Consider the following 72089-nt stretch of genomic DNA (forward strand, 5'->3'; position numbering starts at 1 on the left):
GGATGTATATGTGAATGCGTGTATGAGAAATGATGAATGAATGATTATGTAAATAAATGAAATCAGAGATTTTGGTAAAGTTACCTTGATGACTCGAGTGATGGGTTCGAGGAGTTTTTGTTCGGATATGTCTAATCAGGACCCGTACTCGTCGTTCATGACAGAGTCAGCGTCGCTGACATGGGGCGTCCCTCTGCTACTTACCTGTCTCTTGGCATTCGCCTGAGCCATCCGATCGACCCAGGAAGCCCGTTGGTCTGTCCCCGACGGAGATCCCATCGTTGGGCTCTTCCAAGGCTTGCTAAGGAAGGCGGAGGGCCGCCTGTGTGCGGTTGCTCCTTGTTTCTCGCGCTTGGTGTGCGGTAGTGGTGGGCCATGCCCAAGCCACATCCTGTTAGACTAGGCACCGTCTCGTCAAGCAGGGCGCATCCTATTGGTCAGGACACATCCCACCGTATCCCATCCGCATCGAATGGGGGAAGAGAGAGGTTTTTTCGCCCCAATCCCTCACCTTTCCCCAACTGCTGTGCCTCCTCCTTAAATAGGGGAAGGGAGAGGGATTTCGTCCTGTTCCTTTGCCTATCCCCCATCTGCCACCTTTCCTCCTTCTTCCTTCTCGCCAAGAGCGTTTGTGTGCCGTGGTAGTTCCTAGGAGAGAAAGGGGAGAGCGAGGGAGAGGAGAAAACTTATAGATCCATTTGTGAATCTAGAGCGCAATGTTGAGCTGGAGGTCATCTGTTGTAAGTGAGTCGGTGTTGGCCGCCTTCACCGAGAAGGGGGTGCTGCCGCCGAAGGAGGTGGCACACTGGAGGGCTCCCATGGGGGAGGCCTTTCCACGGCCTCAGGCCAGCGAGGTCATCTCCTTCCTCGCCTTCCACGAGCACAGGCTAGGATACCCTACGCACTAGTTCCTATGTGGGCTCCTCAATGAGTGGGGCCTAGAGCTGCAGCACCTCAACCCAACTGGGGTGCTACACATCGCCCGCTTCATCACCATCTGTGAGGCCTTCCTTGGGATGGAGCCACATGTGGACTTCTTCCAACGGCTCTTCTCCGGGCGAGCCGTGTCGGAGGGGGACCCGCCCAGAGTCGCACCAGTGGGTGGCTTTTGTGCTACAAAAGAAGCCAAGTGTGTCGGGCGCCTACCCTGCATACACCCCCTGTGACTCCAACCGGGGGTGGCACGAGGAGTGGTTCTACATCAGGAACCTGGTGGAGGTGCCATTCCCATCATTCGCCAGCAGAAGGTCAGAGAGGCAGGACAGTTGGTCATGGGGCCCTTCTAGCCGAGAGAAGATGAAGCTGAAGATCATCGGGGAGGACCTCCAGAAGCTGGTGCAGCAGGGCCTCGATGGGGTGCGGGTGTACCACACCTTCTTTCATCGTCAGGTCACTTCGCTGGCGGAGAGGACGTGACCGATGTGGATGTACACCAGCTCGATGGACCCCAATCGCACATCGCCAAAGGAGTTGGCGAGCGACGAAGTCTAGAGCCGACTCAACCGGGTGCTGTGACTGAGGGCCAAAGAGACCCTCGATAGAAAGCCTAGAGCTCTCAATGCTTCCAATCTATCCAACCTGGTATGTTCTCCTTTCCTTATTTCATGTCCCCTTCGATCCCGTTCTCTCGTAATCTTGACTTCGAGTCGTCTGTTTCATAGGGACTCAAGCATTATAAGTCCCAGCCACATCTTCTGAAGGGGCCAGAGGGCGTGGCTAGGCAAGCCACCCTGAAGGAGGTGGTGGACGGTCGAAAGAAGAAGAGAGCTGAGAAGGCTCGAAGGAGGCACCAGAAGGAGTAGGATATCGCCCAGCGCGTGCGGGCCGGGGAAAATAGGAGTGATGTTGAGGTGGAGCTTGAGTCGGAGGACCCCATGGAGATGGGTGACGACATGATCTCCTCCGAGGATGAGAGAGGCCGGGAGGTTGCGACTTTGGCGGTGTATCATGAGCCTACGACCACGTCTGCCAGTGGTTAGGCAGAGAGGTGTGGCGATGTTCCTACACCAAGGAAGCACGTCGCTAGCTCAGACGCCGCGCTCTTCGGAGGCGTCGCCAGCCTTGTCCCCACCTACTGCGGGCGCGGCAGGGTAGGCCAGGCGCTCGGAGGAGCGGGCTCACACTCGCATGTCGTCGAGGCTGATGCAGTGCACGACTCATAATGGGAGGATGCCCACTAGGTGCTCCGATCGACGCACCCCGAGCCGGAGGTCACGGCGATTCGCAGGCCGATCGGGAGCCGGTCGGATCGACTCCCCCCCGGTCGAAGTGAGGGGCACGGGTCACATCCCGTAGGAGGTCCCCGTCTGGCGGGCTCATTGCCAGTGGGTCGGGGCTTTAGAGCCCTATCGCTTGCGTCCCGGTATGTATTCTTTGTTCCTTTTTGATCTCATAGTTGAGTTTTTGGAGTGTGATTGACCTGTTCTTTTCGACAGCGGCCAGATGTCAACAGGACTGAGTGTCGCCCCAACTTCCATATGAGAGGAGTGGAGGCCCACCTTGCAGCGCATCGTGACGAGTGGCGGGGAGAGCAGGGTGGTGGCAGTGCGTCTTTCCCCTATGGGGGCGGTGCCTTCATAGCCGATCGCAAGTGCGGTGGAGGTGATGGTGGCGATGTCGGCGATGGTGGAGGCTATGTCGGAGGTGACCCTTGTGGCCCCACCCCCACTGGCTACGATGGAAGAGGAGAGGGAGACCAGGCTCCCTACCTTGCCGGGTGGAGGGCTGCACGGCTCACCCTCCCGGTCGGAGCTAGAGGTGCTAGGGGGAGATGCGGCCAGTCCAGAGGTAGAACGTTCACCGGTGGGCCGTAAGATCGAGGTAGTGGAGATCCCCTCCGACGGCGAGGAAGGTGACAAGGTGGAGCCGCCAACGTCGTCACAGGAGCTAGCGGTGGTCCGATTGTCGGCTGGGCCTTCCTGTGGGCTAGGGGCGACTGACCTAGTGTGGCCCTACCCTGAGGACCCGAGGAAGGTTTAGTTCGTCCTTCGGGATAAGCAGGTGGATCAGCTCTAGGAGGTGCTTGGGGAGAGAGGACTTGCGATGGAGTCCAATCTCGCCCAAACCAGGGTGAAGCTGGAGGAGGCCCTGGAGCGGGTCAAGTCCATCTAGCAGGCGATCACGGTCGACCTACCCCGCATCACGAAGGTGAGTTTTCTGCATTCATCCTTGACTCCTTGGTCTTTCATCGGTTGCCTCATTATACTTGCTTCTCGTTTTGCAGGGTCTGGAGGAGATGTCGAGCCGTAAGTCCCGTTTCCTCCAGATGGAACATGCCCAGATGGAGCGGGAAGCCATGGCATCATGGCGGGTCATCGAGCTGGAGCGTGAGCTGGAGTCCGCCCACCACGAGTCCCAAGACCGGGCGACAGAGGCGATCGAGGTGCGGGCGGCAGAACTACGCGTGGCGGAGCGGGCGACCGTCGCCAAGTGGGGGCTCGACGCAGCGAAGGCCCGCTAGATGGAGACCGAGGCAGCACTGTAGAATTCCTTGGTGGACACCGAGGTGGTGCTCCAGAGTTCCCTGGTGGCCCTAGAGTCGAAGCGGAAGGCCCGGTCGGAGGCCGACCGGGAAGTGCTTGCACTTCGAGGCCGGGTGCTGGGGACAGAGGAGGTAAACGCTCGGCTGCGTGAGCAGGTGACTCGGCAGGAGGAGGGACTCTCCATCCTCAAGAACACCAGCTTTGGTATGTACCCGTTCTATTTTTGATGTCTTGGTTTCTTCCTTTCTCTTGCCTCTGAGCTTGTCGTCCTTCTTCTAGAGCTGGGTGGAAGGGTGGAGTTGCTGGAGAAGGACCTAGAAACAGCCAAGGCGATGATGGGTCAATGTGTGGAGGCACTGGCCAAGTCCCTTGAAGAGCAACATGCTCTCGAGGGGGAGCATGACCAGCTCTGCAACGTCGCCCAGGTCGTCGTCTCGGAGGTGTTTGGGTCGGCGCCGAGCACCAGCGCGCCCGCCATTTGACTGGTGGAGGTCCCGGATGAGGTTTGAGCCCTCATCACCGATGGGATGTTCTATGGGACATCAGGGGTGCTGACTTCGATGGTGACACACCACCCAGACCTAGACTTTGCCACCATCTGTAGTGGGTACATCAACGGCTGGAGCCCGAAGGCCATCCATGTGCTCGGGGAAAGCTTGCTGCCACACGCACAGTTGGTGGCCGAGCAAGTCTCCGCGCAGTGGGTGATGGATGCTCGCCATGCGAACACAGCTGAAGGTTTGTATGAGGAGGATGTCACCCAACCTACAGATGGAGTGGAGCCCAGGTCAGAGGCGAACGTCGCCCCACCTCCGATCGAGCCAAACGTCGTCCAGCCGGAGAGCGAGCAGCCCCTACTTTCGCCGATCAAGCCGGTAATCGATGCCGCCAGGGAGCCACAATAGAAGTTTAGAGTAGAAATACTTAGCAAATGTAAAAGATAATGTCATGGGGGAGCCCCTGTGTAAAGCATTTTTATGTATTCATGAATACAACAACTTTGTTTTTGTGATGAATCACTTCATTCGGGGAAGCTTGTCCTGTCCGTTCCTTATTTTTACCTTTGCATAATTTTGTTTTTCATTCTTTCTTTTTTCGCACCTGCCTGTTCATCCCCTAGGATGCAACCTTAAGAGCCCAGGCGTGGCCCACGAGGCTCAGCTGCTCATAACCATTGGTGGGGTGCGATCGGTTGGAATATTTAAAGCAAAGTTACGTAAGGTAATTAAAGGAACGGACTACCCTTTCGTTTGGGTAAAAAAGGTATTTCCCATATGATGGTAAAAAAGAGAGGTGGTATTGCACCCCTGTGGAGCCCCCGAGCAACCCAAGCCAGGGTGCTTTGTAGGAGCAAACGTTGAATGAAAAGAAAGCGGTAAGACCGAATTTTAGGGGAAGAAACAACGTAGCTGTTCGCTGTTCCAAGCATTGGTGAGAACGTTGCTGTTGTCGTCCTTCAGTCGGTAGGCGCTCGATCGGATCATCTCGGTCGCCATATAGGGACCTTCAGTCATCCGGATCCTTGCCCGCCATGCCCCCTTTTTTGGCTACTGCCTCCTTGCCCTTTCCTTCCTTTGGCCCGCCGGCCTATCGCAGAAAGCGCTTGAGGAGTTCACAGTCCTTGTAGAGGTGTTTGATGGGGTAGGCGTGGTTGGTGCATGGGCTCTCCATGAGCTCGTCGAAGTGGTCCAGCAGGCCCTGCTGGGGCTGTTTGCCCGTGCGATCAGCCACGGCGACCAACATGGAGTTGGCCAGTCGGTGACGATCCTTCTTGTTCTTTTTGCCCCTCTACGTGGAGCAGCCCTCATCTTGATCCTCGCGCTTGGCCTTGCCCTTTCCCTAGCCTCCACTGAAGATCGCTTGTACCGCCTCCTCACCGGAGGCATGGTTCATGGCGACGCCAAGCAGGTCACGGGTGGTACAGGGCTTTATGTAGCCAAGCTTGTGGATTAGGGACTCGCAGGTTGTCTCGGAGAGGAATGCGCTGATGATGTCTGCGTCGATGACATTGGGAAGGGAGTTGCACCGCTTTGAGAACCTATGGATGTAATCCCACAGGGACTCGTTGGGCTCCTGCTTGCAGCTCTTGAGGTCCCAGGAGTTCCCAGGGCGAACATACATCCCCTGGAAATTCTCAACGAAGACCCTCTTTAGGTCCGCCCAGTCGCGGATGCTGTCATGTGGGAGGAACTCGAGCCATGCTCGAACATGCTCCCCCATGGAGATGGGGAGGTACTGAATGATGAAGTGGTCATCATCCGTTCCTCTGGCTTAGCAGGCGAGTCAGAAATCTTTGAGTCATATATCGGGGTTCGTCTCCCTGGTGTACTTGGCGATGTTGGTGTGCGGTTGGAAGCGCTGCGGGAACGGTGCTCTCTGGATGCGTCGACTAAAGGCCCGTGGTCCCGGGCCATCTGGGCTGGGACTCCGGTCGTCCGGTCGGTGACCATGCCTGAGGTGCGTTTCACCGCTCCCCTTGATGGTGCGACCGGGGCCTATGTTGCCTGCCCTCACCGCTGCCCGATAGACGTCATCATCATGCTGGGTCTGACGCCGGTTGCTGATGACGCTGCGAGCGTCTCGGTTTGGACCGAGCCATTCGCGTACTGGCGGTCGATGTGGAGCAGGCATTGGGTCGGACCGTGGTGCAGCTGTGGCCTCCCATGCCATGCTTGGCGGTTGTAGAGGTGAGCGGATGAAGCGATTCATCTGGTGCGTCCCCACTCCCCTGGTGGGGAGAGAGGCCATGAGTCGGTGTCGTGACGTGGAGCTCTCCGCCTATTAAATGGTGGCGGTTTCCACCAGCGCCTAGAGGTTCCGGTGGATAGCCCGCGCCTGGGGTTGACAGGCTTGGGAATGCCGCATAGAAGCATCAAAGAAGCGGCAATGTTCTCGCCAGCATGAGCAAACTACGGGGGATCGTTCCTCTCGTCCATGATGTTGTGTTGACCTGACGGGCGCGCCCTCGGGCGCCGCTCAATGGGTTATGCGCGTGTGGCGCAACGTGCTGTGTCGAGCGCGCCGGCGCAGGTGGTGGCTAGTTCTGCCGCCTTTATCGTAGCTCCTCGCCGTGCTCCCGTGCGCACGCGAGGGCCCCCACGCGAGGATCCAGAGGGGTGTGTGTCTGTAAAGACTCTGCTACCATCGATAGCTGTCTCGGAGCATCCCCATAGCACACTCCTAGGACAGATGGTGGCTAGGTGCCACATCACCGATGCTGGAGCCGTCGCTCTCATCCTCGTTATCCACGAGTTCGTGGAAAGAGGTAGGAGCATAGCTCGCCATCCCCACGAATTTGGATGTGAGAGGGGGTGACGTCAGCATCTTATGGAGCCCTAGGCATACACGTCCATAGGGGATGCGAGGCCATAGGGGAACCGGCCGTATGGTGGCCGCGACATGGACAACGGGGTGCCTCCGGATAATCGGCGGACGATAGCGAATAGCGAGTAAAGAACAAAACGTACGTTACTCATAGTGGGGTTTGAGCCTGGCGTGGGCTTGGAGCGAAGCGTAGGCGCCTCGTCATTGAGGTTGCCAGGTGGCTCAGAGATGATAGAGGGCATTCCTCCTCCGACGGGTGCCAGGATGAGCGCCTCCTCTTGAAGGCGAAGCACGCCAAGCCGGTCGGCGATGAAGTACAGACTCCCGAAGAGGAAGGCCTAGGATGGTTCGAAGATGGTAGGAACCCACATCCTAACGGGTGGGAGCGTGGGAAACTCCAGCGAACCAAACGAGTTGTAATGCTTGAGCCCACCGTGCCGAAGATCGTGGAAAAGTGGGCTATCCGATGACCAAAAGCTTGAACGTACGACGTCTTCCCCACGGACGGCGCCAACTATCGATGCAGAAAGTGACCAACATGTAAATATTTATAGTTTTGCCGTACGTTGTGATTGGATGTGGCCTAGCACTCAATGACACAGGGTTTATACTGGCTCAGGCAACATGCCCAATGTCCAGTTTGAGTCGGTCGGTGACTTTATTCCTGAGCCTAGGTGCTCAAAGTTTGTTGTGGGTTACAACGAGAGGAAGAAAGATGGGTGTGCAAGAGGTCCGGTCGGACTCTGGTCTGAAGGGCCAAGAGTGACGGGAGCTCCTACGTGCGCTAAGTGTTTGAGCGTGCGCTCGAGGTTTGAACCTGGTGGTTCTGTTGTTGTGTGTTGAATCGATCTTGGTTGTTCGAATCCTTTTCTGTTGGGAGAGAGTGCATCCCCTTTTATAGATGAAGGGGACAACCTTACAAGTGAGAGAGAGAGTGGGAGAGTGTACGTGTGCTACTAAGTCTTGTTGCCCACGCCGTCAGGTACAAGCTGATTGTAGGTGCCTACAATACTGTTCATGTCAGACGCATGTGGGAGGATTTCACAGTGGTCACCAGGTATGGTAAATGTCGATGCCCACAACACTGTAGATGCCCAGATGCATGTGGGAGGCATTGCCGCGTTTGCCTGGTATGGGAATTGATGGTGCCCGCAATACTGTAGGGCAAATGTCGACGCCCTCAACACTGTTGGGGTTCTGACATGTCTAGAAGGTTGCAGGGCACCCTTCTAACATGTCTTGTCGGTACTGTCCTACGGTCATGAAGGGTACGGTCTTCGGTATTGCGGTTGTCTTGAGTGTTCTGCCTTACTTGCTCTGTTAGTTTCCTGGGTCCGAGCGGGCGTTCCCAGTCGGTTGGTCCCAGTCGGCTCCGACTGCGCAGGTCGGAGAAGAGCTGTTAGCAGGGGTTTGGTGTACTACCGGTCGGAGAAGCGGGTCGGAGTCGGAGACGGAGGCGGGCGTTAGGCCAGGCCTTCCGGTCGGAGAAGCGGGTCGGAGTCGGAGTGCGAGCGTCGTTCCTCTTTAGCCAGGCCTTCCAGTCGGAGAGGCGGGCCAGAGTCAGAAGCGAGCGTCGTTCCTCTTTGGCCAGGTTTTTCGGTCGGAGAGGCGGGCCGAAGTCAGAAGCGAGCATTGTTCCTCCTTGGCCAGGCCTTCCGGTTGGAGACTGGATCGCCCTTCTGCCCTGTCGTTAGGTTTTTGGGCCAGTCCAGGAGTTGCGCGTCGTTCGCAACGTCGTCTGCTGGGCCGAGCCAGCAGGTCCATTAGGGACCCCGGGTTTATGAACCCGACACTAGGGTTTCGGCGAGCTCTAGGGTCCTATTCCCTCCTCCATCCGGTGAGCACAAGGTGATGGGCCAGGGGCTATTTTGTACGTTTTTTTTTGTTGTTTCTCCCGTATTGCAATGGGGTTTTTTGGATGTTGCGACAGATGATTTTTGAATATTGCAATGAGATTTTTGGGTCATTGCAACAGATATTTTGGTGATGTTGCAGTACTACTGCTTGAGATGTTGCAGTACTACTGCTTGAGATATTGTAGTACATAATTTTTTATGTTGCAGTACATATTTTTCGATGTTGCAGTACATGTTTTTCGATGTTGCCGTACATATTTTTTCAATGTTGTAGCACATATTTTTCGATGTTGCAGTACATGTGTTTTTCGATGTTGCGGTACATGTGTTTTTCGATGTTGCGGTACATATTTTTCGATGTTGCAGTACATAATTTTTGTTGTTGTAGTACATATTTTTCGACATTGCAATACATGTTTTTCAATGTTGTACCACATATATTTTGCGATGTTGCAATATTTATATCCCGATGTTGCACTATATAGTTTTTTCATATGTTTACAATGTTGCACTTGAAGTGTTTCGTGCTCTTTTTTGGGGACAGAGTGGGGGGAACGGGGGATAGGGACGCGGTAGGGAGAGGAGGACAGGGGCAGGTTCGGTTTCTATTCCGTTCTATGCGAGGAGCGGGCGGGTTTGGGAGGGGGACCGGCATTTGGACGGACATCCGACAGGAGGAAAAGCGATGTTGCCCACTCTACTGTGAAAGGAAAGGGACGGCTTTCTTGTTCCCAAAACGATGGTCCCACCATTAGTGCTTAGCATGCAGCCATCCTGGCTATATAGGATCCGAGAGATGAGAGAGAAGAATTCGAACCGTGCTCTTGAGTCAATTAGTGGCAAACTAAAAATCAATCAAATGGGACAATTGTTTGTTGTAGGGTTTTGAACCTCAGTTTGCTTGTTTGTACCGTTCATGGCCAAAATTGCTGAATTCTAGTAATTCGGACCCAAATTTCGATGAAAGGAAATTAAATTGATTGATTCTGTGATGTCCAAATTTTGTTAAAGAAAAAGGATGGCCTAGAAGGTGGAGGTGGAAGCTTCCCATTTAGTTGTAAATTTTAGTTGACACATATTATATTTTCAACCTCTAAGTACTGGTATTTCAAAACAAAAACATATTTTCACTCGCCTCTGGGAACACCGAAACTCATGAAGGATAAGTTACATCCAAGAGATTCTTCTTGTTTTTCTTTTTATTGATATAACTTTTTTTAAGACGAAGGAAGTATAACTCTTTTTTTTCATTCATAGTTGGGCCTAGCGAAGACAGAGAGTGGTGAGTGGAACCAACAATGGAAAAAAAAAATTGGGTGGGGGTCTATCTTCACCATGCACCTGAGAGCACTCACCGTGGGTTCATGTTATATGTCTGTACACAACCATCCAACGGTGGGCTACTATATAAATTTAGAATAATTAGTTGGAAAGAAAAATCATAGGTCCTCGAATAATTATGCATGTACACGTGGCATGAAACTACAAGATAGATGCCCACGGGTGCATGATTGAGACAGTCCCCCACCTAGTTTTTCTCTCCAATTAAACAGATCATGCGTGACCAAGTTTTTCCTCGTGAGTGGACTCGCCACCTAAAATACAAGTCCTTTTTTTTCCGTAGTTAGTCTGTTAGGTGGTGGTTATGTAAAGCTCGCTTAGAACCTAGATTAAGGCCTAAAAACAATTAAAAAAACAAGTTTCTCGGATTTTAAATTTAGAACACTTGAACTTATGTTTAAAAGTATCATTTTTGGTAAATTATATTGAACAAACTAGTTAAGTGGTTCTTAGATGTTTTGTTTCTACAAGTTAGTATGACCTATGGACTAGTGTATGAAATGCCTAGTCGTTGAAATTAATTAGGTTTAGGCATATTAAAAATTTCAACAAAAGCGATAGTAGATGTTAGTTCAATTGAATTCTTTAATTTTCATGGAAAGGTCGTAAACAATGTTGTTTTGGTAATTAAATTATAGCCAAAATACCTAAACACTAGCTTCATGTAATTGTACAGTTAATTGCATCAAGGTGAGTACTTGAGTATGGTATAGGTTGTAGTCACGATGGGAGTCACGTTGTGCTCATAAAAATTGCCCAAACTCCTTAAAATGTGCGGTGAATCACGTTACAGTGCCATGTTCGTGAACTAGAGTTCGGCGTGACGAGCCCATGTTGGCATGCAGCCATCTCCTCCTTGAGTTGCTCCTTGACCTTGGTGATTGCTTCACTTGGTAGTTGATACTAGTGGCTTTAGGTTAGGGAAATTAGTCGAATTGCATCCGGAGTCGTTAGCGGTCTTTGTGACGCTTTAAAAAGCATGTTCGTCATTGTTTCGGCAATTGGCTTCCGTGGCCACGGTCACCATGCGCGGGGCGCTGCTGGCGCTGGGGCTCAGGCCACGGTCGGGCCGCTGTCGTTGCCTGGCTCGTGCACATGGGTGATATCGCGCCTCGTCTACAATTTGGCTCGCTACTACGCGCGTGTCGTGCTTAGGCGACTGGCCACGGTGCCGCGCGCAGAGCAAGCCGTGGCTACACCGGGTTGGACTCGGCCAACGTGGCACCCGCCTCACCTTTCACTCCAACTACTGCGTTGAGCTGGGCATGGTCCACTGTTAGCCGAGTCTAGGTCGCCGACTCATGCCATCCCGGTGATGGGATGTCTCCCTGCCCCGCCCTTCTAGCCGACGTTGGTGCGGCCTCCACGGGTTCGGCCGACTCAATTCATGCACGCCGCTCCAAAGCTTGCTCCATCTCGTCACTTGTGTGCATGGGTTTGAGTGGCAGCTAATGGTCGGAGCTACTGTCTTAAGCCGCTTGAGCTCGTTCACATGTCACTCCATAAAACGACCACGGCCAGAGCTCCGTGCCGCCGTCCGTCGGTTCAGCTAGCTCACAGCTCCATGGTCTGATTACTCACGCCAGTAAGTGGCTTAGGGAGCCAACTAGACACTCTATCTTCCCCATCCCCGGCCAAGCACTACTGACCTCCAATTTGGTATTTTGCTCGGGGTCGGTCAGAGCACCGCCGTGACCACGAACTTGGGGGTAAGGCGGCAATAGTTTGATTGTTTGTAACCGAAAGCTCGCCTTGACCTCCTTCGCTTGGTGCTCGTGTTGTTTTGTCCAGGGAGTCCACCATCGGAGCGGTAATGCACCGGTGTCACTCTTGGCACGCCGCCGTGAGGTGTGGGCGCATGTGGCCAGGTCGCCTCGTCGCTCCTCCGCCTCAACCACCACCGCAGCGCGAGCCCTGGTGAGCTACTGGTGCTCATCCATCACCGCCACCACCTCGGTAGAGCCTTAGGCCACCGAAACGAGCACGCCGTGGCACAGCTCCGCCCGTCACCGGGGCTAGCCCTCGGTAGTGCACCGTTAAGCTCCCCACCACTACCTAAGAATGCGTGCTTAGCGGTAGGCAAAGGCCGGTTCTTCATCCCCGTTGTAGCAAGCTTTGAGTGCTCGGTGCAGCCGACCATGCCACTGGTCGCCGTGCTGGTGAACGTGGGGTAGAGCAGGGGTCTCCCCGTGGTGAAGGCGACATATTCTAGGGTCCTTCGTGTAAAGCTTGTCTCTGGTGTAATAGTGCTTGGTAACGCCGTGCGATAATCTACGAAGCTGAGGGCTTTTCTACAAAGGTGCGGGGGCACGCGCGGGCTCCCCACCGCGGGCTGCTTCTTGGGCCGGCCTGCTACGCGCATGTCTGCTCCCGTGCGGGCCGCTTAGGTTGCTGGGCCGAATTGTTGGCCACCGGCCTTTTCTTTTTTCTAAAGCATTTTCCAAATTAGTTTCTAAGGTAAAATTGTAAGTTCAAGATAAATTTGTGTAGATGTCTGTAAGAAAAATGGACCCTAGGCCCATTTACTTTGGATTTTGGTGCTTGATGATCAACACAACCAAATTGGACTAATGAATTTGCAAGTGAATGTTTTGTAGTTCAATAGGATGCAAGACGTGACTTGGACAAAGGTGACGTGATGATCTGATGATCAACACCTCAAGCAAGACCTTAGGAGCACAAGAGAAGACCCAAGATATCAAGCAAAGTTCAAGCATGAAGATAGGAACCAAGCCACATGCAAGATCACGAAGAAACGAGCTCACAACAACCACTAGACGCTGGACTGGACGTTGACGAAAAGCGACCGGATGCTTCGATCAGAGGCTCGGCAACAGCAGCAGCGACCGGATGCTGGCGGCAAACCGACCGGACACAGGACAGCAGCGTCCGATCGAGTACAGAGAGGTTCCAGAGCGGCGAACTTGCGACCGGATATGTCCGGTGGTAGTTGAATGGACGCTGGCAGCGTCCGAGCAGTTGTTCGCGGCTTCAACGGTCGGGACGACCGAACGTGTCCTGTCAGGACGTGATCAGCATCCGGTCAGTAGCAAAAAAAGCGGAATTTTGTCCCCAACGGCTACTTTCTCAGCGGGGCCTATAAATACAACCCCCAACTGGCCAAATGAAGAGAGTGGAGCTGAGGAAACATATCAAGGGTGTTGATACACCATTTTAGTGATCTCCACTTGCATAGTGCTTAGTGATTCATTAGGTGATTAGCGTAGGTGCTTTTGCGAAGTGCTTAGGTTGATTAGACCACCGCTTATGCGCTTCTCTAGGTTTAGGCCTAGTGTTTAGTGAGGTTTGCATACCTCTTACCACTCGGTGCTTGCGCGCACCATTGTTGTACATCAAAGAGGCTTGTAGTCTTGCGAGATCACACCAACCGTGGTTGTGGTGTGGCCGCCACCGTGTACTAGAGGGAACAAGGCCTGCGGCATTTTCGGTCGGAAGCTTGATAGTGAAGACAGCGGGGAGCATCCGGGAGAGGCTTGCCGGAAGGCACATCGGAGACCCACTTGCGCGTGGGGAAGGTCCGAGGCTATCCATGGAGTTACCCAACCGGAAGCTTGGCCCTTGCGAGGGATTCCTTGCGAGGGGCTCCAACGAGGACTAAGAGGAAGCTTGCGTGCTTCTCGATACCTTGGTAAAAATACCAGAGTCGTCGATGGGAGTTTGTATATCTCTACCTTGCTTTTTAGCTTCCGCATTTACATCAATTGTATTATTCCTTTTGCGGTAAAGATAGCAACACACTAACAAAACCGTAGTTGCACATTTAGATAGTTTATCTTTTGTATAGGTTTTGCTAAGGGTAGAAAGAGAGGCCTTAGTTTAGAGTTAGAATTTTAAGTTGCCTAATTCACCCCCCTTTAGGCGTCATGGTCCCCTTCAATTGGTATCAGAGCCGGTTGGCTCCATTTAGACCTTTGGCTTAACCGCTGTTGGGCCAACGCTATTTAGAGTGGTTGGGATGGATACCTCTAGGCCTCCGCACTTTGACGGCACTAACTTCCTATCGGTGTTTGACCACTGGCAACCCGTCACGGGGTACCCGGGACGGTGATTTGTTCGGAGGGGTATCGGCGTTTGTAGGAACTCGATGGTAAACGCAGGGAGACAATGATTTATACTGGTTTAGCACGCCGGAAAGTCACGGGGCCCTACGTCCAGTCTAGTGTGGATAGTATATTGCGCCCTACGCTATTTGTTGTGTTGTGAGGTATGTTGTGGTTGTGAGTTCTGTCGGTTATGTGTCTCTTGATCTAGGGACCCCTGCCCTCCTTTATATAGTCCAGGAGAGGCGGGAGTCCTAGTCGGTTACAAAGTAGAGATCCTAGTAGGATTATGTGTAACTAGTCCTAGTAAGATTACATGTAGGGAATCCTAGTTGGACTAGGTCTTCTTCTATCTTCTCCGTGGGAAACCCCATGGGTCCCGCATCGATAAGCCCCCGAGCATTTCATGGATGAGCTTCAGAAGCCTTCTTGTTCTTCTTGGTCTTCGTTGAGTTGTTGTAAATCCGTTCTAGGTTCTTCTGAAGTGAAACCTTGAGATGGTCTTCTTTGTCTTTTCTTCGGCTGATGTGCACTTTTGGACAAAAGTGCACTCAGTGAGTGTAGCCCCCGAGCCTCTTGCTTGTTGGGACAAGAAGCCAGAGGGTCCCTTTAGTCTTCTTGGTTGCTCCGAGTTCTTTTTCGGTGGGTGCAATTTTTCGTAAAAATTGCACTCACTGAGTGTAGCCCCCGAGCCTCTTGCTTTTGCTTGCAAAAAGTTGGAGGGTCCAGATTCTTGTCTTCAAAAAATTTTTGGGGTTATGTATCCCGCAGCCCCCGAGCCTTCTCCGAGTACTTTTCTTTAGAATAGAAATTGGATGAAGGGTCTTGATGTGTTGTCTTTGTTGTAGTCTTGAGTACTTGTATTCTTGGTCTTTCATCCTTGAATTCGAGCCCCCGAGCGTAGTTGAAGCGAATGCCGAGCCCCCGAGCTTAGTGTTTGACTAAGTCGTGAAGCTCTTTCGAGTTGTTTTTATTCATCCAGGTTGTTTCTAGACTTCTCTGGTTCTTGATGTACCTCTTTCAGGTTGTTTGCACTTTGTCCAGGTTCTTTCTGAACTTGTATGTACCTTATCCGGGTTGTTTTCTGATCAATCTGGGTTCTTTCTGAATTTGTCTTGGTGTTTGCAGCACCTCTTCGGGGTTGTTTTCTGATTGATCCGGGTTCTTTCTGAATTTGTCTTGGTACTTGCAGCACCTCTTCGGGGTTGTTTTCTGATCGATCCGGGTTCTTTCTAAGCGCTTGTCTTGGTTCTTGCCACACCCGGCCTTGTCGGGGTTCTTTTTTGATCAAACCAGGTTGTTTCTGGACTAGTTCTCAGGAGCGTGTTTTTCCTGATCTCATGGTACAGATGTAGCTCCATTTTTTCGACTAGGACTCCCGCCTCTCCTGTTGCAGCCCCCGAGCCTTGGATTATTGAATAATCAACTCAAGGGTCTTGAATCTTCACGCAAGTCATCATCCGAGTAGTTTTGCGGCGTCTAGCCCCCGAGCTTATGCGACATGTGAGCCGAAGGAACCACGTGGAGTACTCATTGGCGCTTAGCCCCCAAGCTTGGAAAGCTAGCTGAGCCATTGGAGGTACGCTTAGCGTACTGGAGCGTCGTTGCCGAGGCTTGTTCTGAAAGAAAAGACGCATACATTATATAGCATATTTGTAGAATATTGAAACTACTGAAATTTATTCAGTGATTAATATAAACATTTTGTGTCATGCTCTTATTTCGGCCACATCTCTCCCGAGTAGTTAGCCTGTTACGTTTAGGCTCTCAGTCCCCGTTTAGCCGCAACCACTGCGTGTGTGAGATCTTTGTCTCGTTTACGCGTACAGGCACTGCCATTTGCACAGCTGAGATCTTTGTCTCATGTATGTGTGCTGGCACTTAGGCGTAACAGGTGCACCTGAGGCTTTCACGAATTAAGGCGTGTTCTGCTCGAGAAGATTAGTGACTTTAAGAGAAGACAAAAATGAGTAGTCGTCGTTGCGACAAAAAAGAGAGCGCGATTGTGCGCAAGAGTTTGCTGCCCTCCGGCGAGTAGAGCACGTGTTGTGCGCATTGGTCAATCATGCTGAAACAAGCCAGAGAAAAAATAATTTAAAAAAGTGACTTAGCTTGATTGACTGTCGCGTGGAGTTGTCGGCGTATCGTCGATGCGAACGCGGCATGCTGTCCGGATGCCACCGTGGGATGACGATGGAGTGCCGTGGCGGGTACTGTCCGGGCGTCATCGTGGGATGACGACGAGAGACGAGTGCCCGTTCAAGATCCACAGCATGCATGGACATTGTAGTCGAAGTCGGACTCGATGTAGTCGAACTCGGGGTGTCCGAGTTGGAGTCGAACTTAGCCTGCCTGCGTGCCGAGTAGGCAGTAGCAGATCGGTTCGTGGCCTAGTTGCATGTAGTGGTAACCAATCATTATGCATGTCCGATCGAATTGGAGTAGGACTCCTGTGCATGTCTGATCGTGTCGGAGTAGGACTTCCGTGCCGGTGCAGCTCAGCGTGCCGTCGAAACCTGGGACTCGGCGCCTCAAGCCAGGCGGAGTGGGGCCGATCCAAGCGAGAGGCGTCGGAGGATGGGAGTTAGCAGCTCGAGTCAGGCAGAATCGACGGAGCCGCAGAGGCTAGTAGTCGGATGGCCGCTAGCATGTCCGTCGGAAACACAGATGAGCCCGGTTGAGGAAATCTCAATGCACGTATATGTGCATGCAAATCTCGTCCACACCCTGATTATTTTATTCATCGTGTGCATGGTCCTGTAGGTCATGTGCTTGCTTATTGAGATCGTAGCTTCGTGATTAGGCTCTGCTTTGTTTGACGCATCTTCTCGAGATGATGAAGCAGCAACTGCGAAATCCCGGAGCGGTCCATCCGAGGTGCCACGGGTACCGAAAAGAAACTGTCTACGGACTCGGCTCGAAGGTGAAATTGCATCTAGGTATGGAAGGAGCGGAGCGCCTTGCACTGGTGCCAAGCCTGATCGGCCGGACGGTTATGTCGAAGGCCGCTGCTTAACATCGTGCACCAGCGTGGCTGAGTCGCCGTAGATATTGTTGCTCTTGAGGTCCGTCGAGCTCCCGAATGCAATTGCGCCGAAAGCCCCTACCTGACGCGTCAGCTGTCGGTGTTTGACCACCGGTAACCCGTCATGGGGTACCTGGGACGGTGATTTGTTCGGAGGGGTATCGGCGTTTGCAGGAACTCGATGGTAAACACAGGGAGACAATGATTTATACTGGTTCAGCACGTCGGAAAGTCACGGCGCCCTACGTCTAGTCTGGTGTGGATAGTATATTGCGCCCTGCGCTATTTGTTGTGTTGCGAGGTATGTTGTGGTTGTGAGTTCTATCGGTTATGTGTCTCTTGATCTAGGGACCCCTGCCCTCCTTTATATAGTCCAGGAGAGACAGGAGTCCTAGTCGGTTACAAAGTAGAGATCCTAGTAGGATTATGTGTAACTAGTCCTAGTAGGATTACATGTAGGGAATCCTAGTTGGACTAGGTCTTCTTCTATCTTCTCCGTGGGAAACCCCATGGGTCCTGCATCGACACTTCCCCTATTATAAAGCTAGAATGTCTTGCTATCTTGAGGCGGTTGATTTAGGTGTTTGGAGAGTCACTTGTGACGGGATGAAACCATTAAAAATCCCGATAAACCCACGAAGAGTGAAGAAAAGGAAATACATTTCAATGCTAGAGCTAAGAATTGCTTCTTTGAATCTTTTAAAATGGATGTGTTTAACCAAGTGTTCACTTTAAATACGGCACATGAAATTTGGTTAAAACTTCAAGAGCTCCATGACGGCACATCAAATGTCCGTGAGCAAAAACATTGTCTAGCTAAACAAAATTATGATTCCTTTACAATGAATGATGATGAGCTTGTTCGTGATATGTATTCTCGTTTGAATCTAATTATCAATGAGCTCCATTCAATAGGACTAACAAAGCTAGATGATGCGAACATCGTGAGGAAGATCATCTCCGTGCTACCACAAAAGAAATATGCAATCATCATCACCATCCTTCACAACATGGAGGACTTGAGCACCTTGAACCCGGGCATAGTCATTGGCAAGATAGTGGCATTTAAAATGTCACGTAAGATGGGTCAAGAAGAAGCATCTTCATCAAGCAAAGGCAAAGCCCTCACATGTAGCGAGAAAAAGAAGATGAAGGGCAAGCAAGTTGAGACAAGCTTAAGCTCAAGCTCCTCAAGTGAAGATGAAGAAGATGAAGATGATGATGATGATGATGATGAAGAATCAAGTGATGATGAACAATCTTCCTCCTCCACCTCCGATCTTGATGAAGAATCAATCAAACTTATCAATAAGGTGGAGAAGATGATCCAAAGGCTCAATGTCAAGGGTGTGCCCATCCAAATCCAAGATCTCATTTTCACCAATCAAAGAAATGAGCAAAGAAAGAGAGGATGCTATGGATACGGTGAATTTGGGCACTTTGTGGAAGTTTGTCCAAACAAACTCACACCCAAGACGAAGAAGAAGGCATGCAAGAACCAAGCCCTCATGTCAATAAGGTCATGGGATGACTCTTCAAGTGAAGAAGAACACTATCACAAGAGGCGAGGGCGCAAGCACTCATCATCAAGCTCTTCCCGCATGTGCCTTATGGCATGAGATAATGAAAGCTCATCCTCTAGTGAGAGTGATAGTGATGATGAAATGCCTTCTTATGAGGAAATGTTGCAACAAAATCTTAATTATGCTAAGGTTTGCACTAGTCAATAAAAGAAGCTCGATAAATTAAAAGAAAAGCTAAATAGTTCACAAGAAGCATACAAAACTTTGCTTGAACAATATGAGAACTTTGCTAATCTCAATATTGAACTATCTACTAAAATTGAGTAACTTAAAGCTAGTGTAACAACAAATGCATGCACAATCAATAATGAGCAACTTATAAAGAAAAATGAAAAATTAAGAGAAAAGTTAGCTAGCTCACAAGATGCTTATAAAAAGTTTACTTGCTAAAATGAAAATCATGTGCAAACATTATGATGAGCTAACTAATAAAGTTGTTAATCTTGAAGCCATTAGTACAACCCCTACCAAGGCATCTAAAAGAAAAAAATTCTATCATTAACATGTCTAAAAGGGATGCCTCTACTTCTTGTAATGATTTATGCTTAGACTCATCTTTGTGCAACCAAGTTTGTGTTGAGAAAGTTATTGTAGATACTTGCACGCAAGAGGTTGCAAAGGAGAATGAGCAACTCAAGCAAGAAGTAGCTCGCCTCACCAAGGACTTGACTCAAGTGAAAGCCAAAGCGAAGCAAGCCCAACTTCATCAAGATAACACCGTCAAGGGAGTGAAGAGGCTTGATGAAGGACAAACCGTGGTTTGCTACGTATGCCACAAGGAAGGCCACAAGTCCTATGAGTGCAAGGTGAAGAATGGGGGAGGAGCTAAGAAGAAAGAGAAGAAGCAAACAAGCAAGCTCTCCAACACCTACACCAACAAGGTGGACAAAAAGGCCTCGACACCATACTTGTTAAAGAAGAAGAAAAATGACAAGGTAGTAGCCATCAAGGTGAACAAGCAAGCCATCAATGGGGTCAAACGCTTTTGGGTGCCAAAGGAAATCATCTCCAACATGAAGAGCACCAAGATGGTTTGGATCCCGAAAGGGAAGTGAGAAATCCGTTGGACGACGGGGAATTTGGAGACTTGGCAAAGTATGGATGCATTTCATGGGGTGCATCATTATGGTCAAAGTTATTACCAAGTGTGTTAGTGAATACTATGGACCCAAATTCCCCTTCCCATGTTAGGTAACTAGATTTAATTTACTCCAATTGGTATTAGATTTAAATTTTCCTACAATTGGTATCTTTTAGCATCTAGTTACTCTTCATGCCTAGGTTTGCATTTAAATTCTTATATCTTTTGTCATGCATACACTAGGTATATCATATGGTAGGTTTGCTCGGTTTCATTCTTAACCCTTGGAGCAAACCTACATGGTTTAAAATTAGGTGCATGGCACATAGCTTGTCCTTCAAATGTTCATCTAATATGTGCCAAAGTCCAAATTGTAGATAATATCTCCCGAATATCGTCTTCGAAAATGACCCACATTCATGTGATGTCATCTTTCTGATAGTATTTTTTATTCTAAAATCAATGTGCATGTTTTCTACAAGTATTCCATACTTGTGTGCACAAATTTAGGGGGAGTTTACTCTACAAGTTGGATGCCTTGAGACTAACACCTTTTCAAGCTTATCATGTGTGTAGTAGTCTCATTGCAAGGAAAATGAAGTCCCCGTAGTTAAGCATCATACTTCAAATATCCACCACCTATTGCAAGTGGTAGAAATCAAATTGGTTTCCACATATGGTATTTCTAAACCGATATCATCATGTTGATTTCATTTTGATTTTTATATGCTTTCTCCATGTATTATATAGATTAAATTCTCTTGAGCAAAAATTTGCCAATTATGCATATGCTTTGTCTTCTACCATATGCATGCATATATTTAGGGGGAGCTTAGTCTATATAATGTGAGAGTCAAATTTTGTGATCTATTTCACTCTACCCATAAAAGATCACAAGGTTTGACCCTCCCTTGTGCTACTAATGTCTTTCTTTTTGGTGTTTGATTCCAAAGGGGAATAATTTAGAGGACCAAAAGCAAGCATTAATTTGTAGTAATGGTCCGAGAAAGGGAAGATAGTAGATTATGGATTAGCCTATGTAATGGGGGGAATTTGTAGGAAGCAAGGCTTAAATCCATAATACCACATGGGGACATTTGCAAGGGCAAGATAAGTTTTTATATAGTCTTACAAGTAGCATCTTTTAGCATCATATCATCTTGCCCCTTGCAAATGTCCCCATGTGGTATTATGGATTTAAGCCTTGCTTCCTACAAATTCTCCCTATTACATAGGCTAATCCATAATCCACTATCTTTCCTTTCTTAGACCATTACTACAAATTAATGTTTGCTTTTGGTCCTCTAAATTCTCCCCCTTTGGAATCAAACACCAAAAAGAAAGACATTAGTAGCACAAGGGAGAGTCAAACCTTGTGATCTTTTATGGGTAGAGTGAAATAGATCACAAAATTTGACTCTAACATTATATAGACTAAGCTCCCCCCAAATATATGCATGCATAGGTAGTTTTTAAATTTTAAAATTTTATTATTTGCTTGCTTTAGTCGTGTTGTCATCAATCACCAAAAAGGGGGAGATTGTAAGGAAAATGGACCCTAGGCCCATTTCCTTTGGATTTTGGTGCTTGATGATCAACATAACCAAATTGGACTAATGAATTTGCAAGTGAATGTTTTGTAGTTCAATAGGATGCAAAACGTGACTTGGACAAAGGCGACGTGATGATCCGATGATCAACACCTCAAGCAAGACCTTAGGAGCACAAGAGAAGACCCAAGATATCAAGCAAAGTCCAAGCATGAAGATAGGAATCAAGCCGCACGCAAGATTGCGAAGAAATGAGCTCACAGCAGCCACTGGACGCTGGACCGGACGCTGACGAAAAGCGACCGGACGCTCCGATCAGAGGCTCGGCAACAGCAGCAGCGACCGGATGCTGGACTGGACGCTGGCGGCAAACTGACCGGACGCAGGACAACAGCGTCCGATCGAGTACAGAGAGGTTCCAGAGCGGCGAACTTGCGACCGGACGCTGGCAGCGTTCGAGCAGTTGTTCGTGGCTTCAACGGTCGGGACGACCGGACGCGTCCGACCAGGACGTGATCAGCGTCCGGTCAGTAGCAGAAAAGCGGGATTTCGTCCCCAATGACTACTTTCTCAGTGGGGCTTATAAATACAACCCCCAACCGGCCAAATGAAGAGAGTGGAGCTGAGGAAACATATCAAGGGTGTTCATACACCATTTTAGTGATCTCTACTTGCATAGTGCTTAGTGATTTATTAGGTGATTAGCGTAGGTGCTTTGCGAAGTGCTTAGGTTGATTAGACCACCGCTTATGCGCTTGCTCTAGGTTTAGGCCTAGTGTTTAGTGAGGTTTGCATACCTCTTACCACTCAGTGCTTGCGCGCACCATTGTTGTACATCGGAGGGGCTTGTAGTCTTGCGAGATCACACCAACCGCGGTTGTGGTGTGGCCGCCACCGTGTACCGGAGGGAACAAGGCCCGCGGCGTTTTCGGCCGAAAGCTTGATAATGAAGACGGCAGGGAGCATCTGGGAGAGCCTTGCCGGAAGGCACGTCGGAGACCCACTTGCGCGTGGGGAAGGTCCGAGGCTATCCACGGAGTTATCCGACTAGGAGCTTAGCCCTTGCGAGGGATTCATTGCAAGGGGCTCCAACGAGGACTAGGGAGAAGCTTGCGCGCTTCTCGATACCTTGTTAAAAATACCGGAGTCGTCGACGGGAGTTTGCATATCTCTACCTTGCTTTTTAGTTTCCACATTTATATCAATTGTATTATTCCTTTTGCGGTAGAGATAGCAACACACTAGCAAAACTATAGTTGCACATTTAGATAGTTTATCTTTTGCATAGGTTTTACTAAGGGTAGAAAGAGAGGCCATAGTTTAGAGTTAGGATTTTAAGTTGCCTAATTCAACCCCTCCCTCTTAGGCGTCACGGTCCCCTTCAATGTCCAAAAATTATGAAACTAATTTTGTTAAGTTTCTAAAATCATGATCTACCTGCTAGTGCATTTGGTTCACAGGGTTCTAAAATGTTTCACGGTTGATTTAAATATTTGACATGCTCTAAAATTATTAAAGTATGAACTTATAGGAATTTTTGTGGCAAAATAATGAGAGTGTTAGCTTTGAAAATTTTACAGTAGCTTCACAATGTTATTATATGCTTTCTGTAATTTTTGCAGCTCCAGAATAATTAGTTTGCTAGAATACCTATTAAGCCCTGGTTTGAAAATATATTAAATCAATAAAATGAATTAAGGATATATCTGGGGATTTTGTAGCTAAAATACTTATTGGGAAGTAATGCCTCGTCCGACAACATAGATACGCAGCCTAGTATGTTAGTCGCTACAGCCAGCTCGTTAGTTTAGCAGCGTAATCATATTTTAGAGTTGCAATTGTCATGATCATTTATGTTTCTGTGTTGCATCCATGTATATCATAATAGGAACAACGATGGATCGCGAAGACATCTGGAGTAGCAGAAGCAGATGGTGACGTGATGATCATGCCACCATGATGAACAGCTAACTTGGTTATATTTTACCTAGGCAAGCCCCGGTGCATAACCCCTATTATTCTGCACTTTATTTTATGCTTGTGCACTAAGTTTTAAGGAGTTGAATGAAACCCACTTGCATATATATATATATATATATATATATATATATATATATATATATATATATATATATATATATATATCCTTATCCTATGAATCTTACTAGTATGACAGGATCGTGTAGATTGCTATGCTACAGGACTCCGATAAAAAGTCGAGTGATTGTCTGTCACTCGCGAGAGATAGGAAATATATTATTGTTACTGTTATCATGTTACCATCACATGAAATATATATGGATAATGATTGGAGACCGGGCGGGATCATACTTTGGATTCGGATTTGGACTTGGTCAGGTAACCGAGCGAGGTTCTGATTGCATTTGTCTCGCTTGTGTCGGTTGAGGACCGTTCGTTGCTGTGGATGGTAGTCAGGATCACAGACTTATTATCCTAAGCACATACTTACTTATGGGAGCGGGAAGACTTGTTAGTCTCTTGTCATAGGTTCCGGCTCTTTTTGGACCGACTTTTAGGGGTGGGTATTAGGTGGAGGTCTAAGCACCATACTTAGACCAGGTCTCAGGTGATGGGGGCTTGGAGTCCAAGTTTGGACGGGACCTGAACCCCTTGACAGGAGTGGAGCAGGTTGATCTTGTTTGTGCCTGGGGTATAAGCAATGCGTGTGTTTTTGGGTACCCAGCTGGGATGCATTGGTTCGCGAACCGCCGTGTGATATGGTACGACTTGGCTATGGTCTAGCACCGTATTAAGAACTGGAACATGAAAAAGGGTAAAATGGTTCTAATTACTTACCAACTGCCACAGTTTTAGATCTAGGGTGTAAAGTTTGGAGTGTCACATCGGATGTTACATGAGGTATTTGGATACTAATAAAAAAATAAATTACAGAATCCATCAGTAAACCGCGAGACGAATTTATTAAGCCTAATTAATCCATCATTAGCACATGTATTACTGTAGCCCTTTATTGTCAAATCATGGACTAATTAGGCTTAAAAGATTCGTCTCACAGAATAGTCGTAATCTGTACAATTAATTATTTTTTTTGTCTATATTTAATACTTTATGCATGTGTCAAACATTTAATATAATAAGATGTAAAGTTTTGATGGAATAACTAAACAAGGGCTTAGTGCTCAGAAAGAATATTCAATTTAAAGTTCTGTGCTGACTCGTGACTCATAGCTGACAAGGCAAAGGCGCAGTGCAGATAACCTCTGTTTTTACATGTCACTGGATTCAATTTTGCGCTGGAAGGAACGAAGCTGCATTTTCTTCGTCCTTGATCCGCTGTAATGGAAGACATTGTGACGACAGCTGAAAGGGCAACCAAACATCCCCTGAGATCGCAGCCCGCCCCTGCGCCTTCGTGGAGCCTTCTTCGTCGTCGTCTTCAACTGTGCTCATCCCATCACGTCCCATCTTCACTTTACAGTACTGTACATGCCACTAGCTCCATCAAAGCTCTGATTTTTATGCACCCAGACATGAGCTAGACAAGCACTGACCCACCCATTTTTTCGCTCTGGATCCCTGCCATGCCATTCCCGTGAGACCGTGACTCTGTCTCTGTACTGTGACCATCGGCCATCGGGCCATGGCCGCAACGCCGGAGGATGTCGCGGACCCCGAGCCCTTCTCCCCCTCGATCTTCCTCGACCTGCCTCCGACGCCCCAGCCACACCACGACGGCGACGGCGAGGGCGACCTGGCCGCGTCAGACGACCTGCAGGTGCTCCCCTTCATCAGGCGCATGCTCATGGAGGACACGGACGACAGCATCTTGTACCAGGAGTACCCCGACCACCCTGCGCTCCTCCGGGCGCAGCAGCCCTTCGCACAGATCCTCTCAGCGGGCACCACCTCCACTGCGACGACGCACGCCGCCGCCACAGACTCTGCTTCCGGCTCGTCGGCCACCACCAACTCCAACGGAGCCCCCGCATTCGCCGACGCCACCTGGCCTTATGATCCAGTCCAGCTCTCCCAGCTGCTCCTGTGCAGGTCGACACCCTCCGGCACGGGAGTTGGACTCGACAGCTTCACAGACGGCGATGTCAACGCCTTTCATTCCTCGCCGGGACTGGGACAAGGCATCGGCAGTGTCTGCAGCCAGGCCCGCGCGTTCTTCAATGCCGGCGACACGGCCATCCAGAGATCGAGCTTCGGAGACGGGGTGCGGGTTACCATGGACATGCTCAACCAGGCGTTCCTCAAGGGAATGGAGGAGGCCAACAAGTTCTTGCCCGCCACCACAACCACCATTTTTGGACTCGACGGCACCTCCAGAGAGCACCTGCCCATCAGGGACGGCAGCATGGTGCCTCGTGTCTTTGCCTTACCCAACACCAACAGTGTGGCGGATGGCAGAGTCAGCGGCAGAGGCTGCAAGAACCGGCACAACTGGGACGACGACGCCGAGACCGGCAGGAGGAGCAACAAGCTGCTGGCACAAGAGCCGGAGGAGAACGGCGAGCAGGTCGACGACGTGTTCGTCAAAGGATACGAGCTGGCCATGGAGAAGATGCACGCCTGAGCATCAGCAGCAACAATGGCAGCACGTCCGACGGGAAAGCGAAGAGGAAGTCAGCCGCGCAGACCAACGAGGCGGTGGACCTGCGCACCCTGCTCACCCACTGCGCGGAGGCCGTGTCCACGGGCGACCGCCGCAGCGCGACCGAGCTGCTCCGGCAGATCAAGCAGCGGTCCTCGCCGAGGGGAGACGCCTCGCAGAGGCTGGCTCACTGTTTCGCTGAGGCGCTGGAGGCGCGGCTCGCCGGCACGGGGGCGCAGGTGCACAGGTCGCTCGTGGCGAGGCGCACCTCCGGTGGTGTGGACTTCCTCAGGGCCTACAAGCTCTACCTGGAGGTTTGCTCCTTCAAGATGATCGCGTTCAAGTTCGCCCACATCGCCATCTGCAAGGCCATTACAGGGAGGAAGAAGGTGCACATCGTGGACTACGGCGATCATCACGGCTTCCACTGGCCACCTTTGCTGGAGGCGTGGAAGGATCGGGACGGCGGGCCGCCGGAGGTGAGGATCACGAGCATCGACTCGCCGCAGCCCGGGTTTCGTCCGGCTGCTCGGATCGAGGAGACCGGGCGCCGGCTCAGTGATTTCGCTCGCCTGCGTGGCGTTCCGTTCAGGTTCCGCAGCGTCGTTGCGTCAAAGTGGGAGACGGTTTGCGCCGACGACCTGGACATTGAACCCGACGAGGTGCTCATCGTCAATGGCCTGTTCCATTTTGGGAAGCTGATGGACGAGGGCGTCGACATTGACAACACAAGCCCTCGTGATATGGTCCTCCGCAACATCCAGAAGATGCGGCCTGATGTGTTCATCCTCTGCGTCGAGAACAGCTCCTACAATGCGCCGTTCTTCGTGACACGGTTCCGGGAGGTGCTGTTCTACTACTCGGCGATGTTTGACATCATGGAGACGACGACTCCACGGGACAGCGAAGAGCGCTTGTTGGTTGAGCAGGACATCCTAGGGGGTTGCGTCTTGAATGCCATTGCCTGCGAGGGCTCGGAAAGGGTGGAGCGCCCGGAGACATATAAGCAATGGCAGGTGCGAGGCCACCGGGCGGGACTGAAGCAGCTGCCCCTGAATCCTAATACGGTCAGGTATTTGAGTAAGAAGGTGAAGGATGGCTACCACAAGGACTTTGTGGTTGATGTGGACCAGCAGTGGCTTCTGCAAGGGTGGAAGGGACGTATACTCTATGCCATGTCGACATGGGTTGCAGATGATAGCTGTCCCAAAGTAATGTCGTCTTGACTTCACTGAAACATGGTTTGACAAATTAGTAGCGTATATATAGGAGAATAAGTATAGGGACATGGAGTAGTAACTAATAATGTCTTGTAAAATTACTTGTATGCATAAACATGTTCTCATGTTTCTTCTTTGGATCTTAGATATATCTAAGTTTCTATCTAGGCAGGCTGATCCAGAGCTTATATTTTGTAAAATATAAATAATAACCAGAAGGTCCTTATTCCTTCTTTATTTTTCGCAGCTGATTAGCAACTCGATCTATGGACTGCTTGTTTGAATTTTAGTGGGATGAGGTATTCATATTGTGAAGTTCCACTGGTTGGGAGTCGGAGGTATGATCATGATGCATCCCAAACATACACCAAGATTTGCTTGAGTCCTCTCTTAACTCCGAATTATGTGCATAATTTCTTCTTCATAAAAAAACACATATATGTTTTTTGGGTTTGTGTTGACCTAAATCGGGTCACACATTAGCAAGGGCTAGCACGCTTGAGGCCGCACACGACCTTGAACTCAGCGAGACGGACCAGCAAGTCGGTCAGGCTAATTATCCATCGTCCGTTCTCCGCCCAATAGACTTCTGAACACCTCTAGGAAGACCTGTTGGGGAGGGGCATAGCGCTGGGTTGCTCTAGGGTCAGCAAGACCAAATCTCATCGAGAGACGTGACGAACAGCAAGGGTTGAAAAGGTTATGGTAAAAGGAGTAGTAGATGCGTTTTACGACGATTGAAAGTTATATTTGTCAATAAGTCGTGATCCTTTCATATATAGAAAAGGGGTAGTCTTATCCTAGTTGAAAGCATGTCCAACAAGCAATCTATGTTTTCCCACGGCCAAAAATAGATTAAACTAGAGATGGAAATTAACAAACCGGACGTAGAACAACACAACCGGCTTAGCTAGTTCTGGAAACCAGCCTAGCCAGTTTTGTCGGGGCCAACAACTCTGCCGGGCGGTGAATAGGAAGCCGGTTTTGGCTGACAGTGCTCAATTTCTCGAATTCTTCATTTGGACTCTGTTTTTGATGTTCTAAATATTTTCTTCAACGTCTTGACGCCAAGAACTTGACAAGGAAGTCCATTACTCCTGTTGGGACATTTTTGCTATCAACAGATTGTCTCTTTTTCCCATCATGAAGAGATTTTTTTTTTTTGCATTTTCCTAGGTGCTCGTTTAATATCCATTTCAAATTATAAGTTATTTCTAGATAAATATCTTTTGCTATACATTTAGGTATATATTTATATATAGGTACATAATAAAGTTTATGGATCTAGAAAAGCCAAAACAGCTTACAATTTGGAACGGAGGCAGCGTGAAAGATAAAAGAGATGAGGTACAGTGAACAAATTAAAAGGACCGTGACATTCGGCAAAAGCACTGAGCAGAAATCGCTGTGGAGGGGTACGACGTTTCCATTTTTCAAATATACATAGTGACAGCAGAAATCGTTTAAATTGCAAGTTTTTTCACTCTCTCTATCACATCAAATTTTTGGACATATGTATCGAGTATTAATGATTGTAAATTACTAGACGAATCTTTTAAGCCTAGTTAAACCATGATTAGACAATAATTATCAAATACAAACACAGTGCCTAATACTGATTCCTAACTCAAACTAAGGCCCAGGTGTGAAGGGTTTGAAACCGCATTTCGTCTGGGCTTCCTTTCCACTGTCCACTGTACGTAGTCTACTGACAGGACGATGCAGGTCACATCTGTCGTCTGCCTTCCCCGAACCTTCTCCTTGCCTGTCCGTCACAGCTTTTGACTTACAACCAGGCGGGCAGGCCTGAGTGTTGTCCCTCCATCGACCATGATGACCCATTCCATTTCCGTCTTGTTCTTCGTCTTCACCACGGAACACCACCTCCACCCCCAGTGAAGTGGTGACCGCCGGCCGGCAATGGCAGCCGAGCCGGAGGACATCCACGACGAGGAACCCTTCTCCCCTTCCATCTTTCTTAACCTGTCCCCGACTCCTCCACACCCCGATGACCGGGACCTGGCGGCAGCCTCGTCATCCAACTCGTACCACCAGTACCCCAACAACCACCAAGCTCCGCAGACCTCCACTGAGATCCTGTCCGTCTCCGACCCGTGCGTCGCCAACACCATTAACGGCGAAGTAGGCACATGCTTCACCCTCTCGCCGTGCTTCCCCGACACCGCCCCCGTGTTGGACGGCGTGACCTGGCCCGACGACCCGATCGAGCTCTCCCAGAAGCTCCTTTCTTCTACGACTACGACTACTCCGTACCCAAACAACAATGGACGCGACGGCGGCCTCACCATGGGTGATGCCAGCGCCAGCGTGGGGTCCTGGCAGAACGGGGGCAAGACCACGACGACGCCTGCTAGTGCTGGCGACGTTGGAGAGCACGACGCGCTCTTCTCCAGTGGTGGCGCCGGCGAGAACAGGGTAACCAGGGACATGCTGAATCAAGCGTTCCTCAAGGGTATGGAAGAGGCCAACAAGTTCTTGCCCACCAACAACAGCCTCCTCATCCACATGGAGGAGGCCACCTCACAGTCGTCCTGGGAGCACATGCTGTTAGTTGATCTCTATCAATAGGCCCAATGGTCTATTGGGCCCTTATCTCTGCTCCCTGATCGGGGGAGCCCAACCCTAATCCGGTTGGTGGGCCCCTGTCGCACAGCACACATAAAAGGAAGGTGGGGGGTGAGAGCTCGGACTACGAGGTTCGCCGTGAGCCGCCACTCCCACCTACAGTAACCCTAATCCGATCTAAAGACCGTGCTGCCAGCGACGGGATGAGCCCGCCACCTCTGCCTCGCCCTACAGGACACCGCCGGCGTCACTGGACTTCATCTCGCTGGCGCTGGACGTCTTCTACACCACGGCACCGGCTGCGGTGCATCTACTGAAAAGGCGAGGAGCCTACCCGGATCTACGGTTTACACACAGAGGTACCACTCATCGATCCTAACAATGGTACCAGAGCAGGTTACAAGTGTGTATTCCTAACCCTTACCGGGTAAAAGCAAAGAAAAGGGACCGGGGGTGGCGGATGTCACTGGAACCCGGTCACCACCGCCACCGCGCGGGGAGAAAGAACAGATCCGCGTTCGGATCAGAGAAGCAGTAAAGAAAGAGGATTAGGATCTCAAGAACCCTAACCCTAGAACGAATCCCCATCACTAATCGGTTCAATCCGAGAAGAAAGAAAGGAAAACAGAAAAGGAAAAAGAAAAAAGAGGGGTCGACACACGAATCCTAACCCTAGATCCATTCGGATCAGAGAAGAAATAGGGCCCTAGGCTCACAGAGCCAAAACCCTAACCCTAGAACGGGGATAATCTGTTCGGCAAAATTCAAGCGAAAAGAAAAGAACAAAGAGGAAAAGATGGGCTCAACCGAACCTAACCCTAACTCGCATGGAGAAAGAAAAAAGATGAAAACCATTCGGATGAACTCCGAAAAGGAAAAGAAAAGAAAAATCAAAAGAAGAGAAAAATCCAAACCCTAATCACCGGGCGAACCGTCCCTTCGCCGGCGCGGGAGAAGAAGTGCCGAGCGGGGGCAGTTGCTCGCCGGGCTCGGTCAAGGGGGCGCCGCGGCCAGGCCACTCGACGGCGGCGTGCTCACCCGTCGGGGAGCACGCGCGCCGGCGAGGGGGCCGGCGACGGCGCCGTGGCTCGCTGCTCACTCCCGCTCAGTGTCCTCTCGGTGGCTGCGGCTGCGCTGAGGAAGAGAGAAGAGAGAGCGGCGAGCGAAGAGAGAGAAGGGCAAGGGGCGAATGAAGCTAGGGTTTTCCCCGGGCGCGCGGCGTCGGGGTTTTTTAACTGCGCGAAATCGACGCGCAGCCGTCGATCCCCATCGGACGGCTCAGATCGAGCGGGCTGGCTTTCAGCCCAGGCGGCTGCGCGCGCCAGGCCGAATTCCCGGCCCAGGCCCAGGTTGCGGCCTGGGCGCGGGGGAGAGCGTGGGAAGCGCCCACGCGGGCGTGGGCCGTGGGCCGCCTTGCCATTTTGGGCCGACACAGGAAAAGCAAGAGCCCAGTTTCGGTTTTTTCTTTTTCCTGGAAAATTGAAAATACAAAGAAAAATAGAAAAAAGGTATTTTACCTGTGGGTAAAATTCAAGAAATTGATTGAAAGTTTTTTTTCCGCTGCTAAAATACAAAGAAAAATAGAAAAAAGGTATTCTCCAGTGTTTTGAACCGACATGATATTTAACTGGAGAAAAAGAAAGTTTTTCCAGTAAATATTTATTTCCTGGAAAATGATTAATGGATTAAAGAAAATAGGAAAATCAATTTTCCCTGTGGGTAAAATTCAAGAAAAGAGAGTTTTCCACTGCTAAAGAGAATTTGTTTATTCTCCAGTTAATTTGTACCAACGTGGTATTTAATTGGAGAAAAAGAAAGTTATTCCGCTGCTAAAGAAATTATTGATTCTCCAGTTATTTTGAACCAATGTGGTATTGGAGAAAAAGAGTTTTGATATAATTATGATGTTGTTATTTTCTGACCAACGTTGTTAATAACAATATCATAATTGTAATAATTTATGTATTAATTCTACTTCTGCCCAACGGTGATGTAGAATTAGTGCATGAGAACAGTTGATAACAGTTAATGATTTATGCATTAATTCTGCTTCTGCCCAACGGTGATGTAGAATTAGTGTATAAGAAAAGTTGATAACAGTTAATGGTTTATGCATTAATTCTACTTCTGCCCAACAGTGATGTAGAATTAGTGTGTAAGAACAGTTGTGAAAGTTAATGATTTATGCATTAATTCTACTTCTGCCCAACGGTGATGTAGAATTAGTGTATAAGAAAAGTTGATAACAGTTAATGGTTTATGCATTAATTCTACTTCTGCCCAACGGTGATGTAGAATTAGTGTGTAAGAATAGTTGTGAAAGTTAAAGATTTATGCATTAATTCTATTTCTGCCCAACGGTGATGTAGAATTAGTGTATAAGAATAATTGTATGTTTTGATTTTGACCAACGTTGGAATCAAGGCATGCAAATGATGTTATTTTATGTTAAGAAAAGTTTTGACCTGGTTTTCATCTTGTTTGAGGTGGATTGGGTAGTGTGCCACTTGGGCAACTAAAGAGAGGGATTTTGAATCCCAAAAGATATCCTATGACTCCTTGGGCATAGGAAATGAACACTACCAACAAGAAAAAGTTTAGCTATGATAAAGAACATGATTGAGCTTGCAATTGTGGGCTCAATCTCAGAGTGTGACACGGTCACCGAGTACCTCGATAGAATAAAGAGTCAGTTCACTGGCACTTCAAAGAAATATGCTACCTAGCTGATAAAGCAGCTAGTGACACAGTGTTACTCTGGAAATGGTGGCATAAGAGAGCTCACGATGCGTTGTCAAAATTATGGCCCTGTCGTTCAGGCCATATTTCGAGGGAGAGAATGGAAAGACAAGTTAAGAATGATATTCTTCCTCCATTAGAGCTCTCAGTTTTAGAACAATGCAGAGAATGCATAAAAGGAAAGTATGTAAAAAGAATTAAGAAAAGATGACAAACGAAGCGTAGGAATTCTACAGATTATTCACACAGATATCTGTGGTCAGTTTCCTGTAAAGAGTGTGGATGGTAATGATTCGTTCATAACATTCACAGATGATTACTCCCATTATGGCTATATTTATCCAATCAAAGAAAGAACAGAAGCATTGGATAAATTTAAGATATTAAAGATTAAGATAGTTAGGTCTGACCATGGGGGAGTACTACGGTCGGCGTACCCTAAAAGAATGGCATAATTGCCTAGTATTCTGTACTGGGTGAACCTCAGCAGAATATAGTAGCTAAAAGAATCAATCGTACCCTGATGGATATGGTGGGCAGTATGATAAGTTACTCCACCTTACAGTTGAGCCTGTGGATGGAGGCGTTAAAAACCCCATTCATATTCTCAAAAGAGTACCAAGTAAGTCGGTGCCCAAAACACCGTATGAGATGTGGACAGAAAGTGTACCCTCACTAAACCACTTGCGTGTGTGTGGGGAGCCCTGCTGAGGCTAAAGTATTTAACCCAAACATTGAGAAGTTAGATCCCAAAATAGTAAGGTGTCATTTCATTGGTAACACAGAAAAGTCAAAAGGTTTTCGTTTTCCACTGTCCAGAGAGACATACAAAGTTTGTGGAAACGAGACACGCTGTTTTCCTAGAGGATAAAAAGATGAGGGGGAGCATGGTAGCTCGAGAAATTGTCCTTGAAGTGAAGCGGGTGTATGCGCCCACTCCAATGATTCATGAGCCAATTTTCTCACTACATGCTGTCGCTGCACCGACAGTGCAAGATACTATGGTGTCAGCACCTGTTGTTATTCCGTCTGTGGCAACAATGAATGACGATGAGGGACCTGTTCTTCAGGATTCTATAGAACCTATTGCCACATATAAGGGGGAGTGACAACAGCCTCAAACAGTAGATGTGCCAAATATGGAGGCCCCTAGAAGATCTCAAAGAGTTAGAAAATCAGTTATTTCTGCTGATTATGAAGTGTATAACACTAAGTAATTTCAAATGGAGGATGATCCCACCTCATTTGAAGAAGCCATGAGAAGTGATCATTCATCAAAGTGGCTTGAGGCCATGGAAGATAAAATGAAATCATTGAATGCCAATAAAGTTTGGGATTTGAAAATAATTCCTAAAGGAGCCAAAAACAGTAGGCTGTGAATGGGTCTACAATACAAAACTTGACTCTCAAGGGAATATAGAGAGATATAAAGCTCGACTTGTGGCAAAAGGTTTTGTGCAAAGAGAAGGGATTGATTATAATGAGACATTTTCTCCAGTCTCATGTAAAGTTTCCTTCAGAATCATAATGGCATTAGTGGCACATTGCGATTGAAAATTACATCAGATGGATGTAAAGACGGCATTTCTCAACGAAGACTTGGAGGAAAATGTTTACATGGCACAACCGAAAGGTTTTGTCATGGAAGGAAAAGAACGAATGGGATGCCGCCTAAAGAAATCCATTTATGGATTAAAGCAAGCTTCAAGACAGTGGTACTTGAAGTTTGATCAGTCAATAAAGAATTTTGGGTTTTAAAAGAGAATGTAGAGGACAATTGAGTCTATGCAAAGTTTAAGAATGGGAAGTTTATCTTCCTTGTCCTGTATGTAGATGATATCTTACTTGCTAGTAGTGATGTCAGTCTACTACTGGAGACAAAGAAATTTGATATGAAAGATCTTGGCGAAGCCTCGTTCGTTCTAGGGATCGAGATTCACCAAGATAGAAGAAAAAGGGTATAAGGACTGTCACAAAAGGCATACATGAAAAAGATCTTAAAGAAATTCAGTATGCACAAATGTAGTCCCTCACCTGCTCCTATAGTCAAGGGCGACAGATATGGAGATTTTCAATGCCCCAGGAACCAATATGAGCTCAATCGACAAAGTGAAAGTGGTTCCATATGCTTCAGCTGTCGGAAGCTTGCAACATGCTCAAGTATGTACGCGCCCCGACTTTGCATTTGTTATCGGGTTTTACTTGGCAGATTCCAGAGCAATTCTGGAATAGAATACTGAAATTAGTAAAGAAAGTCTTGCATTATTTGTAAGGAACGAAAGGCCTCATGATGACATATAGAAGATCTGATTCACTCCACATGGTGGGATATTCAGATTCTGATTATGCGAGAGTGAATGTATATCCAGACGTGGATTTTCTATCATCTCGCAAAGGAGAGCTATTTCATGGAAAAGCTCAAAGCAAACCGTCACTACATCATCCACAATGTATGACAGTTTGTAGCGTGATATGAGGCAACGGGCAGGTGAACTGACTAAAGAAGTTCATACCCGGTTTGAAGGTGGTTGACGACATCTATAAACCACTAAAGTAATACTGCGATTATAATCTGGCAGTACAGGATGCTTACAACATAAGTCAAGTGGTGCTGCCAAACACATTGACATAGAGTATTATGTTGTGAAAGATAAAGTCCGGGATCAAGTCATAAGTCTTAAGCATATAAGAACAGAAAGGATGCTCGTGGATCCGCTTACAAAAGGCTTACCACCCAACATGTTCAGAGGACATGGTGTTCAGAGAACATGTAGCTAGCTTGGGTTTAAGGGAAAGCCTAAAATATTCCTGGACAAAAGAAGGCCCAAAGATAAGTATCTATTTCAGAACAGAGTAGTGAGTTGTAGCTGTTAAGTCTATCGGCAATGGACCGTGACGATGAGACATGCTCTATGAGCTAATCTGTAATGAAATGAACAAAAGTAAATGATATGAAAGTAAAAGATGGAATGAGATCAAGGGGGAGAATGTTAGTTGATCTCTACCAATAGGCCCAACGGCCTATTGGGCCCTTATCTCTGCTCCCTGATCGGGGGAGCCCAACCCTAATCCGGTTGGTGGGCCCTTGTCGCACAGCACACATAAAAGGAAGGTGGGGGTGAGAGCTTGGACTACGAGGTTCGCCGTGAGCCGCCACTCCCACCTACAGTAACCCTAATCCGATCTAAAGACCGTGCTGCCAGCGACGGGATGAGCCCGCCACCTCTGCCTCGCCCTACAGGACACCGCCGGCGTCACTGGACTTCATCTCGCTGGCGCTGGACGTCTTCTACACCACGGCACCGGCTGCGGTGCATCTACTGAAAAAGCGAGGAGCCTACCCGGATCTACGGTTTACACACAGAGGTACCACTCATCGATCCTAACACATGCTAGCTAGAGACAGACACGACAGCATTGCCGCTGGACAGAAACGCCATAACCGGGACGGCAACAACTTGGAGGCCGAGGCAGGCAGAAAAAGCAAGGTGGTAGCGCCGGAGCCAGAGGAGACAGGGGAGATGGTCGACAGATTCATTCTAGTTGGGTACCAGTCGCTGCTCGACAAGATGATGGACATGAGCATCGCCATGGACAGCGAGGCCGAGCAGAAGAGCAGGAAGGGGAAGAAGTCTACCACTACCATGGGTCCATGGCGGCGAGTAGCAGCAAGGAGGAGGTCGTGGACTTGCGCTCCTTGCTCTTACAGTGTGCACATGCGGTGAACACCTCGGCCATGGAGTTCATCAAGGCCTATCAGATGTACCTCGCGGTTTCCTGCTTCAAGATGATGGCGTTCAAGTTCTCCAACCTAACCATCTGCAAGGCTGTCGCAGGTACGAGGAAGAAGAAGCTGCACATCGTCCACTATGGCGAGCATTACGGGTTCCACTGTCCAACCCTGCTTGGCTTCTGGGGGACAAAAACTTGGGACGACCAAGGACCACCGGAGGTGAGGATCACCTTCGTTGGCCTCCCTCAACCAGGGTTCCGTCCGGCTGCTCGGATTGAGGAGACTGGACGCCGGCTCAGTACCTTTGCTCGTCAGTGTGGCATCCCCAGGTTCCGCTGCATCACGGCAAAGTGGGAGACAATCTCTGCCGATGACCTCGACATTGACGCCGACGAGGTGCTCGTCGTCATTGGCCCCTTCCATTTTGGGAGATTGATGGACGAGGGCATCGATGGCATATACAGTCCAAGCCCTAGGGATGTGCTCCTCGGCAACATCCAGAAGATGCGCCCACATGTGTTCATCATCTGTGTCGAGAACAGCTTACACAACGCGCCATACTTTCTAGGACGGTTCCAGGAGGCATTGTTCTACTACTCCTCGATGTTTGACATGATGGATGCAGCGGCACCACGGGACAATGACCAACGCTTGCTGGTTGAGCAGGACCTCTTTGGACGCCGCGTTCTGAACGCCGTCGCCTGTGAGGGATTTGATAGGGTGGAGCGTCCTGAGACGTATAAGCAATGGCAGGCACGGAACGATCGGGCAGGCTTGAGGCAGCTGCCACTGGATCCTGATATTGTTAAGGCTGTGAGCGACAAGGTTAGGGACAACTATCACAGGGACTTTGTCATCTATGTGGATAAAAAATGGCTCCTGCAGGGATGGAAGGGACGCACACTCTATGCTATGTCCACATGGGTTGCAAACGATAACGATGGTCCTAGCTAGCTAGCAACACGAGTCATGTCTTTGTAATATACTTATTTGACATGCTTCACTACCGGAGACTGTGTAGTTACCGAGTGCCCAGAAAATTACCGAGTGTCAAAAGTCGGGACACTCGGAAAACATTTATTACCGAGTGCCAACACTCGGAAAACATAAACACCCGGTACTATACCTCTTTACCGAGTCCGAACACTCGGTAACCTCAAACACTCGGTAGAACTACAATTATACCGAAGGGGCGCACTCGGTAAAAAGAGACACTCGGTATTAAGCTTCCACGTCTCCTAATATACCAACCGTGCGACAAACGGCGTCACGGCATGACATGTTTGCCGAGTGTAGACGTATTTGCACTCGGTAATAATAAAGTTTTACCGAGTGTAAGTTCACAACACTCGGTAAACACTATCTTTTACCGAGTGTACTGGCGCAACACTCGGTAAAATTAAACCAAATTTCTTGTTTTTCCCTTCATTCTTTTTCCTCTATCCACATATGATATTTAGTACTCCATTCCAAAATATGGTGTTTATTTCGATTTATTTACTATATTTCACAAAATTTTCATTCTTTATGATAATTAGATACATATCGTGTAAGACCTGCATTTAGAAAGGTGTTGGACCTAAGTGACACCGGGCGAAACGGTAATGGACCTGTGGTGCATTTTGCTCATTTGTTATTTTATATGAATTTTTCTAGATTGTTATTTTTTTTTGTCTTCCAGTACATATATGTGTACTTATGTCACAAGTGTATATGAAATATATAATGTGCGCTCCAGTTTATCTGCCACCATTGACATTATCGTACAGAGAAAGAATGAATTTACAGCAATATAATTAATACATTACATTGAGGAACAACAGACAGACATGCGCCCTATCATCTCATGGAGTTAAGCTTATTAAAAAAATCAATGATTTAGCGAGCTGATAATATATACTTTAGTTGACGATGTAGCATTTCTTCCTGATCTCCCCCACTGCACCGGTGAGCACGGAGACGTTGCCCATCTTGATCATGGACTCGCTGAAGTCCTTAAAGAACACGTCGTCAAACTTGCCGGTGGCGATGCGCTGGACGTACTCCCTAGTGGTAGCGTCCGCGAGGAGCGCGGCATCGGACTGGAAGAGCCCCCTCCGCTTGGCGACGTGGTGGTAGTAGCTGGTGTCGAAGGTCTTGTAGCTGCCAGGGTCCATCTCAGAAAGCATGGCCTTGTTGTCGACGCTCTTGCAGCGCGTCCTCAGCCTGTCAGCGTACTCGCTGTCGAGGGATGGGTCCGAGTTGTACGCGCTGCTGAAGTTGTAGAGCCGGTCGGCGTAGGACGGGCAGTGCGCCGTGCCAAGGGTGTGGCCTTTGGAAGCGAAAATCTTGGTGAGCAGTGGGATGTCCCCGTAAGCTGGAGGCTTCTGTTTACCGAGTGCCGTAGATCTGGGCACTCGGTAAACATGTACCAGGCCCACATGTAATTGAGCTGCGGTGCTTGAGTTTACCGAGTGCCGTAGATCTGGGCACTCGGTAAACATGTACCAGGCCCACATGTAATTGAGCTGCGGTGCTTGAGTTTACCGAGTGCCGTATATCTAGGCACTCGGTAAACAGAGGCATTCACTTAGTCGTTTCTCCCTCAAATCGTGCAGACGACACACACACCGCACGCCCGCGCATCCCCGCCGCACCGCCGCCGTCCCCCGCGCCGGCGCCTCCCCGCCGTCCCCCGCACTTGCGCCCGCGCCTCCCCTCGCCAGCGCGCTCCACGCCGACGCCGGCGCCTCCCCGCCGTCGCCGTCGCCTCCCCACCGCCGCGGCCGCCTCCTCCCCTCCACGCCGTCGCAGAACCGGCGCGCGCGGTGGAAGACGAAGCAGCTGGAGAAGGGGAAAGGAAGGGCTGAAGCTCCAGCTCGACGCTGGCCGTCCTGGACGCGAGCGCGCTGGACACCTGGGCGATCCACGGCGTCGTCTGACTCCGACGAGCTCCCGGCCTCCCGCTCGACACCGAGCACGCGGACGCGCAGCCCCCGGCTCCAACTCCATCCAATCGTCCACCCTTTTCTGAGGTATTCTGAGGCTCTTCATCTTCATCATCCTCGCTAGAACACTAGAACAGAGGCGCCTGTCTGGATGTAATAATCTCACCAATCTCATAAACAGCGTTCTAATTATATTGGAGATGAAATTTTCATTAATGATTGTAATAATCTCACTAGAACACTAGATGTAATAATCACATCAGTGTTGTATCCGCTATCTCTTTCCACCTAAGAAATTGGCACCTATCACTATTGAAAAATGGGTGCTGCATCCCGTAGCCTTATATCAGCTAGCTTGTGTCCAGTCCATAGGTTTTAATGCCACCTGTCTGGATGAGCACCAGCTCATATAAAAAAGAATAAAAGGTAAATGGATGAAAAAAAAAGCATATAAACACTATATGCATTTGCTGTCAACATCTCCTACTAATTCCAGAAACCTTGGGTGCACGGTGTTTCGATTGAGCTTTGGATTTCTATCAGCTTCATAAAGCAGTAACAGAGCATTGAGGAAGGGCAAAAATTGCTATTGGAGACGATCACTTGAAAAATGATGTCAAGCAAACAAACATTAATCTTTTCATAAGACATTATGGTTTGTGATATTTTGGTAGGAGTTTCGATCTGCCTCCAATAAAACATGATGCCCTCGGATAGAAGATAAAGCATATGTTGAAAATTTAGCTCCGCCCTTAGTTGATCAGATATCCACCACCTCGTGGGATCCATATAGGAAGAGATAAGGAGACTATCATATATAGCAGGGAAATCTGGTTGTATCGCTCCACACCTCCATCTCATAGTGAAGTGAAAATTAGTGGGTATGATTGTAAGGCTATGTACTGAAATAACTCGATGCAACATAGCTGTGCAAATATCAACAGAACAAAAGGGCAATAGCCGATAGGGGCTGAAGCTAGAGAAAAATAAAGGGGTGCGCTAATCCCTTGCAATAGTTTGAATCATTCGCTAAAAGTCTAAAAGACCAAATCAAACAATGAAACACAAAACAACTGAATAAAACATTGAAAGACGCAAAAAACTTCAGGGAAAATAATGACAAATTGCAACAACTGGAAAACTGAAGAAACATTGACAATGATGGTGTCACCTTTGCCTCATGTCCTTATCAGTTCATGGTGCCCTCTATCATCGATGATTGGCAGCGTGGCACGACGTTGATCGCGTGCAAACTGGTATCACTGGAAGACTGTAGAAACCATTTGAAGCATATATCTCAACTTGTAACCTTGGTGGCCTAGGTTTGACCTGTAATTAACAGAGGAGACAATTAACACATAAGAATAGACTAATAGTTGATCTACAAATTACATACATCATAGAGGTACCTCTAGTTATTTCTCATGGTATATAATAAATTGATTTCACATCAAACAACCTGCATGCCACATTGATCAAGCAACCTACGCTTCACTGTTTTAAGCTCTGACTACACGAAAACAAAGTTCAGTATTTATGATATGCAACCCCAATATGAAGGTTAAGGAAACAAATAAAGCCACCTGTCTAAATCTGAGAAGTATCCTGTGAACAAAAATACAAGCCACCTGTTCTTATTTTCTCTTCGATCAGCGTTGCCCGTTGCCCCATTGCAGGGTGCAGCAGCCATGGGTGGGGCCCCTAAAGCAGTCCTCTCTCTCTCTCTACCACTTTAGCATATCCTGCATTATTCATCTCTCTCTGCAGTGCCTGGGCTAGCCGGCCGCTGCCATCTTTTATCAGAGTGGGGAGAGTGGAGAATGTGGAGGCATGCATGGCACAGGACCGGCCTGCTGCAGCTGGTTAGTAGTAGTATGTTTGTGTGTGTCGATGATTCCCGGCCGGGCACGGCCAGCTTTGCATACTGAATGCTTTAAGCTGATCAGTGATTCGGTCAGAAGAAGCTAGCTAGCTGCTGCTGCTACTGAATGTCTTCTGATCGATCTCCTCAAAGGAGAAGTGGCAGTTTTTACCCTTTAGTGCTGCGACACCGATAATGTTCCTAAACACGTCGAGGTGGACAACAGAAGTGAAGTTCTCCAAAGAGCTTAGGTTCTTGACACCATAGATGCCTAATTCCTTCAATGCCTTTGCGTGGAAGGCAAGGCCAGGAGGCATGTGGCTCAACTTGCACATGTTGAGTTTAAGCCTCTCCAAGATAGGCATGGCTTTCACTTGTTCCTCCCACACCCATTCCTCCCATTCGACAAATCTACCAAAAATCAAATCATGTAATCTGGGAAACGCAACCCCTACATGATTGCTTGGTTGTAGGAATTCAAGCCCAACACGCTTGATTGCGGCCCTAGTTCCATCCAAGATTGGCCAGTATAACAGATGAGGAAGAAGCTACATTCTCCAAGAAACAGATATGAAGATCTGTTAGCTGGGAGAGCGGCCCTAGTTCCTCCAAACTACAGTGATCACAGTCCATGTGGGCTGGAAATCCATATAATTTCCTCAAAGAAGTTAGGCCACTAAATTCCCTTGGTATAACACTTACATTTTTCCGGTGAAGTCTGAGAAACCTCAAGTCTTGTAGTACTCCAATACTACTAGGAAGCTTGGCCAAACCCGGACAACCAGAAAGGCTAATGTACTGCAAGAATTTCAACTTGCCTATGTCTTCGGGTAACTTGGATGTTTTACAGTTTTGTATTGACAAATACCTCAAATGTTTCAGCTGATACAAAGATTCGGCTATTGCATCAATATTTACACTGTCCAAATGTAGTGTGCGAAGACTTGAAAGAGAAACAAATGAATCACCTGGCTTAATCTTTATATTACCAACTAAAATTAGTGTTCTCAGTGAGGTCTGTGTTCGGAGAGAACACCACTCCAAATCATGTTGTTCTGTTCCTTTGCTTTCCAGAGATAATCTAAAAAACTTTTGCGATTTAAGTTTGTCGATATCTTGCACATAGAGGAGACCTAAACAGCAACTAACTTGATATGTGTTATCTATTATATGCCTATATATTGATGTCACTGTTAACTGGTCTTTCGAAGGAATATTTGAATTTGGCATACTACCTTATGATTAATTGACAAATATGTTTATTTTCTTTTGCTCCCTCATTCCAGGGACCTTCTACAGCTGGATCGAACAACGATCAAGACTTGGACTTGTCTCCGTTTCTCGGTAGGGCTCCGACCATGTGACAGGACCATGTTTCACTTGTTTGTATGTTGAACTTAGAAGTGGGTTGAACTTTGTGGACTTTGGACATGTTGATGGTGTTTGTGGACTTTGCATTGTGCTTGTGACATTTGTTGTAGCTATATGTTGGTTATAATGAGTGGATGTGACATTTGTGGACATATATGTGATATATATTGTCTATCTGTTGGTAACTGTGATATTCTGTTATAATTGTTGTTAATTGTGGCTGGATATGCACTGCAACAAACAAAAAAAAATACTGTGGACAAGTTTTACCGAGTGTTACACTCGGTAAAGGTCATGTTTACCGAGTGTTACACTCGGTAAAACAGAGAACAGAACCAAATTGGTTCTGATTCTGTTAATTTTGCCGAGTGGTGCCATTTTTTACCGAGTGCCACGACCCACTTGGATATATGTGCCATTTTTTACCGAGTGGAACACTCGGTTAACGAGTTACATGTTTACCGAGTGTTACTGGTACACTCGGTAAACTATATTAGGGAAAAATATTTGCGGAATTGTTTTAATCATGAAAATGGTTATCTGTTTACCGAGTGCTATGTATAACACTCGGTAAACGACGCCGTTAACGGCGAGCTTGGGGACTGACGACCGTCACGTCGTAGTTGTTTACCGAGTGCCGGCGTAGCACTCGGTAATATTTATTCTCCGAGTGTCCCGTTATTTGACACTCGGTAAACTAACTTTACCGAGTCGTTGTTTACCGAGTCATGTTTACCGAGTGTGGCACTCGGTAAACAATTTACCGAGTGTTTCTCCATATTTGCCGAGTGTTTATCACACTCGGTAATTAATCAGTATCCCGTAGTGCTTCATTAGCTAGGTTGTACTATTTTTTTCAGCAAGCTTTCCTTGTGCTGCTTCAAGAGAGTCAAGTTGGCGTAAACCTTCTCTCTCCGTTTTAAGCTTCACTTTAGTGTAACACCATGGAGGGCCCTATGCTGATAGAATTGATACTGATTTGTCACCGATGCATGGTAATGCTATAAAAAAAAAGGTTCCCCGCTGCCCATTTACTTAGCCTGGTCACTTTCAGTTCTAGTCCTCGTTTTCTTCTTTTCCTTGTCTGTCTCCTGAACTTTCCCAGCGCCCCTTCCAGTTTCATAAGCCGTGATACTTGCCTTCACCCGCAATCCAAGCCTGAGCGCACAATCAATCTTCAGGAGATATCAATCAACCAGATATATCAATCAACCAGATATTGCGGTCATGTGATCCTATTGGATATTCTTAACATCCCCTCAATCACAACTTATCAGCGAGGTTGAGATTGTCTCTGAACATGACCATTTGCTTCTCTGGAAGAGGCTTAGTGAAGCCATCGATGATCTGATCCGTAGTGCTGATGAATCTGATGTCCAGACGCTTTGCTGCAACTTGTTCGCGTACAAAATGAAAATCGATCTCTATATGCTTGGTGCGTGCATGAAATACAGGGTTAGCCGATAGGTACTTTGTGCCAAAATTATCACACCATAAACATGCTGCCAAAGGATGTGGAATACATAACTCATCAAGTAATTTTTGTACCCATATTACCTCTGCAGTATCGTTGGTCAAAGACTTTTATTCAGCTTCTATACTTGATCTTGAAACCGTAGGCTGTTTTCTTGCGCACCATGACACTAGGTTGCAACCTAGGAATACAGCAAAGCCGCTTGTAGATCGTCTGTCATCAGGGCAACCGGCCAATCAGCATCTGAAAAAGCACTTACAAGCATAGAGTTAGATTGTTCCTTGTACATATCTCAATATTCTCTTCACATCTTCCCAGTGAACGGTCGTCAGCGAGTGAAGGAATTGACAAACTTTGTTGATCAAAAAAGACAGATCTGGTCGTGTGAGGGTGAGATACTGGAGAGCTCCAACAATGCTCCTGTATCTGGTTGAGTCCTCCACTCCTAACCGAGTGCCACTAGTGACTGAAAGCTTTTCGGTAGTATTAAGGGGTGTTTTGACGGGTTTACACAGCTGCATATTAACTCTCTTGAGGATATCAGAAGCATACCGTTCCTATGTCAAAAGCAATTCACCTTTCTTTCTTTGAACCTGTATGCCAAGAAAATAGTGAAGGTTCCCGAGATCTTTGATTGCAAAGTCCTTCTCTAAATCTCGGAGAAGAGCATCCACTGCTTCCTGTGATGAACTGGCTACAATTATATCATCAACATATACAAGCATAAAGATGACATGATTTCCTTTCCGATAAAATAAGAATAATGATGTGTCAGCTTTGGAGGGAACAAAGCCTAGACTCTGAAGTTTACCACACTACCTAGAATACCAGGCCCTTGGTGCTTGTTTTAAACTATACAGGGATCTGTCAAGTTTGCATAAGTGATGTTGTTTGGTCTTATCTTCATAACCTGGCGGTTGTTTCATGTATACCTCTTCTTCAAGGAAACCATGCAAGAAAGCGTTCTGAACATCGAGTTGCCTCAAACACCAATCCTTAGACATAGCTAGAGAGAGCACAAGACGAATTGTGGCTGCTTTCATAACAGGACTAAAAGTATCCTCATAATCAATGCCATATCATTGTTTGAACCCCTTTGCTACTAGGCGTGCCTTATATCTGTCAATTTTCCCATCTGATCTTCATTTGATTTTATAGACCCACTTGCAATCTATCACATTTTTACCTTTTTGAGGTGGAACTAGATGCCAAGTTTTATTCCTGATCAATGCATCAAATTCAACATCCATAGCACGCTTCCAATTATTATCGACTAAGGCATGTTGCAAATCAATAGGACCTTCAGTGGTGGCTACTAACTGGCCATATCGAATAGTTCCATCAGTGTAAATTTTTGGTTTGCATATACCTTGTTGTAGACGTGTGGTGGGTCGCTGGAGAGTCGGTGCTGCAGGCGATGTAGAAGATCCGATGGGTTGATCTGTGGCTGGCGCAGAAGATCCGGCGAGCGAAGACCCGGTGGGTTGACCTGTGGCTGGCGCAGAAGATCCGGCGAGCGGTGGACCCAAGGGAGATTCTCCACCACCGGTCAAAAATATCCTATCCCCCCCGTCCGCGGAGCCAGGCGAGGCGAGTTCGAGACAGGTGGCACACGCGGAGAGGATGCCGGTGGAGCTAACGCGTTCGTCATGAGCGCAAGAGCTGACGCCGCCGGATCCAAGACCGATCCTGTCGGCTCCGCAGTGGAAGGTGCAGGTGGATTAGCCTAGGGATCGCCGCCTGTTCGTGCCAAAACGGGAAATTGCTCGGGGAGCATGAAATGACGCCCGTTTCCAGCCAGATTTAGTTCGTTTGACGTCGAATTTTTTTCATGTGCTGCACGCTTAGACATAGGGTTAGTATGCAGGGAATCATTATCAAAAGGATCTGAAGAATTGTCGTCCCCAAAATCATGTGAAGGATTTGTCAAAGTTGAAGGAAGGAGGAGAATTTCATATCGTAATCGAGCACCGACGTTTGGGTGGAGTTCGGCGAAGGGGAAGACGTGTTCATCGAAGACCGCGTCTAGGGAAATATAGACACACCCTTCATTGACATCTAGACACTTGAACCTCTTGTGTATGTTACTGTATCATAGGAAGACACAGCGTTTGGAGCGGAATTGCAACTTGCGAGCGTTATAAGGCCGTAGATTCGGCCAGCATGCGCAGCCAAAAGTACGAAGAGAGGAGTAGTCTAGTGTTTGATGAAACAGGCATTCAAGAGGAGTTTGGTTATTGATAATTTTACTAGGGAGGCGATTAATAAGATAGGTGGCAGTGATGAAAGCTTCATTCCAAAATTTTAAGGGCATAGAAGCATGGGCTAAAAGCGAGAGACCTACTTCAACAATATGGCGATGTTTGCGTTCAGCGGAGCCATTTTGTTGATGTGCATAAGGGCATGAGACATGATGCGAGATGCCAATGCGTTGAAAGAAGGCATTCAGCTTTTGATATTCCCCTCCCCAGTCAGTTTGCATAGCGAGAATTTTTCTATCAAATTGGCGTTCAACCATAGCTTGGAATTCATGAAATTTTTGAAAAACTTCATATTTATGACGAAGCAAATAAATCCATGTAAACTTACTGAAATCATCAATGAAGCTAAAGTAATAACTGTTTTTGCCAACAGAAGTGGGCGCAGGACCCCATACATTAGAAAACACAAGTTCTAAGGGACTCAATGAGATACTCGTGGATCTAGGATAGGGTAGCTGATGACTTTTGCCCTTTTGGCAAGCATCGCAAATAGTTTCTTTATTCAAATCGGCAACAAAGGGAATACTATTTTTGCTAAGGACTTGCTGAACGACTGCAAAAGAAGGGTGGCCGAGACGACTATGCCACTTGGACGAAGGGAACTTGACTGCACCAAACGCCCCTTTATTCGATGACGGCCTAAACTTCAATGGGCAAAGGCCGCCTTCACATTACCCTCTAAGGATGGTTTTCTTCGTCGCCTGGTCCTTAATCAAAAAATAGTTGGGATGATATTCAATAAAAGCATGGTTATCGGATGCAAGACGATGAACAGATGCAAGGCTTTTGTTAGCTTCAGGAACATAAAGAACATTGTTTAGGATGAGATTTTGATTTGGGGTACGAACAAAACTTCGACCAATTTGATTGATTCTCATACCTGCGCCATTAGTAGCATGAACCTTGTCGTTTCCATGGTACTTGTCCCTCACGGTGAGCTTCTCCAGCTCTCCCGTGATGTGGTTGGTAGCACCAGTGTCGGTGTACCAGTTGGTGTCGATCCCATATGACGCAGAGGAGGCAGATCGGGATTGCTCTGGTGGGCCGGTGAAGGAAGCATCAAAACGCTTGAAGCAGCGGAGTTCGGTGTGGCCCTCCTTGCCGTAGAGCTGGCAGATGGGTTTATCGCCATTGTAGTTCTGTCGGGGGCGCCCGCTGTTGTTGTTGTTGTTGCCACGGTTGTGGCCGCGCCCGCGTCCTCGGCCACCACCGCCACGATTGAAACCGCCATGGCCTCCACGTGTAGCCATGTTAGCAGATGAACCGGATCCACCGTGTAGGAGATCCATCTGTTGTTCCCAGCTCACTAGCTGGGTGTAGAGCTCGCCCAAAGATAGCGGCTCCATGCGCGCCGCGACAACCGAGACAATCAGATTAAAATCCATGTCAAGTCCGGCTAGTACATAGGAGATGATCTCTTCATCTTCAAGACGTTTGCCCTCGGCCGCCATGTCGTCAGCAAGAGATTTCATCTTGTTGAAGTAGTCGGCGATTGTTGATGAGCCCTTCTACGATGTGGCCAATGCCATGCGCGTGTTGATGATACGGCCCCGAGACTGGGAAGTCGTCATCTCTGAGATCACTTTCTAGATCTCGGCCGATGTGGCGCAATTGGAGACTTGCACCTAGATCTCCTTGGAGATACTGGAGAGCAGATAGTTAACGATCTGCTGGTCCTTTGCAACCTAAGTTTCATACTCAGGGTTGGGGATAAGCTCAGTTGGCTTGTCGGCCGCCTTGGGGATCTGCTTCGCCAGCGCCACAATGTCGAGCTCGAGATAGTGCGCTATCTGCACACCACGAAGAGCAGACAACACCTGGATGCTCCATAGGGGAAAATTCCCTTTGCCTAGCTTCTCAGTGACGGGACAACTGATCAGAGAGAACGATTGTTGAAGCGCGAAAGAGGAAGCCATCGAGAATATTGTGGACTAACCTAACTCTGATACCATGTGAAAATGGTTGGAACGTGATGCCCTCTCATGCTCACGGCTTCGTGTTAATATAGCCAGGAAGAGCCCCTGGCGTGGCGGTACAACTTGTACAACAAGAAGAAGCTAACTACTTTGGTAACTCTAGATTACATCATAAGATTACATCAATCAGGAGATACCTATCCTATCTAAACAAAGCCGTGACACTTGCCTTCACCCGCAATCCAAGCCTGAGCGCACAATCAATCTTTAGGAGATATCAATCAACCAGATATATCAATCAACCAGATATTGCGGTCATGTGATCCTTTTGGATATTCTTAACACAGTCGAGCTCGTCCAGATCTTCCTTTCTAGGACATACCCGTCCGACACGGCAACATACCCCAATGCCGACTCGATGGCCTCCTCTGCCATGTTCGGCGGTGGCACGGTAAACATGGACATGCTCAACCTGGCGTTTGTCAAGGGCATGGAGGAGGCCACCAAGTTCTTGCCCGCCACCACCAACAGCCTCCTCCTCATGCCCATCTCCTCCGAGTTCGGCAACGATGACCATGACAACAAGTTGTGGCGTGCCCGCCAATCAAAGAAGATGGGGAAGCCGCAGGTGGATGGAAATGGAATGTCGTCACTGTTGCTCCAACAGAGTGCTAACAATTGCAGCAGGGGCCGCAAGAACAATAGGCATGCCGATTGGGGTGATGACCTAGAGGAGGAAGCCGAGACAGGCAGGAGGAGCTGCAAGCTAATGGCGGCTGAAATAGAGGAAAGCGAGATGGTGGACGAGTTTGTCCAGAGCGGGTACCAGACGCTACATGAGCAGATGATGGCCATGACCCTCAACGCCGACGATGGCAGCAGGGACGCTGACAAAAAGAGCTCCACCAGCAGGAAGGGGAAAGGGAGTGCCAATGAGGCCGTGGACCTATGCACCTTGCTGATCGACTGCGCGCAGGCCGTGGCCGACGGCAACCGTCCCAGCGCCACCGACCTGCTGAGCAGGATCAGGGAGCGCTCCTCGCCGAGGGGAGACGCCACGCAGAGGCTAGCGCACTGTTTCACCAAGGGGCTGGAGGCGTGGCTCACCGGCACGGGGAGCCAGGTGTACGGTGTTGGAACTAGGCTTGATCCTGGAGCTTGAGTGCGCGCGCAGCTATGGTGGCTCGCCGGGGACACGGTCACCGCGGCGAGGGCAAACGCCAGATGCAAACAAAATAACAGACACGCAAGAAATATGCTGCTGTATCGCAGTCCCAACTGACCATCTTTGTTTGTATTTATACTCGGATACAATGAGATCACGGAACAGGCTCCGCGTATCCCGCGCCATGCCAAACACCGTGCGCGACGCTGTTTCATTGCGGCGCGCACCACGTGCTGCAGCGCACAACACAACGCTAGACAAACTGATTCCACCAAGTTGTGTTCGTGGACCCAAGCACGCTTTGGCCACGCTCAACCTGCACCCTGACTCTAGATGACGGTGAACACAATCTTAACTAAACTATGCAACAATTTAGCTAACAAAACACCCCCTAAACTTGTTGCACCTCGACGACACCCAATGTCTTCCTCAGTTCTACAAATCTGACTCGCCCAAGTGACTTCGTGAAGATGTTGGCCAACTGGTTTGCAGTGCCTACATGTTCCACCTCCACCTTCCCTTCTTCAATGCACTCACGCAGAAAATGATACTTAGTATCTATATGCTTGCTTCTATCGTGATGCACCGGGTTCTTGCTTAGTGCAATTGCAGACATGTTGTCCATGAGAAGCTTTACCGGCGTCTCCTTTGTTCCCATCAGGTCACCCACAAGTCGACTGAGCCATATTCCTTGACAAGCAGCTGCTGCACCTGCCACATATTTCGCCTCACACAATGAAAGTGCCACAATCTTTTGCTTTTGTGATGCCCAAGTCACCAGATTCTTCCCAAGAAAATATACCACACCTGTAGTACTCTTCCTGTCCTCTGAATCACCAGCAAAGTCACTGTCACTGAACCCTATCAGGAAAGGTTTCAGTTCAGTGCCTCGCCCATACTTGCATCCAAAACTGATTGTGCCTTTCAGATACCTGAGTATGTGCTTTACAGCAGCCCAATGGTCCTTGCTTGGAGCCTCCATAAACCTGCTGACAACACCAACAACAAATGCAAGATCTGGCCTGGTGTTGGCCAAGTATCTGAGACTACCAATAACACTCCTGTATGCAGTTGGTTCTATCACCTCATCCTCTAACTTCTTGCTTAGCTTGAGCCTTGCTTCCATGGGTGTTGCACAAGGATTACACTTCAACATCCCAGCAGATTCTAGAATCTTGACTGCATAAGCATTTTGACTCAAGGTGATTCCATCTCCATCTTGCTTCACCTCTATCCCAAGATAGTAACTGAGAAGCCCGAGATCACTCATGCTGAATTTTTTCTTCATCTCCATCTTGAACTGCCTTATGTCATTAACACTTGGCCCTGAGATGATCAAATCATCAACATACACCCCCACAAGCAAAAATGAGTTTTTGTTTTGCCTCCTGTAAACTGCATGCTCGAGTTTGCTCTTCACAAATCCTAGAGAGATCAACTCCTTATCGAGTTTGGCATTCTAGGCCCTAGGTGCCTGCTTAAGCCCATAGAGTGCTTTCTTCAATTTAAGCACTTTTCCTTTGTTGCCAACATTGAAACCAAGAGGTTGCTGAACAAATACAGTTTCAGTGAGATCTCCATTCAAGAATGCCGACTTGACATCCATATGGTGTACCTCCCATCCACTCTGTGCTGCTAGTGCCAATAGCACCCTCACTGTCTCAATTCTTGCAATCGGTGCAAAAACTTCCTCGAAGTCCACTCCTGGACGCTGTGCATAGCCCTTAGCCACTAATCGTGCCTTGTGTTTCACCACATTCCCTTCTGGATCCTTTTTGACCTTAAACACCCACTTGAGGCCAATTGCCTTTTGTTTGGGTGGTAGGTCAGTGACAATCCAAGTCTGATTGTCCTTTATTGCCTTCATCTCAGACTCCATAGCCTCTCTCCAACATGGTTCTGATAGTGCATCTTCCACTATAGCTGGTTCCTCACAAGCCATAAGACACAACCCCGAATATTCAAAATTCTGAACTTCATCGGTGCTGTCAAACAGATCAGGCAAAGTCCTGTATCTTCTTGGTGCTTCATTAGTACCTTTTGATGCATCTGTTGGTGGGGTAGCCCACTGAATCTGCTGCGTGGATCCTACTGACGATCCAGGGGTGTGAGCTGATGCTGTCGATGCTCCTCCACCAGATGGAATTGAAACTTCAGGTGAATCGGGCTCGACGTCTGCAATTTCTGAATCAGCAGCCGGTCCCGACTGTACTGCCGGATCGTGAACAATGTCCTGAAACTCGTCAGTTTGCTCGACTAAAAACTCCGGTGCCAATGCTGCACCTGTCTCCCTGCCAGCTCTCTCCACCCAATTCCATGGTTGTTTTTCATCGAAGATCACATCCCTGGTCACGAGTAGCTTGTCATGGATCGGATCATAGACCTGATAGCCTTTGGTTCCGGGCTCATAGCCCAAGAACACGCCTGGAACTGACCGATCTGCAAGTTTGCTTATTCCTGGCGCTGTTCTCTTTGCAAACACCTTGCACCCAAAAGTGCGTAAATGCCGAACACTAGGCTTGCGCCCATACCAAACTTCAAACGGAGTTTTGCCTTCGAAGCTCTTTGTAGGTGAACGGTTCAACAAATAAACAGCAGTTCTCACCGCTTCACCCCAAAATTTCCCTAGCATATTCATACTCTTCAGCATGCACCGAGCCATCTCAACTACGGTTTGATTCCGTCGCTCGACAACACCGTTCTGTTGAGGGGTATAAGCTGTAGTGGTATTGTGCCGGATCCGTTGCTCACTGCAGAACACCGAGAATGCCCATGAGTTGAATTCTCCTCCACGGTCAGTTCTGAGAGCCTTGAGTCGTTTTCCAGACTCCACTTCTGCTACAATTTTGAACTTCTTGAAATAGGTCAGGGCTTCATCCTTGGTTGCTAGCAATTCCAGCCACATGAATCGGCTGTGATCATCTACAATTAACAGAAAGTAAGCCTTCCCACCCGGGGTGGGTGGTGTTATCTGTCCACACAGATCACTATGCACCAATTCAAGTCCAGTATTTGCACGATATTCAGATGCTCTAGGAAATGGTTTTCTATGTTGCTTCCCCAAAGCACAACCGTCACAGACCTGTTCTGCCCTCCTGATCAGTGGAATGCCCTCCACCATCTCCTTGGCACCGAGATCACGAAGTGATCTGAAGTTCAGATGCCCATAGCGTGCTGCCATAGCCACGCTTCTTCGTCCATCTTGGATAGCAAACAGATAGGCGAGGTCACCTTCACCTTCAAAGTATATAGGCGATTCCTCCTCTCAGCACGAACCAAGACACCGAGCTGGTCTGTCCCTTGCTTGCGTCGCTCAAATACAGTCATAACGCCATGATCAATCTCGACATGACATCCTCCTTCTTCCAGCTGACCGAGACTTATAATGTTACATTTGAGAGAAGGAATGTAGTATACCTCCGTGAGTACACGATGATCGATGTTCCTTCCCGCAAGAGCCACGGCGCCGAGCCCGTGGATCTCCACTGTCGATCCATCGCCGAATCTCACCGCGCCTCGGACCGAGTTGTCCAGAGTTGCCAGCGCGTCACGGCACCCCGTCATGTGATTCGTGGCGCCCGTGTCGAGTACCCATGCGCCTTCTTCATGTTCCGCCGGGAACACACGTTCCTGGTTAAGGAACACATGCTGCGTCCTTGGCGTGGTCATCCGCATGACGTTGCGGACCTGCGCCACCAGGAGTGCGCCTTCCTGCTCACTAGCGGCATGATGTGCAGCCTCCTGACGCTCCTCCCCATCCATCTTCGTCTTGCACTCCTTTTCGAAATGCCCATAGATGTTGCACTTGCGGCAACGCCCCTTCCGCCGTGGTGTTCCCATCGACGTGAGTCTATTCCCGGAGTCACGCCCATCGCCGCTGGCACGTCCCCTAGGCTTCTCCTTCTTGACAAACCGACCTTTGCCCCTGTTGCTCGATCCAGATGAGGAATCTGTCCCGGCACGACTCTTGCTCCTCGCTGCCCACTCCTCCTCGGTTAACATGAGTTTGGGCATCTTGTCCATGACTTGCTCCACCGAGGACTCAAATCTGTCTTCAGCCGCCCATAGTCGGCTGATGAGTTCCTCGATGGTGAGCGTCTTGAGGTCGCTGAACATCTCGATTGCCACCGCCACTTGATTGTATCGCGACGGTATAACACGAAGGAACTTCTTCACAACTCGTGAATCATCAACGCTGGTGTCTCCAAGACCCTTCAGATCGGTTGCCAGCTTGGTGATCCTTATGGCGAAATCGTCAATCGTCTCCCCGGGCTTGAATGAGATAGCCTCAAACTCAGCCAGGAGCTTCTGAGCATTAACTTCTTTAACGTGATCTGCACCAAGACGCATCGTCTTGATCGCCTCCCATGCCTCCTTCACAGTCTTCTTGTTCAGGAGCATCGAGTGCATTTTCTGAGGCACGCCGCGCAGCATGGCCCCGAGGCCCAACCGATCTCGGCGCCTCTCCGATTTGTCACCGGGATCGATCCCATCCCAAAGAAACATGCCCTCCAGATTGCACTGGATATGCGAGGACCATTCTTGATAATTGGTCCGGGTAAGCATCGGCCACATCAAGTTGCCAGCGGCCTGATTGAATGCCCGGTCCATGGACTCCTTCTCGCCTGACGTTCCCATCTTGCACGGCAATTGTTCTCGGCTCCTTTTTCTTCGATCTGCCTCTGCACCTTCTCACCGCCGCCACACGCCTCCTCCTCGACAACCTTCGTCTCTGATACCACGTGTTGGAACCAGGCTTGATCCTGGAGCTTGAGTGCGCGCGCAGCTATGGTGGCTCGCCGGGGACACGGTCACCGCGGCGAGGGCAAACGCCAGATGCAAACGAAATAACAGACACGCAAGAAATATGCTGCTGTATCGCAGCCCCAACTGACCATCTTTGTTTGTATTTATACTCGGATACAATGAGATCACGGAACAGGCTCCGCGTATCCCGCGCCATGCCGAACACCGTGCGCGACGCCGTTTCATCGCGGCGCGCACCACGTGCTGCAGCGCACAACACGGCGCTAGACAAACTGACTCCACCAAGTTGTGTTCGTGGACCCAAGCACGCCTTGGCCACGCTCAACCTGCACCCTGACTCTAGATGACGGTGAACACAATCTTAACTAAACTATGCAACAATTTAGCTAACATACGGGTCGCCGCTCATGGCGAAGCACGCATCCGCGGTGGAGCTCCCCAAGGCCTACCAGCTCTACCTGGCGGCGTGCTGCTTCACGGCCATGGCGTTCAAGTTCTCAAACCTGGCCATCTGCAAGGCCATCGTCGGGCGGAAGAAGGTGCACATCGTGGACTACGGCGACCATTACGGGTTCCAGTGGCCGACGTTGCTGGGCTACTGGGCTAACCGGGAGGGCGGGCCGCCCGAGGTGAGGATCACCGCCATTGACCTCCCTCAGCCCGGGTTTCGCCCGGCTGCTCGGATTCAGGAGACCGGCCGCCGGCGAGCGAAGTCGGCGTCCCGTTCAGGTTCCACAGCATCGCGGCGGCAAAGTGGGAGACTGTTTGCGTCGATGACCTCAACATTGAGCACGACGAGGTGCTCGTCGTCAATGGCTTGTTCCATTTCGGTAAGCTGATGGATGAGGGTGCTGACATAGATAGCTTGAGCCCTAGGGTTATGGCCCTCGGCAACATCCGGAAGATGCGGCCGGACGTGTTCATCCTCTGCATCGAGAACAGCTCCTACAACGCGCCCTTCTTTGTGACACTGTTCAGGGAGGCGCTGTTCTTTTACTCTGCACTGTTTGACATGATGGATGCGCTGGCGCCACGGGACAGCGACGAGCGCGTGTTGGTTGAGCAGGAGTTGTTTGGACACTGCGCCTTGAACGCCATTGCTTGCGAGGGCTCTGATAGAGTGGAGCGCCCTGAGACGTATAGGCATGCAGTGGCAGGTGCGGAATGATCGGGCGGGGTTGAGGCAGCTGCCATTGGACCCTGATATGTTGAGGGCATCAGCAAGAAGGTTAAGGACTTTGTGGTTGATGTGGATCAGCAATGGCTCTTGCAAGGGTGGAAGGGGCGCATACTCTATGCCATGTCTGCATGGCTTGCCAATGATAGTATCTCATAGGTACATGCTTGATTAGGCTGTGTGTTCCTTTTGTGCTTAGGTAATTAGCTACAAGTTGTGAACAGGCTGCTGGCCTGCTGCGGAGCTTGTGTAAATGTAGTGCAAACGGAGGTCCTGCTGCGGAGCTCGTCCTAAAAAAAATGCATGCAATTCTAGAGTTAAATTGAACCAGTCTTCTAAGTTTAACTAAGTTTAAAAGAAATACTATTAATATTTATGACTCATACTTCGGAAATATATTTTATGATTAACTTTTAACGATATTTATGTGGCTGCATTATAAATGTTGTATTTTTATTTTCAATAATGTTAATAATTTTTTATATATTTGGGTAAACTAAAATAAAAAAAAAGTTTGATTCCTCAAACAACCAGAATTGTAATATTTCTGAGGCATAGGAAGAGTAATTAATATGTAGCCAACAAGCAACAACCCATTTTATGGATTACTTGTTTGACTGTCCAGTGGTAAGGTATCTGTACAAAGAAGTCTGGTCACGTGAAGTTGACAAAACAATTTTTTTTTATCAAAAACAGGAGGGGTAAGACCCCTACTGTGCTTTATTAAAAGGAGAAAAGGTCCCAATACAAAGTCTCAAGAAACAACAAAACAATTTTAATGATTACTTGTTTGACTGTTCTTGCGGTGAGGTATATATGTGTCCTTAGGATTTCACAATCTGTTGTAACATCATGAGGATTTTGGCAGTTTCCTTGGGTCTGAAAAGTGGAAACTTGCGTGATTCAGCATGGAAGCTGAATCATACCGGTTCTACAAAGTACTGCTGTCCCAAAAGAGTAGTTTTAAAATAAATCTGCAAGTTTTTCTAAATTTATTACTAAATTTACAGAAAATAAGATTAACAATTATGTCTGCAAATATGTTTGTACTAGTAAAAGAGATGACAAGCTGGCGATTGAAATAAACAAGAGGCCACCTCTAGCAGCTACGAGAAAGGCGCCTCTCCAAAATAGTCGCTCGTAACTACCAGCCATACATCTAGGGAAAAACCATTGAAAATGAAGTCAGCATGCATGATGTTTAAAAATTAGCCAACCAACTAATATGATAACAAATTTTGAATTTAACTTGCTAAGAATTTGCACTTAAAATTTTCAAAATTATTAAAACAAAAATCTGAAAAAAAATTGCTACCCCCACCCTAACAAAGAGAAAAATGACTTTTCAGGCTCTGCCATGCTAATTTAGATAGTTTCCACACATGGTGATCTTGCTAGATGGTTTGCTAGAGCATCTAGAGTAGTTCTAAAAAGACAATTGGTAAATCAGTGAGTTTTTCAAGAGCCTAAAAAAGGTTAAAAGCATATTTGTTGGCTTCAACTATTTCTAAAATCTCACACTTAAAAACAGAAGGTAATTTTGCATCAAGAATCTCGGACTACTATCTAATCACCACAAAAACTTTAATATTTTCTTTCTCTCTTGTATATTAGCATTGTAAACCATGTCCTTACTTTTTATTCTTATCCATGTCCTTCCACCTTTAGATTGACCTATTGATATATGCGCACCTATATTTTTGCACAATTGGATCAATTTTTCTAAGTCCGAAAGATTAGGAATTGAGATAAGGAGTTGTTGCAGAGTGATTTTTTATAGAAACATAAAAAATCAAATTGGAAGTGGATTTTAGAAAGTCTTGAAGATTATCTTACGGCCGTGCCTAGCGACTGTGTTGACAATAGCCCACTCGCGCGGGGCGGGCCGAACCCTGCCCTGACGACCTTCCCGCCGCCCCCGCCGGCCGCCACCCAGGCACCGGCGCCCCCCACCTCCACCTCCCCTCCCCTACCCACCATCGAAGCCACCGCGAGATCTGGCGTGGGATGTGAGCCCCGTGCGCCTCCGCAGGAACCGCCGGCCGCCGTCGCCGCGACCTCCGCAGCCGGTGGCACTAGATCCGCGAACAACCCCGCCGGATCCGGTGCCAGGGCATCCCTGCGGTCCTCACCGCCCCCGCAGACACCGCCATCGGGCCCCGCCAGTGCGCCCATCTGCTACGGCGAGCCCTCGCCCATGGGAACCAGCGCTGGAGGCCCTCCGCGGGCGCCCTCCCCGGCCTCCGCCGGCGGCGGCCCCAGGTCCGTGGCCACGGCAACTCTGCGGCCCTCACTGTAACAGAACCGCCCAATTTATACAAGATTAAGTATGACTGTCCCCGTTAAACACTTTGACACGCGCATACCATCACTTATATAAACCCGGTAGTCCGTCGAGTACCACGAAGGCCTCGATAAATCAACTTCACAACCAAGATCATAATTGATTAAGCAAATACATATCACATACACAGAGTTCGCAGCGGAAATAATATTACAATAGGGTCACAAGTAATTAATACAAGTTCAGTTTCAAATCCAATAGGTTAAAACAACATGATTTTGAAATGATTACCAAATTATAATTTTGAATCATATTGCTAGCTCTGATGACACCCTGCAACAAAAGCATAGATGAGAAGCAAATACAGAATAGCCGAGCCCACCGGCACTTAGTCACCACCTTCAGCAGACATAGCACTTCACCTGTAACAGGGTGGGATAAAACCCTAAGTACTCAATTGTACTCAGCAAGACTTACCCGACAGGAGAAAAAAATAAAGACTCCAAGGATATGCATGGTTTATTTGGTGGAGCTAGTTGGATAGCATAATCTTTTGCAAAAGAGCTTACTATGTAAGTCCTTACTTTCAATATTTTAGCATCAAGTTCAGTGAAGCCAATTATAGCTAAGTTTACGTCTATCCTGTAACAATCATTTGATTAATAAGTATCACAGTAGTAACCATATTCAATTATCATGATCAACAGAACCATCATGTTTCATCAATTACTATGACTGCCGGACAATGACCAAGTTTCTCATAAATCGGGAGAGACGGCGATTCGAATCGATTACATCCAGCTGGGCAATCCCAAACACACCCGTACGAGCCCACATTAGCTCGCGTGGGTCATCGTTCACTCCATTCGGCGGTGAGTCTGGACCGTTTCACAAAACTCATGATCCTGCATCCTCACATGAATTGCCCGAAGCCCAAAGCCCGTAGCAAACATGGTCTTGTACCAGTCCCCTTCCTTCAGGCTCTCCTCTCAGCAATGCTAACGGTCCAATATACTCAGCCTGAATGAGCTAATCGGCTTCACGGTCAACTATAACTCAGGCCCCTATTATGTGTTTGGTACCTTTAATCTCAACCAAGGTCCGACAACGAAGTGGTCCTTGAATGACACAGATGGGATCAAAGAATACATGCCTAGCTGGAATCAACAACAACCATAATAGCACCAGATCCCGTCCGGTCTCCAGTTATCCATTATCACCTAGTTCTTTTCCATGATAGCAAATATAACCAACCGTATCAGAGTAGACACCTATGTCTCGCAGGCGACAGGAATCACCCAACTTCTATTGGTCTAAGCATAGCTAAGCATAGAGCGACCTATACATACTAGTAAGGATACATGTATATATATTGTAGACAAGGTAAGACATGCAGCAACGGGTTTTAATTCAACTCCTATACTTAATGCACAATACAAAATATAAACTCAAGTGTATTTTAAAAGAGAGGTAGGAGGCTTAGAATGCTCCGAGGCTTGCCTGGGTTTGAAGCATAAAGTCAGTTAGTTGGCTTCATCTTTAGAACATGATCAACCATCACTTTTATCTTCTGGACTTGTTCATCAACATCATCTTTTGGTTGGTTTCAACATCACGTTCTTCACCTTTTCGTCATACATCTAGCGTACCTATATGATATATGGAAAGATGCAATGCATGCATATGAGAAAGAGCAAAATCAAAAACATCACACGATTGCAAACAAGGACAAGTATAAGGTCACAACAGAATTGACCTAGGCACATGGATGAATAAAGTGCCAGCTAAACATCACCCGAATTTGTCATGCTAAGATAGCAATAAGACAACACCATAACATTTATCTACCGAGAACTAATTAAGTTTAGTATCAAACAAAAGCACTAGGGTTGATGTGGGTAACACTAAATTGAGCCATGTCAATCTTGATCAAGGTTCTATTACTAAACATACATCATATAAATGGCAAGATGGTAATCAAATTTTAATTCTTTTTTTTAACGAGTAGGTGCATATCTCTTCCCCGGTAGAGAAGACGAAATCTTAACTTATATCTAGCAGAATGGTTTTTGGTAGATTAACTTATTGGCATGAGTCATACTAACAACCATATCAACCATCAAGTTAAAGCAATCAACTTAAGCAAAGCAAGTTCTGGACTCCAGCACAATAGTCATTAGTTTTGATCATAACTGGAGTTCTAGATATCCAACAAGGATGATCTTAGACTTTCTGGAAAGCTTAAGAAATTACCTACAACTTTCTTATTATCATCCAGAGCTGATTCCACAGTTAACTAGGCCAAGCATTACAAACAAGGATTTTTGTCCAGATTTGGATAGATTCTGACATTTAAATTTGGACAGCTATATCTGGAGTTCTAGACATCTAACAAACATGCTTCTTAACTTTCTGGAAAGCTTACTAAAAGTAATACAACTCTTTTATTGTCTTCAAGAGGTGATTCTATAGCTATCACAGTCAAAAAGCATGGCATTGCAGATCTGTACAACACATAAGCAAAACCTGATAGGGAAGTTTTAAAATCTATAACTCCTAAACCAGCAGGATTAAAATCATGAAATTTTAGGACAACCAAGATCAGTAAGTTACCTAAAAATTTTGTATAGATCACAAACACAGAAAATATAATTTTCACTATGAAAACAGTTCCTCAACAGAAACTGCACATAAAACAAGCATTGACTTAGGTAATCAAAGACTCATTCATACATACTTGAATAAAGATGAAAATTTTACTACACATTAATAATCACATGATAAGCCTAGCATAAAAAGTTCACATCAATTGGAGCAATATAACAGTAGATATGAATTTCTCCCTAAAAAGCATAGGCAAAAATCTAGAGCAATATTTTCCACTAACACATACAAGATTATACATCCATTGCATAGATCTAGTCATGTGGATTCCATAACATCTTCATTTTCCATTTTATGATTTTTCTATGATTTACTATGAATTTTTGAAGCTTCAGCTAGATTATGGGGAAAGAAAAAGAGAAAACCATATAAGACAGACGCTTTACTCTAAGGCCCCTGAGTTTTTCATAAATCAATCCACAGTCTAGAAGTACTATTCATGTGAGTCACGATATTTACATTGAGAACCTTGGAAAAGATTCTATTCGGAGCGCGAGTCCTTCTCCTTCCTTTCTTCGTACCGAGAGGAGGGGACGGACGGGAAAACGGTCGGTTGGGCCGGCTGGCGGGCTCGCCGGCGGTGGGAGGCGGCACCTTGGCATGGCCAGGACGGCGCGCACTCATGGAAGGCAGTGGCTTCACCGGAGGCCACCTACGGTGCCCTGGTCGCAAGTGCTGACGGCATGCAGCGGCGGCGGCTACTGCTGTTCGTGCTGCGGCGGCTGTGGTAGCCGGAGAAGCGGTGCGCCAGACGTGGGAGGAAGAGAGGGAGATGCAGGAGCAACTGGTTGAGCCGAAGTAGGGCGCGCGAAGGAGAGGGAGTGGACAAAAGTGAGCGCTCTGCTGCAACCGGCTGCCATGGCGAGCGAGCGGAGAGACAGAGATCGAGAGAGCAAGCGCGAGAGGTTTAGAGAGAGCAAGAAAAGAAGGTTGGCTTGGCTTCTCCATGTCTAGAACGCACGGCGATGAAGGCTCGACGCCGGCGTATGGCTCCACGCGTCGACGATGGTTCCAGAACACGCTAACCCGACTAAAACCCTTCCCTTCCTCTATCTCTATCTACCGATCCAAACGATGAAAGGCCAAGGTGCATTAACAAAAACTATAGAGCTACGTGAGCACAACTTTTCTTAAAGGACCAACATCAAACTCTCACTGGTTTGAAAGATTTTGAGTTTTGAAAACATATACATGGAAACTAAAAACTGAATTCAAATTCAGGGTTACAAAATAGAATTGATTAACTACTTTGTGCAATTAATTAGTGGCTAAACATTGATCAAACAATCCAACCAATAGCTCAATATCAAAGTACAAACATCACACCAATTCATAGAAGCAAAGTTGCACAATTTTTATTCATAAAAATTCATTTAATAAAATCCCAAACTTTGAACTTTAATATTGTTTTTAGGGACTTGAACCAAAATGCTAAATATGGGGATCAATTTTGAATTCAATTTTTTTGAAGCTCAAATTTAACATGTTTGACTTGGAAACAAAAACAAACTTTGATTCTATATTAAAGAACATACCTTGTACTCCAAAGTTTATTTTAACAAAATTTTATTTGTTTAAGAAATTTTCATTCCATAAAATCACAAAGATCCTTAATCAACATTATCGCTAACATTTCATGGCCTCACAAAACCAAACATATGTAACACACACACACACACACACATATATATATATATACTATAATATATATATATATATACTATAATTGAAACATGAAATGCATAAACATGACACAAGCTTGATGATTAACATGATCAAGGTTTCGTTAACTCAAATGCAAGGGACATGATTAACAATATTCATGCACATTTTATAAAGATTACAAGTCAACCAAAAGAAGTTTGCTTCTGCCTTTCAAAATAATTTTAAGTTAGGTCTCAAATGAAAAAGTTGGACTCCACCTCTGTCACCACTTGCCAGGTGTCAAATTAAAGCTCACAATCCTCCTCTGACTTGCCTGGATTAGACTTAATCCACTGCTTAACTTAAAACTGACACCTGGGGTGTCACACTCACCCCCGCAGCGTGGCCACCAGCTGTGGCGTGCCCTCCTCCATGGGAATCAGCGCTCGAGGCCCTCCACGGGCGCCCTCCCCATCATCGCTGACACCGCCGCCGGGCCCCAACAGCATGGCAACCAGCAGCAGCACTATTGAAAGGTCCTAATGATTAGTCAATAAGATGGCGAAGCAAATTTTGCACTAGCACTATACTTGGGGTTGCAAGCCACCTACCCAATTCTATTTTCTATGATCTCTGGTATATCACAACAATGCTATGTCACTAATATACACCTAGGTGATCTACCTAGTAAGAGTATTACAATTAAATGATACACTATCTAGTCTTAACTACCACTAGCTCTATCCAAGTGAATGTCTAATGATATACAAGAGAGTGGTAGAGAGGTATACTGCCGTGGCAAGTGACCAATGAGTGAATACCAATGAATACCAAGGAGACAATCAAGACACAATTATTTTTCTTCCGAGGTTCACTTGCTTGCCGACAAGCTAGTCCCCGTTGTGGCGACTCACTCACTTAGAGGTTCACACGCTAATTGGCATCACACGCCAAACCCTCAATAGGGTGCCGCACAACCAACACAAGATGAGGATCACACAAGCCACGAGCAATTTACTAGAGTACCTTTTGTCTCTCTGCCGGGGAAAGGTCAAGAACCCCTCACAATCACCATAATCGGAGCCAGAGACAATCACTAACCTCCGCTCGACGATCCTCGCTGCTCCAAGCCATCTAGGTGGTAGTAACCACCAAGAGTAACAAGCGAATCCCACAGCAAAACACGAACACCAAGTGCCTCTAGATGCAAACACTCAAGCAATGCACTTGGATTCTCTCCCAATCTCACAAAGATGATGAATCGATGATGGAGATGAGTGGGAGGGCTTTGGCTAAGCTCACAAGGTTGCTAAGTCAATACAAATGGCCAAGAGAGTGAGCTAGAGCCGGCAATGGAGCTTAAATAGAGAGCCCCCACGAATAAAGTCATTGGCTCTCTATTCCCTAAAATGTCGGGGTGATCGGACGCACCGGTCAGATCGACCGGACGCACCTGGTCCAGCATCTGGTCAATGGATGCATGCCATGTGTTGCCTCCGTTCAACCTTAGTCGCGGGATCTCAACGGTTGTCTGTCATGCGCCAATGGTCAAGTAGTGACCGGATGCAGCACAGTGAGTTGACCGGACGCTGCAACGCCTGAGTCCGGTCGTTTCCAGAGAGCTCCCTGAGCCTCTATTTTGCGACCGGACGTGTCTGGTCACATGTGACTGGACGCATGAGCCTCAGAGTCCGGTCGTTTCCAGAGAGCTCCCCGAGCCTCTGTTTAGTGACCAAACGCGTCTGGTCCCTGGTGACCGGACTCACCTCTACGTCTGATCCCGTCTGGATCAACTCAGTATGCTACGTCAGCATACGTCGTCACTGACCGGACAAAGGCCCTGTGCGTCCGATCACTTTTACCGTGCAATTTCCGGTCAGCTCTGCGCCCATGCATCATCTGCTTCCACTGACCAGACGCATCGGTGCTGCCGAGACCAGCGTCCGATCACATACAGTGACACTTTCTCGCCTCCGTTTTATCCCAAACTTCTTCTCCTTTGCAAATGTGCCAACACCACCAAGTGTACACCTTGTGCTCATGTGTTAACATATTTTCACAAATATTTTCAAAGGTGTTAGCACTCCACTAGATCCTAAATGCATATGTAATGAGTTAGAGCATCTAGTGGCACTTTGATAACCGCATTTCGATACAAGTTTCACCCCTCTTAATAGTACGGCTATTAATCCTAAATATGATCACACTCGCTAAGTGTCTTGATCACTTAAACCAAAAATTTCTATCAATTTCACCTTTGCCTTGAGCCTTTTGTTTTTCCTTCTTCTTTTCCAAGTCCAAGCATTTGATCATCACTACGCCATCACCATCGTCATGTCATGATTTTCATTTGCTTCACCACTTGGAGTAGTGCTACCTATCTCATTCTCACTTTGATAAACTAGGTTAGCACTTAGGGTTTCATCAATTCACCAAAACCAAACTAGAGCTTTCAATCTCCCCCTTTTTGGTAATTGATGACAACCCTTACACAAAGATATGAATTGAAATTAAATTGAATCCATGTTGCTTGCCCAAGCATATTTACCATGTGTAAAAGGATATGGACAAGTTTCATGAATCCCAAATGGTAGCAATTGCTCCCCCTACATATGTGCTAAGAGTTTGGATTGTAGCTTGCATATATGCTTAGATAGAAAATATAGGAGACAATGTCTACCAAATGATGCTAAGGTATAAAAGATGGACCTTTAAAGCATGATACCAATCGGAGTGCACCAATATACCAACCTTAGCACCATGAGTAACTAGACATACACAAAAACTAGAATACCCCATGAGATCAACATTAGAAGCAAGGGTCTAGTTTTCATAATATAAGCATGAGTCTAGTTACTTAACCTATGCATACTAGTTTTTCATTTTATCATTCAAATCTACAACTAGCATACACCACACAAGCATGGATATTGAAATTTAAAACTTGTGTCATGCAAGCAAACATATAAAATGCACATTCAAATGCATCCACCAAGTTTATGAGCTTGCTCTCCCTACTTGTGTGCTCAAAATTTTAATTGATCCCTTTCTTTGTCATATCTCTCCTCCCCCTCAATTTTCACTATTTCTTCCCTTTTTTATTTCTCCCCCTTTTTTATCTCTCCCCCTATCACTTATATCTTTGTTTTTCTTCCCCTTTGTCATCAATGACCACAAAGGCTTAAACTTTAGATAGGTTGAGATATCAATGTCAATCAATGGGGTGAGAATTATTTTCCCAAATTTGGTTCAATCTAGATCATTTGCCAAAGATATTTAACTTGGTTTGATCCAAGAACAAGCTTCTTCACACCTTCAAATAAGGGTTATCTTGTATCATGTTGAGTTAAACACTTATAGCTCATTTTCTAGATCAAACACTAGGTTTACAAGCTCACAAACATGTCATATGCTACCACTAGACCAAATTAAGCATAGAAGCAATAGTGGTACCATACAATCATCAAATTCATTTGGTTTTCATGAATGAGCCTATTAAATGTTAAAGATGTCTAGATGCACTAAACATGACCTTAGCAAGGATGTATGCCATGTCAATCAACTTTTACCTTGGATTGCTCGAAGGAGAGGCATGTCATATAAGTGGGGGGTGCATCAACACATATTTGAGAAATCCGATATGTTCAACTCATTCCTTAGCTTGCAAAACCTTTTCTCATCCAATGGCTTGGTGAATATATCGGCAAGTTGATCTTCGGTGCCTACACTCTCAATACAAATGTCCCTTTTTTGTTGGTGATCTCTTATAAAATGGTGATGGACATCAATGTGTTTTGTTCTTGCATGTTGAACCGGGTTGTTGGTTAACTTGATTGCACTCTCATTGTCACATAGCAATGGCACTTTCTTGAACTTGATTCCAAAGTCATTAAAGGTGGCCTTCATCCAAAGTATTTGTGCACAACAACTACCGGTGGATATGTATTTGGCTTCGGTGGTTGATAATGCAACACTATTTTGCTTCTTTGATGACCATGAAACAAGTGATCTTCCCAACAATTGACATGTGCCCGAGGTGCTCTTTCTTTCAACCTTGCATCCCGCATAATCCGAGTTGGAGTAACCAACTAGCTCAAACTTTGCTCCTTTGGGATACCACAAACCAACATTTTGTGTATGCTTTAAGTACCTCAATATTCTCTTTGTAGCCTTCAAATGACTTTCTCTTGGTGAGGCTTGAAATCTTATACACATGCACACACTAAACATGACATCCGGCCTTGAGGCAGTCACATAGAGTAGGCTTCCAATCATAGACCGATACAATTTTTGATCCATCATATTGCCACTTGCATCACTATCCAAGTTGCCATTTGTTCCCATTGGTGTACTAATGGCTTTGCTATCACTCTTGCCAAACTTCTTGATCATGTCCTTGATATACTTGCCTTGACTCATAAATGTATCATTCTTCAATTGCTTGATTTGAAGACCAAGGAAGTAACTTAACTCTCCAATCATGGACATCTCAAACTCATTAGCCATCATTTTTCCAAATTCTTCACAAAAGACTTGATTGGTTGATCCAAATATGATGTCATCAACATAGATTTGCAACACAAATAAATCTTCTCCAATCTTCTTCATGAAAAGAGTGGTGTCAACCTTGCCCATCATGAACCCTTTAGAGAGTAGGAAGTCCCTCAATCTCTCATACCATGCTCTAGGTGCTTGCTTCAAGCTATACAATGCCTTCTTCAACTTGTACACATGGTCAGGCTTCTCGTCATCTTTAAAACTGGGAGGTTGCTCAACATATACTTCTTTATTTATGTAACCATTGAAAAATGCACTCTTGACATCCATTTGATAGAGTTTGATATTGTGGGCACAAGCATAGGCTAGCAAGATTCTAATTGCTTCCAATCTAGCAACCAGGGCATATGTTTCTCCAAAGTCAAGACCTTCAACTTGTGTATATCCTTGTGCTACCAATCTTGCTTTGTTCCTTAATACTATCCCATCTTGATCTTGCTTATTTCTAAAGACCCATTTGGTTCCAATCACATTGTGTCCCTTTGGTCTCTCTACTAATTCCCATACTTAATTTCTTGTGAAGTTATTTAATTCTTCATGCATAGCATTCACCCAATCAACATCCTTTAATGCTTCATCTATCTTCTTTGGTTCAATGGATGACACAAATGAGAAATGCTCACAAAATGAAGCCAATCTTGATCTAGTTTGCACACCTCTTGAAATATCACCAATGATAGAGTCCAATGGATGATCTCTTGCAATATTGGTTGGTTGGAGTATTGAAACTTGATTGCTTGCACTTGCTTGATCATTGGATTGAGATGATGTACTAGTCACTTGATTCTGTTCATTGTCATGAGAGCCACTTGTACTAGCTTGATTTGTATCATCTTGCACATTTGAGTTAGAGAGCACTTGCACTTGATCATCTTCATCATCATTCACTTGCCTAGGCCTCAATTCAACAACATCCATGTTCTTCATGGTATTTGAAAGTTGAATGCCTCTAACATCTTCCAAGTTCTCATTTTCTTCTTTTGAACCCTTGGTTTCATCAAATTCAACATCATGGACTTCCTCAAGAGTACCACTATCCAAATTCCAAACTCTATAAGCTTTGCTAGTAGTTAAGTATCCAAGTAGGAATCTTACATCACATTTCTTGTCAAACTTGCCCAATCTAGTGCCTTTCTTCAAGATATAGCATTTGCAACCAAAGACCCAAAAATATGCAATGTTGGGCTTTCTACCATTCAAGAGCTCATATGGTGTCTTCTCTTTCAATGGGTGACAATAGAGGCGGTTGCTACTATAACAAGCAGTGTTGATAGCTTCGGCCCAAAAGGATTGACTCACATTATACTCACTAAGCATAGACCTTGCCATATCAATGAGTGTCCTATTCTTCCTCTCAATAAGGCCATTTGATTGTGGAGTGTACTTAGATGAGAATTGATGTCTAATTCCAAATTCATCACACAACTCATCAATTCTAGTGTTCTTGAACTCACTACCATTGTCACTTCTAACTCTCTTGATGGTTGTTTCAAACTCATTGTGAATGCCTTTGACAAATGATTTGAATGTTCCAAACACATCACTTTTGTCCACTAGAAAGAATACCCAAGTGTATCTAGTATAATCATCTACTATCACAAAGCTATATTTGTTTCCATCGATGCTAGTGTATTGTGTTGGCCCAAAAAAATCCATGTGCAATAACTCAAATGCTTTACTAGTGCTCATCATGCTTTTCTTAGGATGGGTGTTTCCAATTTGTTTTCTAGCTTGACAAGAGCTACAGAGCTTATCTTTCTCAAACACTATATCTTTCAAGCCTTTAACCAAGTCATGCTTAACCAATCTATTCAATTGTTTCATTCCAACATGACCAAGCCTTCTATGCCATAACCAACCCATGCTAGACTTAGTGAACAAACATATAGATAATTTAGCTTCACTAGCATTGAAATCAACCAAGTATAGATTCTCATATCTAAAGCCTTTGAAGATCAAGTTAGAGCCATCTACACTTATGATCTCTACATCATCTACCCCAAATATGCATTTGAATCCAAGATCACACAATTGAGCCATGGATAGCAAATTGAAGTTCAAGCTCTCTACTAGCAACACATTGGATATGCTCATGTCATTGGATATTGCAATCTTACCAAGCCCTTTGACCTTGCCTTTACCATTGTCACCAAATGTGATACTATCATAACCATCATTGCCATTGATGTTGATTGAATTGAACATTCTTGCATCACCAGTCATATGTTGAGTGCACCCATTATCAAGAACCCAATGCCTTCCTCTGGCTTTGTAATTGACCTACAAAAAAAGATCAATTCTTTTTAGGTACATAAACTTGCTTGGGTCCTTGAAGGTTAGTCACTAAGCTCTTTGGTACCCAAATGGCTTTCTTCTTTGAGCCCATCCATGGTGCACCAATGAACTTAGCCTTCACACCATTTGTACCCTTAGTAAGCACATAGAAAGAATTAATCTTAATTGAGGATACATTAGCATTTTTGCTCTTGTTCTTGCACGCATGCTCTTTATGACCAACTTGCCTGCCACTAGTGCAAAACTGATCATTGTTCTTCACAAAACTAGTCTTGTGAGGAGCAAAGGCCATCTTGCCTTTCTTGGGGGCATAGCCCAATCCCTCTTTGTAGATAGAAGCTCTTTGGCTACCCAAGCACATAAGCAAGCGGTCCTCACCACCATAGGCCTTAGCCAAGGTGTGAGTGAGCTCATTGACCTCCTTCTTGAGGGTCTCATTCTCAACCATTAGTGAGGCATCACAAGTGAAACCATCACTACTAGATGAGGTGGAAGTAGAAGTGCTATAAGGAGGGTTAGTGGGAGCAACAATGATAGGCTTATATAATGATTCATCAATTAAGTCACAAGTTAAGCCTACATTACATGTCTCAACATACTTTTTCTTATTTTGCTCATCAAGCAAAGAGGAATGAGCTTTTTGATGCTTCTTGTGAGCATTGCCAAGCTTCTCATGGGCTTCCTCTAGCCTCTCATGAGACGCATTGAGCTCATCAAAGGCTTGCTTAAGGGCTTTTAGTTCCTTATGCAAGCTTTTGCATTCCCTTCTCTTAATGTCAAAGTGTTCTTTGGCATCATCTAGCATGTCAAGTAGTTCATCCTTAGTTGGTTCATCATCATCACTATCACTTTCATTTTCATTTTCATTTTCATTTTCATTATCATTATCATTATCATGTTCCTCATCACTTCCATCATCACAAGTTTGTACCTTAGTGGCCTTAGCCATGAAGCATGATGGAGTATCAAAGAGAGAAGGCTTCTCATTGATAGCAATGCTTGCAAGTGCCTTCTTCTTGATGGTCTTGTCATCATCACTATCATCATCATCACTTGAGGAGGCATCACTATCCCAAGTGACCACATATGAACCACCCTTCTTCTTCTTCTTGAATGTCATCTTGTCCTTCTTCTCTTTGTTTTTCTTCTTGTCCTTCTTCTTGCTCTTCTTGTTGTCATCATCATTGTTGCTATTGTATGGACATTGAGCAACAAGATGATCCTTGCTTCCGCAATTGAAGCACCTTATTGACTCTTTCTTGTTCTTGGATGAAGACTTCTTTCTTCTAGCATGGTAGCCCTTCTTCATCATGAACTTGCCAAATGTTTTGACAAAGAGAGCCATCTTCTCATCATCCATCTCATCAAAGCTCAAGTCTTCATCTTCACTTGATGATTCTTGCTTTGCCTTGCCCTAGGATGATGTGGCCTTGAACGCCACACTCTTCTTCTTCTCATCCTTCTTCTCATCTTTCTTCTCCTTCTTTTCTTCCATCTTATCATCATCTCTATATGTATCATCGATCATTATATCTTCCAACACTTGGTTTGGTGTCATGGCATCCAAACCACTCCTCACTAGAATAGTGACCAATGTGCCAAATCTTGAAGGTAAGCACCTCAAGAACTTGTGGAAGAAGTCCTTGTCCTTCACCTCTTCTCCAAGTGCTTTAAGATCATTGACAAGCACTTGAAGCCTATGAAACATCTCCGGCACACTCTCATCCTCCTTCATCTTGAAGCTTGCAAACTTCTCCATGAGAATGTATGCCTTTGCACCCTTCATGACTTGAGTGCCCTCAAATGATTCCTCCAACTTCTTCCATGCCTCATGAGCTCTCTCAATGTTCTTGATTTGCTCAAATATTCTCTCATCAATAGCATCATGAATGGCACTAAGAGCAATGTCATTGTTTTGGAGAAGCACCTCTTCGGCGGTGGTGGGGTTCTTCGGATCCTCTATCTCAATCTTGGTTTCCACCACCTTCCAAACCTTCCTATTGATTGACTTGATATAAGTTGTCATCTTAGCCTTCCAATAGGGATAGTTAGAGCTATCAAATTGGGGTGGCTTCTTGGTATTGTTGATTTGAGCCATTTTTACACCGAAGGTTGTTAAGCCTCAAATCACGGTGACCTCGGCTCCGATACCACTTGAAAGGTCCTAATGGCTACAGGGGGGGTGAATAGCCTATTGAAAATTTCTACAACAACACTAAGACAAATGATTAGTCAATAAGATGGTGAAGCAAATTTTGCGCTAGCACTATACTTGGGGTTGCAAGCCACCTACCCAATTCTATTTTCTATGATCTCTAGTATATCACAACAATGCTATGTCACTAATATACACCTAGGTGATCTACCTAGTGAGAGTATTACAATTAAATGATACACTATCTAGTCTTAACTACCACTAGCTCTATCCAAGTGAATGTCTAATGAAATACAAGAGAGTGGTAGAGAGGTATACCGCCGTGGCAAGTGACCAATGAGTGAATACCAAGGAGACAATCAAGACACAATGATTTTTCTTCCGAGGTTCACTTGCTTGCCGACAAGCTAGTCCCCGTTGTGGCAATTCACTCACTTGGAGGTTCACACGCTAATTGGCATCGCACGCCAAACCCTCAATAGGGTGCCGCACAACCAACACAAGATGAGGATCACACAAGCCATGAGCAATTTACTAGAGTACCTTTTGACTCTCCACCGGGGAAAGGTCAAGAACCCCTCACAATCACCATGATTGGAGCCAGAGACAATCACCAACCTTCGCTAGATGATCCTCACTTCTCCAAGCCGTCTAGGTGGTGGCAACCACCAAGAGTAACAAGCGAATCCTGCAGTGAAACACCAACACCAAGTGCCTCTAGATGCAAACACTCAAGCAATGCACTTGGATTCTCTCCTAGTCTCACAAAGATGATGAATCGATGATGGAGATGAGTGGGAGGGCTTTGGCTAAGCTCACAAGGTTGCTAAGTCAATGCAAATGGCCAAGAGAGTGAGCTAGAGCCAGTAATGGGGCTTAAATAGAGAGCCCCCACAAATAGAGTCGTTGGCTCTCTGTTCCCTGAAAAGTTAGGGTGACCGGACACGCCGGTCAGATCGACCAAACGCACCTGGTCCAGCGTCTGGTCAACGGATGCATGCCACGCATTGCCTCCGTTCAACCTCAGTCGTGGGATCTCAACGGTCGTCTGTCACGTGCCAATGGTCAAGTAGCAACTGGACGCAGCACAATGAGTTGACCGGACGCTGCAACGCCTGAGTCCGTTCGTTTCTAGAGAGCTCCCTGAGCCTCTGTTTTGTGACCGGACGCGTCCGATCACATGTGACCAGATGCATGAGCCTCAGAGTCCGGTCATTTCCAGAGAGCTCCCCAAGCCTCTGTTTAGCGACTGGACGCGTTCGGTCCCTAATGACCAGACTCACCTCTACGTTCGATCCCCTTTGAATCAACTCGGTGCGCTACGTCAGCATACGTCATCACTGATCGGACGCAGGCCCTGCGCGTCTGGTCACTTTTACTGTGCAGTGCCCGGTCAGCTCTGCGCTTGCGC

General features: G+C 47.0%; 1 protein-coding gene, 1 non-coding gene and 3 pseudogenes across 2 annotated transcripts; 3 read left to right on the top strand and 2 right to left on the bottom strand.

Annotated features, from left to right (window-relative positions):
- Window positions 1-24848: 24848 nt before the first annotated feature.
- LOC136485747 (scarecrow-like protein 34) lies at window positions 24849-27354 on the top strand (annotated as a pseudogene).
- A 1668-nt stretch (window positions 27355-29022) lies between these two features.
- On the top strand, window positions 29023-37114 carry LOC136489673 (scarecrow-like protein 9; annotated as a pseudogene).
- Window positions 37115-38061: 947 nt separating this feature from the next.
- Window positions 38062-40269, bottom strand: LOC136489674 (peroxidase 1-like). The gene is made up of 3 exons (XM_066486244.1): window positions 40259-40269; window positions 38797-38983; window positions 38062-38526 (listed from the first exon to the last, which is right to left on the bottom strand). Exons 1-3 carry the CDS (start codon window positions 40267-40269, stop codon window positions 38062-38064), a joined length of 663 nt encoding a protein of 220 aa, XP_066342341.1.
- A 7081-nt stretch (window positions 40270-47350) lies between these two features.
- LOC136490476 (small nucleolar RNA Z247) lies at window positions 47351-47487 on the bottom strand. The gene has a single exon (XR_010767755.1). It is a non-coding gene; the product is annotated as a small nucleolar RNA Z247 (small nucleolar RNA).
- A 549-nt stretch (window positions 47488-48036) lies between these two features.
- LOC136489675 (scarecrow-like protein 14) lies at window positions 48037-55238 on the top strand (annotated as a pseudogene).
- The last annotated feature ends 16851 nt before the right edge of the window (window positions 55239-72089 follow it).

The sequence above is a fragment of the Miscanthus floridulus genome, chromosome 10 (assembly GCF_019320115.1).
Source record: "Miscanthus floridulus cultivar M001 chromosome 10, ASM1932011v1, whole genome shotgun sequence".
Classification (NCBI taxonomy): Eukaryota; Viridiplantae; Streptophyta; class Magnoliopsida; order Poales; family Poaceae; genus Miscanthus; species Miscanthus floridulus.

Coding starts and splice junctions, on each gene's coding strand:
- LOC136489674 (XM_066486244.1), bottom strand. Junction 38,527..38,796: donor CGGCGCGGGGGACGGCGGCG/GTGCGGCGGGGA, acceptor CTCGGTAAACAG/AAGCCTCCAGCTTACGGGGA.